The 68,748-nt window shown below is 40.9% G+C and overlaps 1 long non-coding RNA gene across 7 annotated transcripts; it reads left to right on the top strand.

Annotated features, from left to right (window-relative positions):
• Positions 1–10,608: 10,608 nt before the first annotated feature.
• LOC118172504 lies at positions 10,609–58,210 on the top strand. Of its 7 annotated transcripts, XR_004753731.1 has the most exons (11): positions 10,766–10,884; positions 12,548–15,452; positions 33,448–33,627; positions 34,483–37,531; positions 38,490–38,698; positions 39,049–39,822; positions 40,192–40,363; positions 48,959–49,107; positions 50,663–50,830; positions 52,934–52,991; positions 56,516–58,210. It is a non-coding gene; the product is annotated as an uncharacterized LOC118172504 (long non-coding RNA). The 7 variants fall into 7 exon arrangements; XR_004753730.1 differs by lacking the exon at positions 50,663–50,830; XR_004753735.1 differs by lacking the exons at positions 48,959–49,107; positions 50,663–50,830.
• The last annotated feature ends 10,538 nt before the right edge of the window (positions 58,211–68,748 follow it).

The raw sequence follows: 68,748 nt of genomic DNA, 5'->3' as shown, positions 1-68,748 counted from the left end.
AAGGAAAGGAAAGGAAAGGAAAGGAAAGGAAAGGAAAGGAAAGGAAAAGAAAGGAAAAGAAGAAAGGAAAAGAAAAGAGAAAAGAGAAAAAATAAAAGAAAAGAAAATAGAAAAGAAAAGAAAAAAAAGAACAGAAAAAAGAAAAAAGAAAGGAAAAGAAAAGAAAAGAGAAAAGAGAAAAAAAGAAAAAAAATAAGAAAAGGAAAGAAAAGAGAAAAAAAGAAAAGAAAAGAAAAAAGAAAAGAAAATAAAAGAAAAGAAAGTGGAACAGAAGATGACAAAAATTGTGTCTCTCTCAAGGGTGGCAGACTTCTTGTGGCTAGCAGGAAAAGGCAACCGCGCTCATTTCTTGCTCTAGTTGGTAGGGTTTAAAATTTTAGCAAAGGGTTATTGCAACGATGAGCCAGTTCAGTCCAAATTGCTGTAACACCAGCAAAGAGCAGTTTACCTGTTTGGAAGAGAAGGGCTCATCAGTACTGTAAAGTTTACATACAGTCAGTCTCAGGATCTCTTTCCCCTCAACTGCTGGAACACTAAACCCTCAGCTGCCTCTTACCACACTGCTCGGAGAAGAGAAAATATTACGAATGAATGTTTCTAAATCCCTCATTCAGTGTGCTGAGGGCCAGAGCCTGAAGTAAGACTCCTGATAAATATGGGGATCCAAATCTGGCCCTGTGAGAGCTATCATCTATTACACTCCAGCTAAGAAGCGAGCTGATGTTAAGATCTTACTGCTCATTGCAAAGCTTATTTTGTTACATCAGCAGGCCACAAGGTTCAATAAACTATGTGGCCTTTATCTGTTCCATATGTACTGGCTGCCTCCTGTAGTTCGTATGTATTTATACTGTATATGTGCTTTAACAAGGGAATCCGATGCCTTTAGACAGTAGAAATGCAAATTAATTCTTCAGTCTGTAAAACCCAGTTTAAATTAGATTCTGCGTCACAAAGTAATGCCAGTAGTTGCAGTTTTTGTTTTCCAGATACAGGCTTCCAGAGGGGCTTGTTCCTCGGGGGATTTTATAGGCATTGAAATTTGATGGATTAATTGTTAATAAAAGTTAGATTGGGTAAGTGAACACAAACAGCATAGTGAGTTCAGTGTTTACATTGGCTCCCAAACATTTTTAAAGGGCGGTTTTGAACTGAGATGCCGGACAGATTTTTTTTAGTTTTGCACCTAGAAAATGATTTAACTGCGGAACAATCCATGCCATCAAAGCCAGAGTTTTCTTTTTCTTTTCTTTCTTTTTCTTTTTTTTAATCTTTATCGTTTTACCACTATCTCCTGTCAGGATCTTACTGTACAATAGTGACCTCTGATGTAAAGGAATCAGGAGTGCCACTCGCAAACCCGACTGCACAGCCTTGCCGAGCAATTATAAGCCTATTCATCAGCAGCCAAACAGCTTAGAAAGGGAGGGATGTGTGTGCATGTGCGCACAGACACACGTACACACACAGACAACTGGAAATCTGTTGATAAAATTGAAGAGCACAAGAATGAAGGATCTGGAGCTGTTAATTTTTATAACCGATACAGATACTAATATTTTATGAGGTTTAGAACTATCAATATAAAAAAAGTAATATATAGCCTTGCCCTTTTTGTTTTAATACAAAGATAAAAGTATCGCTTGAATAGAGCAGCATTGTGGTTAACAGACCTCTTTATGGACAGACTTATCATTCTGCTTCCTTTTGTTAATATTTATAAAAACAGAACGATGTTTTTGCCTGATCCTAGACAAAATGCACAAGTTGGTTTCTTTAAAGAGGCACCTCCCCTGCTCACTTATCTCAAGGCATATTTCAGTTAAGTAGCAGGGATGGGTTGACACTAGCTAGCTTTTGTGTGTTGTGCTCTGGGGAACAGCTCCCTTTTAATGCAGACTCTGAGCTTACACAGGGCATTTGGATGAGAGATTCCCACTGCAGAATTAACGTGACGGCGAACGTCCAACCTCTGCAGAAGTGCTGTCATGTGAAGAGTGTCTCCTTTGAGCGCTCTCCATCGTTTGTTCAGAAGGTTACAGCTGCACCAGAGGGCTCACCGGTGGGCTAGTTGGGTTTGCAGAGGCCACAAGGTAGTCCTTGAGGTCAGGGAAACAAATTGCAATAGGATGGAACAGAAACTGGGGAGAATCCGGGCTCCAGGCCATGGGAGAAGTCTACGTTCATGACCCTTTACTGTAAATAATATTACACCTTTAGGAATAATAACAGAAACATTTATTTCCAGCTTACTCAACAGAAGATGCCAAAGATGTACTTTGAAGAAACAGAGCATTTGAAGAAATGTGATATTGTATTGGATACAGCTTTAAGAAATATGTTAATGTAAAAAGAGTCTCAGTGAGATGAAGTGTCTTTTCATGTGTAGAGCAAGGGTGATCTCAGAGGCAGGACCTTCAGGTGATCCACCCTCAGCTCTTACCAGCCACAACAGATAGATCAGATTTGTGGTAAATGCTAGTAGTTGTGATTTTGTAGCAATATGCTAGTGATTACCACAAATATATAGGGAGCAAGAGGATATGATACAACCTAAGCTCTAAATTATCCTTGTGTGAGCTTATTCTTTACATTTTCTTAAAAGGTTTTATGAAAACTGTTAAAAGCCCCAGGGAATATCTATCTATCTATTTATATATCTATTAATCTATTTATCTATCTCTATATAAATTATGGAACAATTATGCCTTTTAAAACAACCCTCAATAGAGTAATCCCTGTTTCCCAGCTTCTCGAAAAGGAAAGCTGGAGTTTTCCAGAGTCATTGCAATCCCAATGTAAACATTCTGAAAAACACACGTGTTTAGGAAGTACTTTGATGATATGTGAGGTTCAGTGGATTCTTCAATATATTGAAAGAAAGATGTGTATGCTTTGTAACCTGAGCCCTGGCTGGGCATCAAGCTTCCCATAAGGTATTCTGCCGAGCTGCAGCCAAGAGACCTGATACCAATAATGGTCCAAGAATTCAAGGTGTTCGTTAATATTCAGCTATAATGAATGCAGCATGTGTTTTTGAATAAACTACATGCTTGAGTGAGAACCTCTCATTCAAGAAGCTGAGGTGCATAGTATAGTGATTAGACTTGGCAAAAAGCACTTGTTTTTTATGGATGACACCAGCCAGCTAATAGTAATTGCTAGCAGCGCATGTCCTGTAGCGTCACTCGCAGAAGCAAGAGGCTGAGCTGTTTGGTTGTCCTAAACCATTCGACACTGGTAGATCCCAAGGGAGTGCTGTGACTGCGAAGTCCCTGCTGGTTGGCACAAATCTGCTTTGCATTAGAGAACAGTTGTTTCAAGCTTGATATATGTTCAGCTGAATGCTCAGCCCTTTTCATTCTGGTTGATTTGTTAAAATTTTGCTCACTTCCAGTAAACTAAAAATGGCTCTGCTTTCTAGAAACCATTTGTCTGAGCTTCTAAGGAGAATCTGTTTCAGTGACACCAAATCAGTCCAGTAACCCACACTAGCAGTGCAAAACTTTGAATTTATTATGGAAGAAGTAAAAAACAGAGCCCAAGCATTTAGCCTTGTGATACCAAAAAAACTTCACCAACCCCCAAAGAGGTCTTCGCTCTTCAAAGCAAGCAGGATCTGTCCCCCACAGGTCCATTAGGTCCAGCCTGTGGTGTGTACCACCAATGGTGAACATGCAAGGGAGGTATTAACATCCTGATATGTTCAGGTTTGGGGCCAAAACATCTTTTCAGTTGCATAATGGGGTATTAGGGTGGAGGCTCTCATTTCCATATTGTTCAGATGATCTTCTTTATACAGGGAAGTGAGATGTTCTAATGCCCTTATCTTACCTTACATAACTCCAGATGTTAATCATCAAAAAAATGATCCATCCCTTTTTAATATAAGGGAATGAAATGATAAGGCCTGAATTAATTTTCCAGTTTTCTCTTGATAAACCTTAACTCTGAGATGCCAAAGGAGGTGGATTCAGTAGACTTCTCAGTAACCTGCAGCTGTAATTACGTCACCCTAAGTGTTCTCTTTTTTTCTTTAAAAAGCATGTTTGCATTGACTTTAGAATGGAAATTCTTAAAGGGTTAATTGGAAGAAGGTATTTGCTGTTCTTTTAGGGGGAGGAAGGTAATAGTTTAAGAAATAGCAATCTGGAAGAAGAATCAAAGGGTATTTATAGCATGTAGCAATAGTTTAATGAGTTTTCATCATTTCCACTTCTAGTCAACCAACCTCACGAGCCACCAATACTCTAAAAAGTGGTTTAAAGTGATTATTCACTTTGGTACTATTCCTCATTACGAGTAGAGCAAATGCTTCTGAAACCAGTGTGGAGGGGGGTTTCAAAGTGAAACCATTTTTTTAGAAGTATGACTGCATATCTCTATAAAGTTGCTTATGGTTCCACTTTCCACACCCTATAAATAATAATAATGGTTGAAAATAACAAAAGCTTCCCACTCAGACCAATTTACTGCAATTTTCCTTTCACCATCTTATTCAGTTTCTTTAATCTTTAAGCTATCTCCGAATTGCCGCTGTATTTCAGACACATGTATGCAGATAATGAGCTTAGATGCAGATATTACACAAGATCAGGTTTATCAGATATAGGCATTTTTAATTCATCGGTCCTTTACCATTCCATTTTGGATTCCCACTTTCTAATAACGGTAGAAAATTTTCAGAGGATATTCTCCTGGTCTCCCTTCTCCAACTGAAGCAAGAAAATCTCACCGGATGGGACATAAATGCAGAAGGAGCACTTAAAGGAAGGCTGCAATCTGCATGCCACACCTCTGCCCTCTCTTGTACACAACGGAAAGCCCGTCAACGTTACTGTAAATTGTGATGGCTCAGTCCAGAGAAACCATATTTTGCACCTCATCTGGTCTAAATATTGAGTTTACGAGTGAATGTTGCTTTGCATTATGTGTTATAGATGCTTTATGTTTATTTAAGAACTCAGTTTGCAGGAATGTTTTCCAGACATGCGGTTTACCGCAATAGACAGTTGTTGATATTCTGATCCCAAGAGCGTTAGAATATGTTTAGAAATTGCGACACTTTTAAAACCAGATGTTCTACATAAGCTACACAAAAAAGGGGGTGGGGGAACAAATAGAACTGTCATTTGGCATGAAAACAGCCTGTGTTAAAGCAAAGGCAAACACATACCAAGTGAAATAAACGCAGTGAACTGCCCTCAACCCTTTCCTCCTTTTGTAAGTAACTATTTTAACAAAAGATGGAAAATCCCAGCTCCCAGATGGTGTGGGAAGGGAGAAGGAACGCTTTCAGGTCCAGATTTGCATCTGAAGGAAGCTGCTGGATCTTACTCCTGTGATGGATCAAACCAGAATGACAGAGCTGGGCAACTTCAGAGAAAGAAAACAAATCTGGATTCAAAGCCAGCACAGAATGTTGTTTTCTGTTTCTTTCTAAAGGTAAATGATCATCACTGAGGAGGCAAAGAACGTTATGCCCTACATGGTAAATCACCATAAAGATATTCCTCCCAGCAGCCAGGGGATGATGGCACACACTACTCTGCTGTCTGGGATGATTTCATGGAGAAATTTCTTCAAACAGATGGGGTATCCTGCACCAGAGACAGTCTTGGAGATTGAGTATCTCAAAATTCTTCACCTGTAGGTATCTAGTGTGAGAGCACAGTTGGGCAGCAGAGCAACTGGGGCTCACAGCCATCTCCAGCTGATGAGAAAGCGTCTCTTTCCATTTAATCTCTTGCTGTTTGCTCTTCTGACTTTAAATTATTTACCTTGTTCATTATAAAAGCAGAAGGCGAAAGAGCTTCTCATAGACCAACCTCATGCAGATTAGCATAGGTTAGCGTAATCAATGACAATACTATAGGGGTCCTTACAGAAAAAAAAAAAAAAAATAAGAGCAGCTGGTAACCAAAAGGAAAGGAAACCAAATCACCTTTGCTTTCCTTTACAACAGCATGCCACAGAGGTAGAAACATACTACCAGCAAGACTGAAGTCACATGCATGAAACAGTTTAAGCTACTAAAACAATTCATGCATTTGCCCAAAGATTGAAAATTTTGTATTTGTAAGATAAAAGTGGTGTAATGTCTACCAAACAGCCTGGTTTGAAAACAGTTAAATGAAAGCTGCAAAGGAAAGTGTTGTGCAAACAAGGCTTCACCAGCAGGTCTCCGGAGCACTGAGTGTCGGAGCTGTTGGGACCCTCCTGTACCTCTCCAGAGCTGCAGCAAACCTACTCTGCACGCTGGTGCTGTTTTTTTGCAGTTTGGCAAAGAAACAGCCTCATTTATAAGTTGGTGGTTTCATGGGAAGGCAATTTACTTATGTTAAAAACTGCCCTGCCAGCTTAGTCACTCTGCCTTCATTGAACAGAAGACTCCTACTAACATTGGATCAGTTCATTAGTCTAGCTTCAAAGAATTAACACGGTAGTAGGATCTGCCCACTGACTCATTCTGCTCATGAGTACCTGAAAAGCCAGCTCTGAAACTCTTACTAGGTCTGCCTCACCAAAGACAATTTATGGCGGAAGTTCATGTACATATTTATTTTGTTGCTAAAGAGTTTGCTGGCATACTTCAAAGTGTGGGCTATTGCCTGTTCAGGTTTATTGCCTGCTTGAGTGAATTATTGCCTACCTGAACAGGCCTGCTGAGCAATAGTTCAAATTAAAACGTGTCATTTATCATGTTCACACCAATCCAAAATGACCGCAAAACCCAAGGTGTAATTATTGCCAGCCTCTGACTGCAGTGCTATCATAGCAAGCTCTCAGCCAATGGGGAATACTGGTTCCTCTCTTCAAAGGAAATCTGCTTCTTTCTTCATAATCAACAAATATGACCCTAGCATTAACAGTAATACTGTTTCACATGCTGATATTCACCACTGAAACCAACTTTTAAATATGGTGGAAAAGCGTGGCATGGATCCCATCCAAGATGAGTTTTTCTTCATCTGTAATTTTGGACCCAAGATTTTTCATTAAAATCTCCTTGAAAATACAAGTCTTGCTCTTCTCACCAGTTTCTGGAGAGTATGTTGTCACGTGGCCTAGAATGATGGTGATATTTTTGTTGTCGCTATTTTTATTGCTACCACTTTTAAAATTTCAGAAAATATGTGAAAGCGAAATCTCAGCGCCGGCACGGGCTGTGGACTCTCAAATGTTTCTATAGCTGCAGTCAGCTAAGTCTCTACATCCGTGTTCTGCTCCATCATCTTCTATCCCTGTTGTTTATTGTGTCATCTTTCCATACTCTTTGATATATCCCAGGGTTTGTGTCACATTTTAACCTAAAACTTGTAGGGCTACAGCTGCCTATGGTATGTATATGAAAGCAGGAAAAAGCAACAATATATAAAACAGTGTGCTGTTCCTCACATCCCTCCCTAACCCTTCCTGGCTCATCCAGGGCTTTTGAGCCTTTTTCTGGATAATGTAAATCTTCTGAAGTAAGAGAGAAATATACCTTTTTGTCGATGTCTTTACTGAGGCATGCTTTTTTCTTTTTATTGTTGTAGGACCTGAAAGGAAAGAAACTATCCAAACAAGAACCAAAACATCAGAAAACAAAAATCAGAAAGCATCTGCTTTAATGGAAGAATGGTTTGAAAGCTTTATGCTTTTGGTCTGTGTAAAACACCTAAGTGTAAGTATAGTGAAGTATAGTGAGGGAAAAAAAAAAAAAAAAAAAAAAAAAAAAAAGGGTTTTAGTCCTTAAACTCCTGTGTGATGCAGATCCCATGCGCTGGGACCGAAGTTGGACTGCGACTGCAGCATGTGGTCAGGCTGGCTGTAGCTCATAGGTAGACCTGGTTCCGAGCATCCAGATTCCTGTCTCACTTCTCCATGAACAGGTCTCTGCAGCTAAACAATTCTCAAATTATGGAGTTTGCATCCTGATCTGAATTTTGCAACTCAAGCCTACCTGTGGTTATGCAGTCAGACAGCAAAGCCAACAAGCCAAGAGCAACGCCTAGTCAGTGACTTTGATCTAGAAATAGTTATTATCCTGCTATCTACATTACAAAACATCCAGTTTGCTAAACCTGGGTTATCTACTGATTTGGCTTCATTTGATAGACAGGAGCAGTTCCAGCAGGGAGAGCTTCACATCCTGAAATGATGCATCTTTCAGAAAACTGATAAGCGATAAACCTTACCAAAACTGCGAGTGGGAAATGATATTTCTGTACACCTCCCAGCTGCCTCTCTCCAGTTAATCCTAAACAGCACCACTGGTGGCCTTTGCAGATGAGATGGAGAAGTGGCTGAATTAATGCTTCACCAGATCAGAGCTGAGACCCACCAGTGGGCAGCAAGAGGAAGCAGACACTTCTAATGGGAAGTACATCACTGTACTGTTATGTACATCACTGGTTATGTAGAGGATTTCAGTTTCTCAAGCTTATGCAGACTTTCAGGAGGGTAAATGATTTATTTTCAAACCATCTCTTTGAATTTATTTTTCTTGGAAGCTTGGTGGGAAGTTACTTAAAAAGGAAGTCACTTTGTATTCTCTCCTGTTCACTCCAGATGAGAAGAAACTCTTCTTTCTCTGAAGAGTGAATTTGGGTCACAATGCGGTAGCATTCAGTCCTCACTCTGAATTACTTGCTGAACATGTGGTAGTGTTTTGCGACATGGTCTGTGAACTGGGAAGTAAGCTGAGCTCACCCAACCCATTTCATTTATGGCTTTACACAAGTAAATAAGTATGTTTTCAGCCACTCAACACAAGAATGGCTTGCAAATTGCAACCGCCATTGCCTGGGAGGTTAAAGGTTAAGCTTTTCAACAGGTCAGACTACAGTGCTAATTCACCTCAGTAGTGAGTCCCAGGCAGCCTGTAATGCATATTTGTGGTGGTTGTGTTTGTATAGCATACACATAAAATGAAAACCGTATGACAGAGGTTAGTCCTCTTAAATGGTTGTCACATTGGCTTGGGTAGCTTTCGTACAGTTATCCATATGTTAGCCAAGATTCTGGTGGTATTTTTGTATAAATTTTATTGACGTGGTGAGCTAAATTGGGTAATTTCATAGCTATTATAATCAGCCAGTGGCCCAAGCAACGCACTGCTTTGTTTATCATGAAAATGTTACTAACTGGTCTGGCCAGGTTCAGCCTCCAGTGGTGGCCCTCCTCCAAATGTGGAAAAGCCATTTTTCTGACAGAGAGGGTTCAGACAGGCGATGCTTGTGTTCTTGAGCCACAAAAGCCCCGTCGCTGTGGGCTGAGGGCTCAGCCCCTGTCACCAGATGTCTTTCCTGAGTATTACACAGACAAGAAGAGGAGCTTGTAAGAGCTTCCTGAGCTCAGTTCACAAGTGCTAATGCTTGGATTAAGGCCTGGATTAACACAGATGTCTGACTTTACAGCCTAAAATAGGCATGTAGACTCCCATATATATATATTCAAGAGAGAGAGGTGCTCTCAGAGATATCTCAGGAAGTGTGTTTGCCCTCTGTGGGTGCCTGTCCCATCAGCTCTAAGAGGGCCCCAGGTAATGAAGATCATGGTGCAGACATCTCAGCTGGACACCTGCAGTGCTGTGCGTGTGGGCCTAGGTGGCTACGTGTCGTGTCAAAGAGCCACCTCGAGTGGTTCCTTCAGAGGGCTTGTGTTACTGTGTGACCTTGCGTAGTACTTGGTGGACAGCCACTACACGTAGGCGTGATCCTGTTGACAGTGCTGTTGATATTAGTTTGGTAAGCCAAAGGGCTATGTCTGGGTGACCAAAAGAAGCCATTTAACACCCTTTGTTGGCAAAGAGGTATCAAAATTTCCTCCTCTGCAAGGCAGGAAGAGCAGGCACAGCCCTCGACTTCCTCCCTGAGATCCTTCCTAACCTAGATGCGCTTCTCCAAGGGAGTAGCTGTGACCTTTAAGGTCTGTGTCATGGCACATCAGGATGTGCTCGTGCGCACATACTCGTTGCTCTGTTGCAAAGCAGGTGAATCTCAAAACTTAGTATTCAGGCCATTCTGGAGAGATTTCTGCTGAAAGGTGAAATATCTACCAAATAAATGAGAAGCCTGGGAGTGCATATAGCAGGAGATGAGCAAAATGTTTTGAGAAAATCTGATTTCCAGCTCCCAGAGTTCCTCTGTGTCCCCTAGAAAAGAAGATGAGTGGTGCCCAGCTTTGGTGAAATGCTTGATGGAGCTGGCAACATCACTCTGGCTTAACCCTGGCTATAAATGATGCTTACATTTCAAAAGCATTTTTAAATAATATTTTTCATAAGTATAAGCTAAAGTAGTTACTTTCCACCAGGGTCATGGAGAGTTCACTAAATGCTGATAGACTGTATTCTGTATTAATGGTGCTAAGCTAACTGCCTCACAGAACTGCCAGAGCCCTTTATTTAAAGAAATAGCACTGTATTTCACAAGAAAATATTTTTAAAGCTTTCCCTACTGATAATTTGTCTAAAGAGAGACAGGTCTAATTATTTATATTGAACCTGGAAAGCCCAGAATTTGATGTGTTCAATAAGATACATGCTTTATTTGAATATACATTTAGAGCGGTGTGCAACACAGATCATTAATGCATATTGTTTTCTTTTTATTTAATGGAATATCAGCAATTACATTCTTCAGCTAATTATTGGATCTTATAAATGATTCTTCAAAAAACAGCTACGAGGCTTAGGTTGTGCCTTTAGCTCTGAGAAAGGAATTCCATGCAGCAAGAGGAGAATCGTCATGCGGATTGCAATTTCTACTCTTCGGCGAGGGGAAGGGTCTGCAGCTCATCTGTATCAGTTCATCTTGATCACCAAGCCAGCTGGACACAGGACTCTTGTTCATCTGTCCACAAGCATATCAGGAACTGGGGGCTCATTTCTGGCAGTAGGTAAGATCCTTATTACCTTGCATGAGAAATACACGTCATAAACTAGTCCTTGCTGGTAATACGTAAATTCCCTATTAGTGGTGGTTTGAAGTGTGGTATTAGTTAGACACCAGTTCTTATTACAGTTATACACATGAAGTGACTTTAAAGCAAAAATACTAGAAAAATGATATAGATTAAATAAATTCCCCCCATCAAGGCAGTGCAACCCATTGAAATCCACGATTGCACTGAGAATCATCTACATTAAAGGCTTGGTAATGCAGCCCATACCCTGGCAGCACTGAGATGAAATCCAGAAACTGTGATATCTTGAGGAAGGCAGGTTCAGCTTCTTGAGTGATAAACTGTCCATAAATATAGTGATAGAAATTGAGGGTCATATTTCATGGGAAAACAGATCCTGAAACTCTTACCAGTTGGATTCTCAGTGCATGCAAGCTGGTTTCAGTTTATTGTTTTAGAGAAAGTGTGCTCTTACATATCTGTGTAAGATGGCATTGAGTGACCCCAAACAAACCTGAGTTAAAGTACATAGAGAGAGAATTAGTCAGGCACTTAACCGGGAGCTTGATGTTAAGCATGCAAATCGAGGGGAGCTGCATAATTTTGTTAAGATGAATTCAGTGGCATTATCTGTATGTTAAAAGTTAATCACTGAACTTACCTGTTGTATTATATCAGGGTCTAATAGCTTGCAGACTCGCTTAGAAATTTAAGATGTTTACTGTGTTTACCATGGACTCTTGCTGTTGTCATGCATCAAGAATTGATTGTTGCTCACAAACAAGTCTGGTAATGCTGATGTAGCCCTGCTCTTATGAAGCCATGGACAGAGGGCTGGTAGGAAGCTGGACATGAACTAAGATGCACAAGGCAGCTCTTCAGGAGCTCACTAGCAGCAGGTCAGGTTTTCCAGAGCCCTCAAGGCTGAGCAAACATCACTAGTTTTGGTGTTAACACCAGGGAGAAGAGTGTTAGCTCACTACTGCATGCTTTTGAAGACTTTTGCTCATCAGGTTGGAAATAAAAAGAGAGGAACATTGTGTTCTCCATGCAGCTGTCAAGGACTGAGCTCTGGTCTTTGCTCACTCACTATGATGTGTAACTACATTTGGGAAGTACTCTCATCTCATCACTGATTTGGAGACAACTACATTTTTCTCTCAGGACTCAGTGTGGATAAAGGTGATGGACCTTGAGACCTTGCCAAATGAATCCTCTCTGTCAGAGAGTTGTGAGACCTGGCTCCGTCTTCGTGTGTATGCGAAGGGAGGTCTGGGGCGATTTAGGGAGGAAACCAGTATTCCCACTCACTAACAATCAAAACAGAAATGTTCCCAAGTGATGTACTCAGCACCTTCAATTCTCACTGAGGTAGAGTTCCTTTGGGTCTACTTTCATGTGTCTTTAGGGGATGTAACCAAATTATACCACATGAGAGCTTGTAATTTTAATGTTATGCTGTGAGCAAAAAAACTATAAACATAACAGGAAAGACTGGATGTTTTCCATTCATATTTTTAGAAAGGTTGCTCTCATCTGTACACATTAGTTTTTCAGCATCTCTGGCAAGATTTAAATGAATTATTTAACTGGAATTGAAAAGCAAGTCTTACTTTTAAATAAAGCCAATAAAAGCTCTTTCTTTTTTAATTCTTAGAATATTACTATAGAATATAAAGATCAAAACCAGATACACGAGGTGATAAGGCTAACAAGATACTGAACCTCTAACCTCGCAGGCAGGAGGCAGATCATTTTAGAGAAATGACTGGCTATGATCAGAAGTATGGTCAGTACTGGTGGAGTCATAAGGTTTTGATCAGAAGCACTTCCATCTTGTGGCAGTCCTTTGTGATGGGGACTGTACCTCATGTGGAGCCGAGAGTGGCACGGGGCCATGTGAACAAGCCACTGCTCCAAGGACTGCTCAGTGTTTGAGGTAAAAAGTGAGGTCAGCCAGGACCGGGCCCTGCCTGGAAAGGTTGGCTTGAACTTTCAATCTCCTGTCCTCTGGTAATTGGGAAATATGTAAAAAATGGTGAGTCAGAACCCAGCAGGAGACTTTTTGGTTCAGAAAGCAAAACCTTCCCAAGAGGAGCACTTGGATGGTGGGTGAGCTGTGCTTGCTTCTTGGCCTGGCGAGGCTGAACCTGGAGATGTTCTTACGAGCTAAACCCACAGCTTTGAGGACAGCAAACCCATTCTGCTATGTTAGAGGTGGTAGTTTTCGCTCCTCGCTCCACAAAGCTTAAAATTCCCATTTCCTTAGGTAAGGTAAGGATGGATCTACTTGCTGGAGAAGTCAATCATCTGCATTGTAGAGCAGGAGATTTCTATGTCCACACCCCACCACACACAAAACCACTCTCCAGTATTTCCATGCTTCCCCTTTTGCTGTTAAGACAAGATTTTCTCCTGCAACTGAACAGTAAATGTTTCATAAACTGTTCCTCCGTCTGCAAGTGGACCTTGAAAATTGATTATTTTTTGTTTGTTTCTTTTAGTCTCCAAATGTTTCTGCCATTATAAGGCAGGCAGTTATTTTGCTAGGAAGGAATGTGAAGAATTAGAGAAGTTGAAAGCGATTAGGGCTCTGTCTTTTAAGACAGAGCCATTCACAAAGCCTGGCATTCAGCCTGCACCAAGCGAGCATCATAAGACACCCTGAAGCCTTGAAATCCCTCAGTTTTAAACCCCATGGGGTGGCTTTTGCATTATCAGGGAAGAAATGATATTGCAGAGACTATTTTCTTCATATTTTAAAGGTCTCTGAGTTAATATTTATTCTAAGTAGTTGTTTATTTTTGGATACTTTTATTGTTTCTAGGAAGGCCACAAAGAGTTCAATGTTATGGAGAAATGGTTACTTTGTATTTATGGTTAAAGCAAAAACAAGAAGAAAAAAGAAAGTGCCAAACAATCCTGCCCCAGTTCTTTATTTAAGGAGACAATGTACTTTCCACCCATGCACAGGCAGTGCTTTATAGGCTGTATAATAAAATGCTGTTCCAGATATTGTCTAAATAGAAACAGATTTAACCCTGCTGTTGTGACTTGCATTGCTGGGTAATGAAAGTTTTCAATCTGGTTTTACTTTGTTTTATGCTCACTGGAGAACTGCACATCCACAAAGCCCTGCCTTATGCACAGAGACCTGTTGTTCCAATGCCATCTGCTTGTGTATGAACAGTGAGCATCCCCCAAAACCACAACAACAACAACCAAAACACAAGGATTTGGCCTTTTCTGATAGGTAAAGAACTGCAGTTCAGCCCTTGAAGTGATATTTTCTGCAAAGACCATGTTATAAAACAAAACCGAGTGGTTTCCAGTGAGAGTTTAAGGTGCACATGGCAATGAGGTGGTGGTGCCTATTGCTTCAGTTTTTGATGAGAGGTCCAAAACCCAAGAATTTATATTGCCTATACACTCGTCTACTAATGGCATACTCAAGACTGCTGAAAAGACTCTTCAGTTTAAGTTGGCTTGGAAAGTTACCCATCACTGTGTTACCTAAAGCAATCTCCAAGTGTTTCTCCACAGGGGAAAAGACCTATGATAACAGAAGATCCCTGAAGATCAGAGAACAAAAGATGGGCTGCAGCACATGCATATCAGGAAATGGTCCATTACTCATGAATTGCTCCATTTCCGTACACCAACGGGGGTCACCCTGTCACTGAGGACCAGGGAGATTGTAACAATAATATAAATACTGCTTTATTTACAATTTTACAAGAAAATAGCTTTCCATGGTCATTACAGAGAGACTGTTTTTTTTTTAAAGTTTCCACAAATAAAACACTCTCAGAGGACAGTAGGAAGTTTGCAATTTGAAGTATTTTGCAGTGGGACTAAAGGCGTATTTCCACGTGTCACAGAGCCGGGGCCAGCTGTTGGGACATGAACTAAGAACTAGGAAGAACCAGATTCTCCTCTTCGTTCCCCTACAGATTTCCTGTGTGACCTTGAAAAAGTTACTGAGTTTCGCTGCCTTTGTGTACTGGCAGTATTCTGCTAGCTTCCCTTTTATACCCCATGATGGTCCTTTTTATGCTCCGTTATCCAGAATACTGCACCCAGCAGCATTGCCATTGTGGTGATGGGGAACCTGTGCCATAGGATTTTTGCATACCCAGAAAATTAACATCTGGGCAATGTAAGTATTGCATATACAGAAAAAGCTGCCCTTGTTCACATTCCCTTAGTTCTGTGTCGGTGCCAGCTCTCTGCAGCCTGCCCTGTGCAATTACCTGCTCAAAAGTGGTCTGGTCCCCTTGGGGAGGCTGGAGGGGGGTACCTGTGCTCCTCTGGATGCCTAGGATTGCTGGGGATTGCAGGGACTGGCTCATGGTGCTTTTCCCATCTGCAGGTCAGAGGTAACAGGGTTCTCCTGCTGCGTGAGAAACTGTGTGGATGAATACAAGTGACACTAAGGGCAGGCATCGTTCTCCTAATGCGTGTCTTACAAGTGTTGGAGCTAGTCACTATAACAACAGTGCCTCAAATTTGTGTCCACTTGAACTTCTCCGTCTCTGTAATCGCCGAGCAAGAATGAGCAGGTATGACTCTGATTCTTATCATCCAGCATTAAAACACAGCAATCACCCCAGCCCACCTCTTAGTATTCATTTTACTTATTAAAGCTTTCCAACAAGTCTCTGCAGTGATGTTATCTGCTAAATTGTGTGAGGTTTCTGATCATTAAGTGGATTGGTCTTCAAAGAACTAAATGAAAATGAGCAATAAATATCAGTGTTACTTAGGTCATGTAGTGCAAAATGACAAGGAGACCAAAAGACCTTCTGGCAACAGTAGAACAAACAGATGTGAAATATATTCACTAGATCTTCTTGTGGGTTTTTGTAAGTTTCTCAATACTTTTAATTATTTGGAAAAGCAAGTGAAAATGGAGAAGCGTACTTGGTCTTAAGCTAGTAGAGCTAGGAACTCCTTAAAACCCTGGCTTTTTGTTCCGTTGCTGTGAGCTGAATTTATGTACTTGACTCCTGTACTAACTTCCCTCTGTGCAGAAGGGGCATTGTAATATTTATGTATCTGCTGGAGAAGGTATGATTATGGCAATTTCTACAGTGCTTTGCACATACACAGATACATTTCAGAAGGTGAGCCTCCCGCTGGTGGGTGTACAGATGAGCTTGAAGTTTTGCACCTGCAACTGTATTTCCTGTATGTAACTGAGCACTTGTACCAGTAGAAACCTGACTGCAGAGGTAAATGAGGCAGCGGTGGTTGCAGTGACTTCTACTTGTGTCTCTGCTTTCAATCACTTGGAAAAATAAGCAGCCACAATGGTTGCCAGGGCAAATTGCATCCTCAACCAGGGAGTATGAAAATCGCCCACACAAAGCACTGTGAGGAGTACTAAGTAATTGCGTGATTTCTTTGGTAGTATTTTAAGGAATTATTTTTATGCAGGCAAAAAAGTAATGAAAAAAAAAATCAAAATGCTGCAACTTCTTGTGTCTTAATTATGCTTTCTAGTCCCTTTCCTGTAGTGTAGGTTATGACAGCACCACTGTAAATGGCAGCTTTCTGCCTGTATAAGCAGCCTGGCCATCTCTCTCTTAGAGTTGAGAATTTCTCTGGTAATAAAAATACCAAGATGTGGCTGTACTCTTCCCTTTGTCTCTTTTAATGTCTTAGCTGTTGGCATCTCCTTCATGGTAACTGAGGCATGCTGAGTTAGAAGCATACCCAAAAGGGAAGAGGGGATTGAAACAGAGTTGGAAGATGGAGGCAAACAGAGAGAACTGGAAGGAAGAGTCAACTTTTTAAACAGAAAAGAAATAAATCTCTAACCTAGAAACCCACAAGCCTAAAGGTGACAGTCATTTCCTATTTCTGTGAAGACTGTTGGGGTTTCTCTAAAGGAAGTAGGGGGTGGGGAGAGGACAGTTCCTGGTATTTTCCTGAGATTAGAAAGCAGAGAAAAGTTATCAGGCTTCCTATGTGACTACAAATAAGTGTTTCGGAAAGTGTGAACTCCACTGTAGTACCATCTCATGCTGTTTGGTAGGGGCCGAGATACCATGATGATAACCGTAAAGGAGACAAGAAATCTTTGCTCATATTTGACCCCACAGCATTGTTCCCTGTGTATAAGGGGAAAAAAAAATCTAGTTCAATGCCAGAATGGTTCAGGGAAGGGTTAGAAGTGCCTCGACTCCATCTTTCCTGGTACTCAGTAACGCCTGAGTCATTTATACCTAAGGAGTGTGCACCCTTCACAGCAGGATGCCTTCCAACCGCATGGACGATTGGGCCTAGCTGCCATGTGAGGACTTAAACCTAATATACCTGAAACATTTGTCCACCTTGGTGAAATATTTCTTCACAAAAGGTAGCAGCAATGAAAGAGTCAATATGAGATCTCTGTAGCAAGTCAGTTAATTGGTTTCTGAAGATCTTCAAACAGGACTCTAAAACAAATCAAAACAGTGCAAGATAGTAAATGGTAAAATTTATAGTTCAAAATTAAATTATGCAGTACTTGTTAAACAACAATATTTTAAACTTCCTTGGAAGCATCATAAAACTTAATTTATGCCTGTGATCTGGCATGATGTGCGATAGTACAGCTCCCATTCTGCAGATAGGTAAATCAGGCACAACGTTGGGAAAGGAAGGCTTGAACGTGTGTCCTAGGTACAGACAGCGTGGTGTAGGGACACCATCACCTGGGTTCCCATGTGGTCCAGGGCTGCCTCCTGTCCCCCTTTCCCCGGTCTCTACAGAGATTGTCCATCTGCAGAGAAGAGGAAAGGGCCCAATGCAGAGGTTTTCGCTGCTTTTACAGGATCAGGTCTCTAGTGACTTGGGCAAGGGCACAAAGCTGAGCAGTGGCGTTAGGGTGAATACCAATGGATTTTGCTCCCCTTTTCTGGTTAATAGGTATTCAGCTGAGGAGGGCAGTTATTGTACAGGGAGAAAATTGTTATATAAATAAGTACTGAGGTGAAGCAACCCAGAGTGAAGATTAGAAAAAAGAAAATCCTGATCTCAGGTCTTTGCTCCTAAACTACAAAGATCTAAAGCTGAAATGGTTTGGCGTGCTCAGAAGCCTAGTGTGCAGGGCCCGTGTTTTTAAAGATGTCATTTTGCATTTGTTGCATCAGTTAGGATTTACATACACTTCTGTGAAATCTGGGCCATAAATGTTGATTTTAAACAAAGACATTTCCATAGGATCTTTATTGTCTGTGTAGTGGTAAAGTGCTATGAATAATTTTTCCCAGGTGCTTAAACAGGTGGTGTCTTCAAGGGAAGCAGGGCTTCTTTCATGTTCCCTATAATTTGTGCTGTCTTGAGCCTTCATTGTCAATGTCTTGGGTGAACGTTTATGGCTGTTAGAAATGTGTCTTCCCCACAAAGATGTTCGGTACCCAGCTCCATGGCTGGAATATAAGTGCTACAGTTATTTATTTACAGGGAAGGAAATAACACAGTGGCTCTATTTGCTACTCCTAAATTTATTTTCTCTTCTTTTGTGCAGTGTAAAAATGTTAGTCATCTCCAATGGCCCTTGGAAATAAGCTTTCCAAATATATTCTCATACTCTATACAGATGCACTGATGACACTCCAGCAGTTCAGCAAGGGGAAATCTGAAAAAGTGGCACTAAATGACAACGAAAAAATCACTGGGGAGAAAACTCTTCATAAAAATCTGAGGATGATTGTGGAGCATACAGAAATAGTGCCAGTGCTGGACAGCATACTCGTTGAGCCCTCATTTCTCAGACATCATTGATTAAAGGTGAATGGAAAAGTGCCATACAAAACAGCAGACTCACAGGCTTCAGCTTCTGTTTCCATCTGCTCTTTGAGCTGCAAGTTCAAACCTGCATGACAAAATTGGGATTTTTAATCTTATGCTTAGGACTCAAGCAAAAAGAGCTGGACTGAGAAAAGTCTGGATTGCTGCTGTTAACATAGAATACTTGTGAAACAATGGCACCTTCATTAGGAGTTTGCATTCAGAAATGAGAAGCAAGCTGTGGCAGTCACGTTTGAAAATATGGACTGATATGACCGTGAGTTTCCATTTCCTCGTTAAGTTTTTTGAAAAGCCATAATACTTGCTTTCCTAAGATGCATGTGTCCTGGACTTGGATTTATCAGCCCCTTTAAAAGCAATGGATGTATATGCTTGCTGAAATTCGTCAATTCTGAGGGCATGTATAAACTGTATAAACATTTCCATGAGGTTTTGGGGTCTCCCTCAGTGATGTCCTACATCCATCCTGTCCACGCTCATTTATTCTGACACGCAGAGAGTCCTCCGTGACTGATGACACTGCAAAAGTGAGTAATTGACCCTTCCCTGGTGTATATATGTGTGGAGATTATCCATCTGCACAACAGAGAGGCAAACTGCACATAGACTTCAGGGGACTGCTGGAAGGAGCTGGTGCTCTGACAATTCACAATATTACTTGTTCAGTCAAAGAGCTCAAAGAACTAAGAAGCAGAGAGATGGTACTTCATGCCAATATAACACCTCTGCTTCTCCAGCCACATGTAGATCATAATAGCAATAGCTGAAGTGGATGTATATATAAATATATATGTTATCTGTTTATGTGTATATAAACCTGTTTTTTCATTCAGGAAAAAAAAAAAAAAAAGAAGTAGTGATTAAGGTAAGTAAGCTGAAGCAGACTGTGTCTACTTCATTCAAAATAATCCAAAATACGTTTTTCTTCTTCCTCCTCCTCATTTTTCCAGCCATATGGATTTGCCAGTTCACTGCATCATCGCGTGTTTATAACACAGCATTTCTTCAGCAGCTGTCACTATCTCATAATGCCATAGTACATCTTGTGTGCTGAGTTCCAGGCCATGGTACGATAGAAAACACTTAAAGAAAAAAAGAAAAAAAAAGAAAAAAATAAAAAACAAACAAACAAACAAGCAAAAAAACCCACCTCTCTTGACATCCATTTGCACACTGGTTGTGGACTTCAGAGAAGTCAGAGAGAAGTTAGAGGGTTAGCAGCCCTCCCAGATGTGTCCACTGTTCCAGCTGTGTGTCAGGCCTGCTAATTCACCACTGGTGCTTGACGTTTAGCAAGATACAATTTAGGGTACATTTGGTAGAGAAATTTAAATTCTGTTTTTCTCCCTTTGCTAACCTGAAGCATGCAAGTTGGCCACTGGGTGCAGCGTGGGGTGCGGAGTTGATAATGGATGTTTACAGTCTAGGAAAAAGCTGGGTGAGAATAGGATAGGTACACCGCAAACAAAAGTTGTGTTTGAAATTTGGGGATTTCATAGAATTGGATTAAAGTTGCCTTCAGTCTGACTGTAACGATGTATTCACTGCAGGATCACAGCTGAGATACACAAACATTGATTCATGGGTGATCTTGTTCCTAGACAAAGGCTCTGTAAGAACTGTCCTAAAATGATACTGTCTGGAAGGGGTAGAGAAGTATTGAGGTTATCGGCTGTTGTTTCCATCATCTTCCTTGCCTGGCAGCCCTGAGACAGGGCCAAGAGGTAGGGAAAATGCTCTATAGGCTCTATTTCACGTCACTTGCTGCATACCCATTTTGGGACAAAATGCATGATTTGCTGAGTGCGTGACTGAGGCTCATCTCATTGTGTGAGAACATCCGTGGGTGTTGGGTCACAGGGAAAAAAAGAACATCTTGCCCTTTTTCTCATGTAATCAGAAAGTGCTTGAATTTGATCACGTTGGGGCTACCCCAAGTGAAGGCTTGGCCATCTAGACTGTATTTAATGCAGATATTCAGGCTGTGGTACTTTTTCAGAAATTCAGTAGGTGTGACTTTCAGCTCATGCTTATCCTTTGACCGTCACAAGAGCAGAAAGAAAGTGGTTGATTCCCCCCCCCCCCCCCCCCCCAATGAATATTATGACATGATAGCTTGAATTATCAACGTGTCTTATAACATGTTGCAGATGGTGGTTTAATGATGTAACATCCCTTCATAGAAAAGAAAACACATACCTGGTAGTTAGCCTGAACTTGATCAGATAGCAGCAGATCACAAATTGGTGTTGCTATTTCCTCTCACGTGATCCTGTTTGATGATATTTTACAAAAAGAAACCAGGAAACATTTCTTCTTATAGTCAGTCATTAGCAGAGAAAGAGCAATTGTACAGTACTAAGATTATCCAGCAGCAGAAAGAACATCCTAATCCCAGACATGAGAGACAGGATGTCCATTAGGAATGGTAGCCACTGATCAATAGTCTAATTTAGAATAGAAAGGTTTTATTGCTTTGGGAGCTGGAAGAAGAGAGGGAGGTATTGCAATGTCTTTAGTTCCAGTCCTGCCTCTGCTGCTGATTCACCCCAAAGAAACACTGGCTGACTCCACTGCTTTTCCACAGCCGTAGGATCAAGCAATAATTTTAAAATAGCAGAGCATTATGTATTTTGAATGTGCATTTGATTATGTATGGGGCAGCACAAAGGAAGAAAATCCATTTCGGATGACATCAAGAGTAAGCTGACATTTGTCTACAGCTCATTTATGATCAAATCCAGCAAATTTCTGGGCCCTCAGCAAAGAAAATAATAAGCAAAAATTATTTTCAGAAATTTGTTGCCTTTTTCAATTTTGAAATTTATTTTTTTTTTTAAAAAAGAGGTAAGATTCTAAAACAAAACTTTGAAAACTTTGTTTGCTAGAAATATGCAAATATCACGGACAGGGTATTAATGTTTTCAGAACACCTCTGTTCCCCTGTCGTGCTTCTCAGAAATGAGATTTTAACATGAGCTGGTGAAGCACATCACCTTCAGTGGAACTCAGATGCCAGAAGTTTTTCTAACCAGATGAAGGGGTAAAAGTTGCTTTTATTGCACAAATTGGATAATTAAGAGAAAGCATTACCAGTAAAAACATTATGTACTGGAATATATATCAGGGTCAAGTAGCCACATGGGTAGGGGACGGTTCTCATCCTTGTTCTGCCTCCTCTGAGGAATTGCTCCTGGTCTAAAACCCAGGCAGGGCAAGCCTAGCATAATGCAGGAAGAGTGATAAAATGGTGAGAGCAGAGTCTAATAGATTTTCAAGGAGATTGAGCAGGAACCAGTGAAGGTAGCAGTGAGGCATAGAAAGCAAAAGTACACCAGGCCTTATTTAATTATCTTTTTCACAGTGCATTAATCATCACAAAAACAGGATTATGCCTATTTTTACATCAGGGTTGGAGGGTAATACAAATGTCATTTTGTGCACTGTCTGTCATTAGCAACTGTTAAATTAAAGGTTTGAGGAGCAAAATAATGAAGGGAGGCTGCTCCCTTGACCTATTTTTCACCAACTTCTTCCCCTTTGACCTCTGAATCTGAATTTCCCTTATCAAATCATCATCTGATTTCCTATGACTGTTCTTGCTTCCCCCAGCCCCCACAGCCACTCTGGTGTTTGTTGTTCCCATGACCTCACTCTTCAGCTGTCTTATTTTATGTGCTGGTTTGACAGTCAGTCATTTTTTTTCTTCCTAAAGCATCCATAACTCCTTGCTCTCTGGTAATCTCTCTCCTTCTCCAGTTGCTCTTCCAGCAGCACTGCTGGTGTCCCCAGTGACCTCTGGCTCCTTTTGCCATCTGCTCAAACACTTGCCCACCACTTATGTCCCAAGCCTCCATCCTGGCCTTATCCCTACTTTATGCCTTCTCCACGTTAAGGAGATGAAGGTTTCAGGTGTACCTAACATGCCTGTTCCTGCTTGTCTCGCTCCTTGTTTCCTTCTGCGTTCCTGTTTTCCTCTTTGAATTCTTTGCTCTGCCTCTGCCATCTCTGTCATTGTTCCTGGTTCCTCCTTTTTGCCTCCACCCTTGAAACAGTTTAAATAAGTCCACTTTTTGCTGTGGTCTCAATCCAGAAGTGACTATAATCTGGTGTTTCAAAAAGAGGCACACACAAAAGTTTGGTTAGTTATATGCTTAGAGTAAGGTTTAATGATGTGGGATCCTTTCTCACCCCCACAAGGGCAATAAATGAGTCACGAAGTTAAATATACTGTGCTTGCATAGTTATTCATCCTACACTTGGGGAAGTATAGGTTCTACACTGAATTTGTCTGTGGCAGTTGTCTCAGAGATGGCTCGGGTTGACTGCTGCAGAGAACCATGTAGTTTCTAATGTTCTTAAAAGACTCACCTTGCATTTCACCAGCAATTCCCTTTGAATGTATGGGAGAATGTCTAGGTATGAATTTATGGGAAAAGGCTTAAATAAAAATAAAAATGAAAAAGTGCACATTGTCCTCTTGGGTGGAATTTATCCTAATCTTATCAACTCTTTATAGTCGTGTTTCAGTATAAACCCTGACATACAGCTCAACTTTTCCGTGCATACACCTTTGATTGCGCTGTATTCTCTTTGGTTTGGACATAACAGTATTGTGAGTGCTGCCAAGTTAGGCAAAATTCCAGTTGGTGTATAAGATGTTTTTCAGGGGGATGAAATAGTGGGACATAAATCTGAAATCCAGACTATGATATTTCCAGTGATTTAAGGATGTGGAGTGAATCAGATCAGTCACAGTTCTGATTTTGGTGGAATGTGTAGGAATATATCTTCTCACCCTGGCTGTGATCAGTCTTTATCACCCATACCTCCACCTGAGCTGTGGACAATCGACTGCATCTGTTTCTACTTTACTAATTTGATCTACCTAGGGAAAATACTCTTGCAGGAACTTTAAAGATGAAAAATAGCACCAATTATATTCTCTAATACAATTGATCTCTAAGCACCCATGTGTAGATTTCTGATTCTGTACAGTCCTACTGCTGACCCTGTAAGAAGGGATTTTATAATGATCTGAAAGCCTTCTTCCAAGGACAGTGCATAAACACACTGCAAAAGCATGTGTGTAGGCAAATACACCCAAACTGTCAGAATAAATAAGATTAAATATATGAAGGTCCAAAATTTTACCCATTTGTGCAACAACGGGAAAATAAACATAGCAAAACCTCTTTTGGGTTTTTGTCTTTTCTGTTCATTTGCACTAGCCTGAGTAACGTTGGTTGCACTTGGAACTGAAGTCAAATCTGCTTTTCTGCTACTGCGCCCACGGCAAAGGTATTGGGAAGTAGCTGAAATATTTCACAGAAAACAACATTTTTGTTCATGTGTTTTCTTTTAATACAGAGTAAAATAGAGGATATTTTAAAATTAACCCAAACAGGATAAATACTTCTTCATGCCATTGAAAAGTCCCCTCTTGAACTCACAGGCATGTTAGCATGTCCTTAGACAGGGATAGTTAGATGGCTTTGTATTATACTAATAAAGCTTATAATTTAGGATTTTAACAAGGACAGAAACATTGCAGTTTTATTCAGGAAGCTAGTGTCTGGTTCAGTTCTGAGGAAATGCCTGTATGAGTAGGTTGCTCCATCAACTCCGTACAGCAGGTATTTTTCACCTTGCTCCAGAGAAGGTGGGAGGATATAGTAACTGATGAAGACAGGATACCAGACAAGATGGAGCATTGGCTTGATTCCATATGATAATTTCAGCTTAATTGTTTTGCCTTTAGGCTGCTGTATCTGATTAGGCCAGTCTCTAGCTGATCCAAGGTTAAGAGAATGCAAAACCACTGTAGGGTAGTGCTAAACGCAATGCAGCCAGACCAAATAATCTGGGTCAGTTATACATGCAGATCTACAGATACAGGCACACATGCAGTTTTGCATAGGAACATAACATACAGTAGCTCCAAATTTGGGAGGGGAATTAGCAATTTGCTGAGATAAAAGTTGTGGCCTCTACAGTAGGCTGTGTAATCATATAAATAAATATAAAAGTCCATTTTCGAGCAGCGTTCTTTTAATACTAATTGGATGCAAAAATCTTATCACATTAGTAACCTTCATACCTTTATAATAAGTCTTTTATTGTATTAGCCAGCTTGGTTTTCACTAATATGATACGAAAGACTTGCTAATATATTAGGAAAGTCACTAACACTATTAATTTACTAGATAAATTACTTCTCTATCTTGGAACTTTAAATGAAATGGAATTCACTAATCCTAATTGGTTTGCCTTCTACCAGAATTATTTCCCATTAGTTCAGCATGTTTTCTTTTTTCATACTTGAACAGAAGAGATTTCTTAAACTCAAAGCCTTGGGGTACAGTATATGGGTTTATTAATTATCAGGTATTCATTCAAGGGGGTTAATTAAGCAATAACTTTCCATTGACTGGAATATACAAAGGAATAAAAGGCTTGACTTGTCCTGCTGATTAAAGCACTGAGGCCATTGTGTCATCATTTTGTTCCACTTGGTTGTGGGGGAATAAAGATTTTTCCACTATTTAACATAATTGGCTGAGAGCTCAGAGACCCCATTCCTTGTGTACAGGAACTTTGTTGTTTTGTTGATTTTTGCCCTTTTTTTCACCCTGTCTCTGCATGGCAGCAAGCGCTGTGACCTTTCCTCGTGGCTATGGACCTCGGTGCTGTGACCATGTTTTGCCACCTGGACTTGAGAACTGCAATGCAGCAAAGGGAGCGGAACGCATGGGGAAACGAGGAGCTGGTGCTGAACGCAGGCAGCCTGCTGAGTAAGCAGGGTATCTTGCTGTAAGCACATGACACCGATGCTGAGGAATCGGTACTTGGCTGCGTATTGGCTTCCAGGCAGAGTTTATGGTGTTGGCTTTGACGTTTGGGCCTAATTCAAACCTCTTTGGAATCAGTGGAAAGACTTGCCATGTACTTCAATTGATTTTGGACTGGGCCCAGAAATCTCTGAATAGCTTGTCTATGTGAGAGACATCCTCTCTTCTCAGGGGATATTGCCTCATCTTTTGAGAGGAGCAGCTTGTCAGCTAGAACATCTTTTCTGTGAAAGGGAGTGCGCTGCTCTCAAGTGAGGACTTGAGCCTCTCGCGAGGGCTATTCCAGTCTGTGGCTTGTCCTGCAGGGACTTGACTGCTGGGTTTTAGGGCGTACCTCTGAGAAGTGGATCCTCCGAGGGCATGAATTAATATATTAGAATAGGTGGACGAGAAAGGGGGTTTTCCTAGAGCTTTCCTAGGTCCGACTGAACTCCATTTCCTCTAACAGCCTCCCCGGGGCCATGGCAATCTGTTTTAATTAGAGCAGCCTCCGAGCATCTCTCGATTATGCTGAGGAATGGGGCTTCGCAGAGAATTTAGCTGACCCAAGCTGTAGGAGCGCGAAGGCCATCATTGCACAGGCCTCCCACATACCCTCATTTGCACTCTGTAAGTCTGCAGCCCGAGCCAGCTCTCTGCTGTCCAGGCTCTGGAATCCGTTTATAAAAGAAGCTTGTGGTTGTGTCTGTTTGTTGGTAAATGCATATTATACGCAAGCTGGAGCTGGCTGGCTGGCTGAAACTGCAGCTCGCAATCAGCCGTGCATCACTGAGTCAGCGCATCCCGAAGCCTGAGCACATCTCTGCCCAGGGGAAGCGGGGCTCGGTCCACACCACACCCAGGAAGGTGGGGCCTCCGGGTACCAGCACAGGAGCCCACTCATCCCAGGCAGAGGAGGAGAAGGAGGTGGAGCTGCAAGCCGAAAAAGTGTGTGATATTAGAGCGAGTGCTGAGTTTATTCTCCCAACAAGCGTTAGCATGCTTTTCTCATTTGATTGTTTTGGTGATTGTGGTAAAGTGCAGATGTTATGCAATGGCAGGACTGGTAACACTGGCCACTGCCAACTATAGTGCCAGGAATCATTTATAAGCTTCCCAGCAATGAGCTCTGTCAGCACATGCTTCACCTCCTGTAACCATTGCAGGCACCACCAGTGAGCCATGTAGTGGGTGAGATGTCCCCCCCATCGGGGAAGACCACTCCAGTCCTCTGGAAAAAGGGCTCCTTAGCCCCTTTAATTCTCCTTGCTTTGGCCACCCCATCCTCTTTCAACTCATGCAAACTAGCTCTGCAGCTCAGCCAGAGAAGCTGAAGTGGCAGCATCACCTAACCAAGTGGGACGTTTTGGTAAAATAAAAAGATTTCAAAATCTCAACAAGAAGGGCTGTAAGATTGCCTTGAGTGTTTGAAATAATGTATGTATGCATGCATCTAGGTATACCTGTATAGCTACACGAGCCAAGTGACTTGCTTTGGCTTGCTTATCATTCTAAGACATAAAACAGGTAATCTAGCTTTATTTGACACCTACGATAATCATCCAAGAAAATGAGAGGCTCTGTAATGGAGGTCTGTAAACAGGTCTTGCAGGTCATTCACACAAGTTGGCTGTGTGCGACAGGGCTCTATGGAAACCTGGCTGTAAACACGGGCTTGGATCAAGAGCTTCTCCACTGACAGAAAAGACAAAAACTAAAGCTGTGCAAAACTGAGTAAGTCTCAGAAAATGATTCACCCTGTTAATTAATTTTCCATTTTGGTTCATGGAATGCCCTTAGGTGGCTGCAGTGGGCTCAGATTTCTTTCTGGGCAGAGTTCACCTTTGCACAAGGACTGGGAAGCACTCCTCTCCCACCCTCCACACTCTGAGGAGCCATGGCCGAATCCTTTAAGGGAATATTTTCTTTTACCCAAATCATTCTGAATCATCCTAATTTCTTAAGGCTCAGAGGCTAATTTAATTGCCGCCACAGCGGGATGCTGGTAAGCCTGTCCCCTTGCCTTGTTAAGCAATGTCCCATTCAGTTCTCATCGAAATGTCCCCAGCTGCAAATTTCTCTCATGACAGCCACCAGTAAAAGCAGCTGCATGTGTGAGAAGTCCTTTTGCAGAGAGCGCAGTGTTCTTTGGGTTTGTTTCAAAGTTGTCTGTGTGCTAGAGCTCTTCATTTACTGTTTGAATCAAGAACTCTTAAAATAAGGCAAAGCCGGTGAGCAGAATCTGGCAAGCATTCCTTGAACGTGCAGAATTCAAACGCCCTTGCTCTGCCATCTTGTACCAGTACAGCTGGAGCAAACTCATGCTGCAACGTGAACGCTCACACACTGGTTTTATGTAAAGTTTGTGTGGTCATTGAAGTTCAGTAAAAACAGTTTGCTTGCTTGCTTTTGAGTAATAACAAATGGAGAGCTTTGCTCCAGCCGTTTCATTCCATGATTTACAACTACATCCTTAGGCACAGTTTTCCCACTGAAATGCTTTTTACTCTGATCAGGAGACAGAATGAAAGGAGTGGAAAGAGTCCCCATGTCATGCCCCAGGCCATCCTAGGGAGGGGATAGGCAATTCTGTGCCTTATCTCTCCCAGCTCTCCCCCTACAATATGCTTGGAGAAATGACTAAGCTGTGGAGAGGAGCTGGAGCAATATGAAGTAGGTGTGTAGGAGGTTGCCAGTGGGGCTGTTCCAGCTTCTGCTGGGAGTCACCTTGACCCAGCATTACAAAGGAAATGTAAAACTAAATTTCTTCTTTCCATTCCTGCCCCGCAAACTGCATAGCATAAAATGTATTACTTTCTTATTTCCAAATAGCATTTCTGTATGCATTATTAATGTAACTAAAACTCAGACCTTCAATTTATCATTCCCTGGATGCTCACACTTAGAAACATGTGTTATATCATTGTCTGTTTAGTGATGGTGTTAAGTTCTAGCTGGAAAAGAGACGCATGGTGTTGGGAACTGTATCTTTCCCAAAGGGATCACCAAAATCTTACTTGTTTTTACAGGATGGCAGAGGGCAAGCATCTCCCCAAGCTCTGATTGTAGGGGAACAGGAAGATAATGAGAGGCTATGGTCCATTTTACTCTATTCCACCAGGCAGGAGCTAGAATTTGGCTGCTTCTGCCATTGTGCCTTCATTAATCAGTGATTTGACTGTTTTCCCCCCTCCCAGTGTTTCCCTGATAAACATCAGTTTAAAACCCAAACCTGTAGCCCACTAATAAATCATGGTTATTTTGGTCTATCAAGCTTTCATCTGGCTTAGCCTTAACTTTCCCCTGCCCTGAGGAAGACTTATATTAGGGTGCTCCATAAGGTGCCAGAAACAGAAGAAGGTTTATGTAGCTGGGGTTTTTTAGCAAAACCACCAGAAACCCTAAAGCGCCCAAGAAAAATTGCCAGTGGAAGAATGTGTTCTAGTCGGATTGGCAGAAAAAAATAGACACCTCTAAAAAGCCCAGTGGGGATGGCGGTTTGGGCCCAGAGAGACTGTAAAGTGGTTTCCATCGGAGCCATATGAAGTTGATAAAGGTATTTCCTCTGATTTTAAAGGATCAGGAGTCACAGCCACTTTGGGGTGTGGATGGAGATGGAAGCTTCTTGGATCTTTGTTTCCTCCTTGCCAGGTGGGAAAATAGCTCATTGTGGAAGGCTGAAGGATGAGAGCCGGCTGGTGTTAGCACGCACACCTTCTGGAGGCCTATGCCTTCAGGCAGGAATTAGACAAGATAGTTGAGTTAAAGCTGCAAGAATTGCTCCTGAAACACCCTGGTGGAGCATAAGGTTTCCTTGCTAATGCCTAGCACCTGCACTCTGCTGTGCCTGGGTGAAGGCGGCTGCTTAACTCTGGGTACTGTCAGTGAAGGCCAGGATTTTGACTCCTGTAATTAGCAGCTAACATCAGGACTTCAGTGTGCCAGGCAGCAAAGGGGTCCCTTCTCTAAACATCTGCCCCCAGAGCCTCGCTAGGAGGAGAAAAATATGAGCAGAGGGGATTAAAGTGACAGCCCCCGTGATCTGGCATATGTCACTGCCTCCGAGGCTGATTTAACTGGGCAGCAGGTAGAGGAGACAAATATTCACCAGAGGAGCTGGAGAAAATGGAGGCAAGGCAGAATGAGATAAAACCTATTAGAGAGAGTGTTTTACAGTGCAGTTCCTTCAGGGGCTGGGAAGGAGGGAGAAAGCTCACCATAAATGGAAAATGGCTTGAACTGTAATTAATTCACCTTGTCCCAGGTTTTTACTACGTTTCTACTGTATTTCCATGCAAGAGAAAAAAATGCACCAAAACTCACATATCCGGTATTTTTAAAGTTCACAACAGTAGTATTTGGTATTATATTTGCTCTATGTATGAAAGTGCTTCGGATGGCCTTGGATTTAAACTCCATATGAACTAATAAACCCTAAATGAAAGGGCATTTATTGGAAAGGCAGTATGAGAACAGATGCTGCTGCTGGTTGAACTGCCTGACTCCTGCAAATTAACAACATAAAGGAGAGGTTTTCTTGGAAATTTGTAGGCAAGAGCCTAAGCTCCACTGCTTGCCCTTAGCCACGTGGGTGTTGGAAACAGTGAAGGCAACTCTCCTCCCAGAGCTGCTGGTCACACAAAGGCAATTTGCGATGAGATAGTCAGCTCGGATTCTCTTTGGCTCACATCTTGTCAAAAAGAGGCTGGGAAATCAGTCTCTGTTCAACATTTCTAGCACAAGATGTAGTAGATTCCAGCTGTCCTGTGCGGGTTCTGCAGGTAAAAGTAAGCCTGTACCGCATGTATTTTGCCTCTCGCAGTGGTGTCAAGGACTGAAGAAACACTGTAAGGTTTCATAGGTCTGGAGCCAGAATTCACATAATGACTCTTGCTATTTAGAACTAAAGCAGATAAAAATGACAGGATTCTAGTGAAGGTCTTGGCTTTCCCCAGGTTCAAGGATTCTTGGATCAGGGGCGGGAGTCCGATAGGAAATCAAGGCTAAAGTTTGTACTTCCCCCTTTGTTACTGTTGAATATACAGAAAAAAAAAAAAAAAAAAAAAAAAAAAGAAATATATGGAAAGAAATAAAGGATATACACTTCTGCAGCCTAAGAGCTGGTTGCAATACTGCATGCTTTTATGTAGAACTCAATAAAATGCATTTGCAAACATAATTACAGATACAGCAGTGTTCTCTAATAATGGATTATATAAAGCATGTTATGAAATGCATTCATATCAGGTTCTTGGCAAATTATACTACCTACTCTAACCAAGTGTTGTAAAACCAATTATGGGTATGTAGGAATTACTGACACAATGTATGCACCCCTGAAATAAAATACATTTTTGGATGGTTGTAAAATGTACTGTAGAGGGTGGTGGAGTTACTTGGAGCATGTTGGAGGCAGCAGTGCTGGAGAGGAAGGTATTTTGGGGGAAAATAGGGTGATAAATTGCTCTTCAATGCCTAGCAGTCGACAGTTGGCTCAAGGCCTCTAGGTTGATCCAGTTGTCCTTATGTGCCATGGTGTTTTGTCCTGTTTTGTCATGCTGTAAATTCCCACCAAACTATGTAGGACTTCGCTTGGCTAGGTGACAAATGAAAAAAATTAAGATCCTAGTCCTGAATTCACATCAAGCATTAATGATGTTGCTTCACTTTGCTGGATTCCCACCTGAAGGCTTTATTCAAAACCCTTTCAGCTGAATGGAAATTTACGATAGAATTGGACAATCTCTGGATAAAGTCTTGGTTTAATTTAGTCAGATTATTTCTTTAGGGCAGAAGGGATGTTATTCTGAGTTATTAGGTTATGAATGTTGCTGTGTCATAAGGAAAAAAAATGGATTTCTTGTTCTACTTCCTCATCACAAACAACAACCTCTAGTAAAAGATAAGCAGAACCAGTACAGATAAAAAGGAAGCCCCTTTCCTCTTCTCACTGCAGTGAACCTTTACCCAAACTCTTTTTTTTTGTATGGTTCCTGTTGTTGTTCATATATTTCCTATTTATGCCTGGGTCTTGAAGCATAGTCACAACCACACAAGTTCCTGTCATCTTGTTTGTTTCCTCAGAAAAAAAACTTCTCCAGCCCAGGTTTTCTATAACTGTATGTTTGAGTGGTTTGTGAAAGCAGGCAGTGCACAAACCGTGGTTACTGCTTCTAGGAACTACATGCTCACCTTAAGCACGCAGTTGCAGAAACGTGTCCCTCAAATATATCAGATAAAACTTGTTAGAGAATAAAGTACACTTGATTGCATGCCCAAAGCCCAGCTCTCCAGATCGAGGGACCTGACTGCAATTAAGTGAGTTGCTCTTTCAAGCTGTTTTCCTGCATATTTTTCCTATGAAAGCTAAGTAGGAGAGTATGGTGTATAGCCACTCTTAAGCAGAAATGAGATTGAGACACATGCTTAAACACAGAAACTTAGATTTATTTCCTTAAGAGCATCTACACTGATAATTTGCAAGTACATCTTTCCTCCAAGGACCGCAAAGCACTTTGCAAATGTTGTTGGAGGCTCACAGTGTTCTTGCACTTGGGTAAACTTGATCTTAGAGAGGTTAAGTGATTTACTCAAGGTTGCCCAGTAAATCAGAGGTAGAGGTAGGAAGTGAAACAGGATCATGACTGCAAATGACATCCTTTAACCTTCGGAGGTGCTACTGTGTGTAAATAAAGGCCTGACCTTGCTAGCCTTACTCATGTGAGCAGTCTCTGAATTAATGGAATGACTTGCATGAGAAAGGGCTGCAATGTCGGCCTTTTTAGGCCTTTTCTTCTGAAGCATTTAATATTTCCCAAGAGGTGTTGTTGGCTTCACCTCATACCAAAGTGTCTTATAGCAACAATGACAACAGCAACAGAAATCTGTTTCATGTTTTCCCCCTAGTACGCTAAAGTCAAGATCCAATGCAAGAGCCCTCTGTCTGGGTAGGCGCTAAGCCACTGGGACCTGGAGCCACTTGGCATTTCTTGGAAGTGGGCTCTGACTTCTGTGCTTTTCTCCTTCACAGGGAAAGGAGAGATTTTGTGTCATGATATGGACCTAGAGATTCCTCAGCTGGTAGAAAAAAAAAAAATGTGGTCCATATTTCTTCAGCAATAGCTTGGCTCTCCCCCAGTTTCAGCAATCACAGAGACTAATATGTAAGAAAGACCACATTAAAACTATGATGTAAAAATATGTCTTTAATAAAAGGAAAGGAGAGTTCCAAAACTTTCTTCTTTCTCTGCAGAAAAAGTGTTCCTAGCTACAAGCCACTTTTTGCCTATTTAAATGTGTGTGCTTCTTATTCCCCTTTAGCAGCTTTCCAATGAATGAAGAGGTAGATGACAGAACGACACCAGGAGTAAATTAGGTGAGTTATATAAATGCAAAATAACGAGCAGATTTCAACGTTAACACACGCGGCAGAGATTTCTCCTGCAAGAAAGAAATGAGGGAACCTACAGCATCTGAAGAGAAATCAGCTGAGTGAACTCCACTGCCTGCTCCAGCGTGCAGAGATGTGAAACTGCCACATACAGTGAAAGTGGAAGCGACTACTGAAACCTGCAAAAGCAACAATTCCCTGAAGCTTGAACTTCTGCGATAAAGGGAAAGAGATCATTAACTGTGAGTGGGGATAGCTCGCGGAGGAGGAAAAAAACCCACCCTTTAACTCTGGAGTTTTTAAAAGTGCCCTTGTTTGTTTTCTTGGCAGGGGAACGGAGCATTTGGCACCCATCCTTGGAAGGTGGCCCGGCTGTAAAAATGCTGGGGTTGGCCCTTTCCATGCTGTTGCTAAGCCGATGGCCCAATAGCCGGCTGGGGCCCTCCAAACCCCACCCCGCGCTCCGGCCGGATCCAGGCTGTATTAAAAGCCTCTCTTCTCCCACTTGCTAATAATAATTTTTTTATTTTTTTTAAGCCAAAGAAGTGCCGAGTTTATGCAAGCAAAACCGACCCGGCTCATGCCAAGAGGAGCTGGAGAGCAGCAGCCCGTGCCCCACGCCTGCTCTGCGAAGCCCCGCGGGGATGGGGCTGCGGTGCCCGGCTCCTGTCTGACTCGTTCTGCTCCCCTCCTGTTCCCTGCCTGCACAGCCGCAAGGTATAGGGCAGAACTGAAGGCTTTTTTTTTTCTTCCCCCCACTCCCTTTTTCTTTTTTAATAACTTTATCAACTCTGAACCCCAGAATGATTTGTGCATTTTGCTCTCCCTGCGCTTTTACTCTCGGTTAGAATTTGGATACTTTCCATTTCTCAGTTTAAAAACTCTTTTTTTCCCCCCTTTTTTCTTTTCCTTTTTTTTTTTTTTTTTCGTGGTTGTTAGTGGTTTTGCATAAAAGGGCATTGTTAACTCTTTCACAGTCCATTTGGAAAAGGGCTCTCTTGGCTCAGCTGTTACAGGCGTTTCTGGAAGAGCAAAATAAAGTGCTGGGTTTCAAAAACGTAGGCTGAAAAGAAGAGCAGTGATGGAAAAGATTTAAATTGAAACTGCTACTGTAGGAAAAGCAGAGCTAGGAGAGCAGAGCGCCTATTATTTATTTACAAGAGCCCTGCCAGTGCTGCATTAGACAAGGCCTCTCCAAGCTAATGCTCAGTAGATGCCCTCCAAGGGTGGCTGTGCCGGGTGCCCCGTGTTGATGGGCACCCCTCCCTATCTCAGTGCATGCACAGAGCATTGCTTTTGCATGCACAAAGGGGAGCGCGCGCTTTTCTGATGCCTAACTGTAAACGAAGCCAAAGCTGCACCTTTGTACTGAGGCTGGCTTAAGTGTGGTGCCTGTGGGGGACCGGGATGTCCCTGACATAGCATGGACTCACAAAACACATGGGAAGAGCCAGGGAAATTTTCACTGGGAGTCATGAAAAGTGGAGGATTAATTTTCCCTTTTGTCCATAGAGATAAGAGGCTGGGAAGTTGGCATCTGTCATTTAAAGCCTTTTTCCTCTTCATCAACAGTTGCAGCTGCAGAAAGTGGGTCCAGCCCGGCTGCCGCGGGAGGCTGAGCTGCACGCATGTGTGCGCTCACACTGCCGGGAAGAGCTCGCCCAGCTGAAGTCCTTGAGCTTTGAGTGAATGCTAGAAACTGAGATGACTTAAATATTTGGCAGCAGCTAGGATAAGTTATCTTTTTTCTTTAAAAAAATAACATGTTATGCAATCAGCTTTTATTATATTTATGGGTATTTATTCTTTCTGTAGATGATAAAATAATCTCGGTGGAACCAATAGGAATGTAAATTTAAAAATTCAGGCTATTGGAGAATTAAATGACACAACATTTCTTGTAAAAGTTCTAAAAGCACACACAAAAAAAACCCTTCCTATATTTGCACATCCTGTGGTAATTAGCACATGAATATTTTCCATTTTTAGTCTTCGAAAAAATACTTTTAGAATGGTTGAAACAAGTGCATATTTTTCCAGCATCCAGCACTGCCTTTTCGTATGATTGCTGCTCTTAAATACTTGTATGCACAGTTGTATGCATGTTTGTTGTGCCTGTTAGTTCAGTTTGGTAGAACAAATGGAGAAAACTAAAATATGGATTTTTAGCCACTACAATGTTCCCTGCAGACAGGGCTTTTTGTACTGCCATAGAAATGCAGCAGCTCAGAGGAAGAACACAGCATGTAATTCTACATACATCACAGCCCTTTTTTATTACTCTTACCACATCAGCTGAATGGAGAATTATGAAAACTATGTCCCCGATTCTGTAAAGATTTTAAAAAGAGGCTTAACTTTGGACATACAGGTAACTTCAAAGGGAATTAAGTGAAAATACAAGATGTGAGTGGTTCATGACAGGCAGATGCATTAGAGAGAATGATCTACACAAAACTTGATCCAGAAGCTCAGGAATTACATTAATTGACCTTTGTGAGCTAAACAAAAGCTCACTGGAAATTATGTTCAGAAGCTCAAAGTATTTTGAAAAAATAAAACCCAATGAAATGAATATTCATATTATGGAGTGTCCTCTGACTTGTCTGTAGGCAAGGGGACTGGCTCTGCAGAAGGGCGTGGGAGTATTGTCGTTGATTTTACTGAAGCCAGAATTTTGCCCAAAACACTTACTCTTCTCCTGGCTCTAAGTTTTTTTTTATTAACTCTGACATTGTTTCCTGCATCTATGCTGTCACATTGCATGGGGTGCAAAACCATTCTAAAATTAACAACGGACTTGAGCTGCAGAGCACGGCTCATTGATTAAACCTCTGAATCCATCTCGACAAAGTTTGATTAGATGTTTGATTCAAGCCTACTGTATAGACACATCTCTTTGTACATTCACAATTTTGTTGGCACACCTGTTGTGGCCTGGTTGGGAAATTTTGTGCATGTAGCAAATCCTGGTCTAATGGGGCAAACTAAGCATCGATTTTGTTTCACCATGTCGGAGCAAGCTATGTCAACTACTGCACATCACTTTGTGATCATGCTAAAGCCGCTCCGACAAAGAGCCACCTCAGCAAGCTGTCATTTTAATGTTTTATCCATTTTCTTTTTGTGTATGTGTGCTCCACATTACAGTGAAGCCTCATCTCTCCTGCCCACCGCCATAGGCTACAAGTCTGTTGCAAAACTCAAGTCTCAAACGTGTCACATACAATGAAAGAGAAAAATTCCACCCAAAACATTCTGATTGCTGGTGCTCATGCTGAAATCCCCTTCTGGTCAGGAAGAGGAAAAGACAAGCGCGACACTGGTTGTGACACCTGCATGGGTGCATTGCTAGACCTTTTGCAGCCGAGAGAATTTCCCTCCTTGTTTGCTGCAGGACACAGCACACCACCCCCATGTGCTTGCTGCAGTGGGAATCCTTACGTGCCTCCCTCCTGCAGCCAGACACAGGGTGCCTGTGTCCATTTATCCCCTCAAACTAAACTGAGCAGCTATATTGCAATACTGCAAATTAGAGGCCTTCTATATCATAATTTTAAAGCACTTTAGCTTGTTTTATCATTTAGCTCTTTATTCATCTAACTAGTTAGGATTTTTAAGATCTAATCTAGTTCCCATTAAGACACAGAGAAGAATTCCTCTCACTGTGAAGTGTTGTATTTTGGGAAGTCAAAACCTTTGGTGTCTGCCTGAGACATTTATATTTTACAGACTTTAACAACTCAGCCTATAGATTTTTCTTCATCAGTGGGGAAGTTTTATTCTTATCCCCATTTTACAGGATGAAATCTCTTATTCAGTGAAGTATGTGAGCATGTGCCAGTTTCAACAGAGCTGGTGGAATCTTTCCAGGATAGACTAAGTTTGCCAAAAGTGCAATTTGAAGTGGAAAACTATTCACAAATTCAGGTTGAATGTAACAAAGAGTTTTGTCAAAAATAAAACTGGGGGAATTTCTTTTCTCAGGAAAGTTTAAATGTTTCATATCAGTATTTTCAAAATAAACTATGTCATTCTGACCTTTTTAAAGCCAGTTACATTTCAAAATTAACCTTTTTTTGTTCATGACTTTTGCAAGTAATATAATAAAGGAAATATTAGAGTTCTTGCTATGGGAGCAAATTGTCACTACTTTAAATTTACTTTTGACATTTTGAAATTGAGGTTTTTTTTTCAGCTAGAGCTGTTTGTTGTTTAATTTTTGCTTTAAAAATGCAAACAAAATGCAAACTTCCATTCTAGATCAATCAAAGCAAGCTGAATTGACCCCAAATGAAACTCTGGGGAGATTTTATGCTTGTTGCACCAAAACATTAGGTGTTTTGGGGTCAACCCCACCTGATAATTTTTTTTTTTTTCCAGTTTGCCATTCAGCCACCAGACTGAAGGGAACACGTTCATACAGCTCCAACTCGAACAGCTTAACAGCCCTATTGTTCTCATTTGACTTCTGTGAAGCTACCGGTGCTGGAGTCAACCACGTGCCTTGGAGTCTCACTGAACAGGCGCCTAAACAAACAAGAGAAAGTCAAATGGGGAGACGGGCACAGCCCAGCTCCCAGCCCTGGCTTCCTGGCTCAAGACCCTTTTTATCCTCCAGGTTTGCCCTGCTGAGATCTCTACAACACATCAAGCTTATGGGGAAAGGGTGTGGGCTGAAAGGGGAATGATTTTGTTTGCAGCATTTGGCTTCGACACACTCGGGGTAGTGTGTAAGGTGGGTGGCATAGGAAAGGGGTGGTACATCAAACATGCCTGGGTGAATCTGGAACGGAGATCTGGGCAAAAATTTTCAGTAGTTCTTATGTTAGGCTATGTGCTTCTCCCTCTTATGAACATAATGTCCTGTAAGTAAAGGCCCAGGTCAATGCAGGTAGTTATTTAGACCTTGCCCATCTTCTCTCATCTCACAATGGCTTGTCTTTATAATGCAAAGTGATAAAAGTGAGTTAGAATAATTTTACAAGAATGAGTCTGTTAAGGAAAAAAAAAAAAAAGATACACATATACACATTTAAACACATACCTCTAAATAGCAAAATTAGGTTTTGAAGTTTCAAACGTTATGCTTTAAAAAACAAATCCCAACGAGCCAAAAGAGAAGGAAACATGATCCAAAGGATGCTTACTACACACCAAAATATTTTCCACCAAACTAAGTTTTATTAACTTCTCACTGCCATGTGATATGTATCTGCAGCTCATTCATACTGCCTTAATTTGTTGCTGCGTGTGACAAGTTGTAGTCAGATCTACCCTGACACACCGTGGGATGTGGAGTACACATATAGCATGCTAAGACAGTTGAAAACCAAAGACAAACAGCTCCAAAGAGAGAGGTGAGCAGCATGATCCAGCCTGTGTCCATGAGAGGGAGAGTATTTGAAATGGCACACCTACTTCCAAGTAGATGAATGCTGATTGCGTGCTATAGCTCGGAATGAGCAAGATAATTCAATCCAGTGTTCCCACAGATGTCTTTGTTTCTCTTCTTCCCTGTGTACTTGTTAATGCTCTTTGTAATGGCATTTTTAATTTTTTTTTCTGTCAATGTATAGTGAAAACCAGGGTGTTCAGACATGTAAAACCCATAGAAATGAGAAGGATGGAACAGCTTGCTTTCTGCTGGAGAAAGAGGTGAACCCAGAGGCTGCTGTGGTAACATGATGCTCCATGAGTGAAGACTTTCTGGTCCATGTGATGTTGGTAACAATACCAGCAATTCAAACCAAGGCAGTAGGCAGCTTGTGGTGGTGAGACAGTGAAGGTATGTTGGAGTCAGAAGCCCCCATCCTGCAGAGCTAGCTTTGTTTTTGACCAGCTTTGGGTCCCCCTTCTAAAGACGTGAAATATTTCTGGGCTACAGCTACAGGAGTTCAATTGTCCAGGATATGTCTGGTGACAGGATGAGTCCTTCATTGTCTGCAGGATCATGGAGAAGTTCCTGCCCAGGTAAAGCAATGCTAGCTACATTCAAATTACTAAAAAGTTTGGCAGGAAACAGGTGACATTTTGTCTTTTAGTGAATGAAGACATTAGTAATTATGACAATGAGCTAACATTGAAAGGGTCATTATAAAACCACAGAACAAAATACATCTTTGCTTCTTCTCTCAGGTATGGGGTTCATTAAACATGCAGCGTAGCCAGCTGGTCAAAAGAGGTGATTCTTCCCCTGTATTTAGTGCTGGTGCGGCCTCACCTTGAATATTGTGTGTGGTTCTGGGCTCCACAATATAAAAAGGATGTTAAGGTCTGTGAATGCATCCAGAGCAGGACAACAAAGCCGGTAAAAGGGCTGGGAGGCATGTCCTGTGGGGAGAGGCTGAAGAGACATGGGTTGTCTAGTCCAGAGAGAGGAGGCTGAGAGGCAGCCTCAGTGCTCTCTGCAGCTCCCTGAGGAGGGAAGGTGCAGAGGGAGGCCCCCTCCATTGGCCTTTGCTCCTTGATCACCGAGGGCAGGATGCTCTGGAACAGCACAAAGCTCTGCCAGGGGAGGTTCAGGCTGGACATTAGGAAAAAAAAAATCTGTTCTCTGACGGTGGTCAAACACTGGAACAGGCTTGCTAGTATGGTTGTTGCTGCCTCATACCTGTCAGTGTTCATGAGGCATTTGGTAAATGCCCTCAGTAACATGCTGTAAGCTTTAGTTAGCCCTGAGGTGGTCAGGCAGTTGGACTCAAAGAACTTTGTAGGTCCCTTCCAACAGAACTATTGTATTGTATTGTATTCTGTTCTGTTCTGTTCTGTTCTCTTTGTGTGCTCATCTATGTCTCTGGGGTCCTGGGATCCAGAGTTTTGGGGTATATCTCAGATATACCTAGAAAACTAATTGACAGTAACATAATGAAGGAGCATGTATTTAGGCCACAAAGGACAGTGAAACTCCAGGTAAACATGGCAGTAATTTGTAATAAACTCTTTCAAGCTTCAATTTGTGAAGACTCTGATTGTTTGACCAAGTGCAAGTTGCCTTCATTTAAGTCCCTTTGGGCTTAGCCTTATGAGAGTCTGGCAGAGAAATGGAGTGGTTTCAGTGATTATCCAAGTTTATCTTAAACTATTCTTAAAGCAGGATCTGTAGCATTGCACTGCCTTGCTCTGAGTAGCAGAAAGATGAACTGGGCAAGTGCTGCATCTGGTTAGTGTTTCTACAGACTGTGCACAACGATCACTCATCTAGAAAGAAACACTTTCCACTCTACGCGAACATCAGTGGAAATGCTGAGCATGTTTAGCACTGTTCTCTTTTTATCATAGAAAAGTGACATTCTCTATGGACCTACTCCAAAGCCCAATCGTGTCAATGAAAGGACTCCTATTGACTTCAGTGTGACTTGGATTGGTTCCTAAAAATGGGAACAAAGCAGCAGACTTCATAAATCTTCTGATGTGGTCCTTAAAGCAAGAATTCAGACCTCATGGGGCAAAGGTTTGTGATTAGAAAGATGATTTGGACTCTCTTCCTGACTGAACCATTCAGGTCTTACTGAAGTTTTCTTTGAGAAAAATCGTTTGCCAGTCAGCACGGGGTACAGTTAGTCTGTTAAATGCTACATTATACCTTTTATTTTTTATTATTGTGTGAGGATTGATTAAAATAATCAGTGACCCTGTGCTCAGGAACAAAAGAAAAAAAAGGCAAAGAAAAGCAAATGGAGCCATGGGGCTAAAATATGTTGTTGAGAAGTGGAACAATTGAAAGTGTGTGTTAGAGAGGAATTATCACAGCACTGTTGGCACTGAGGTGGCATTGAGAAGCCTTAAACTATCATAAAGCACATGCTGGTAGAATCTCATCCTGCACCTTTACTGTCATGCAGACTTTTTTTTTTTTTTTTTAATGTATGATCTTCCTGGCATGAGAGAAGAGGTGCACACTGATGGCCAGCTTCCCCCTCACAGGCAGCGCTCATCAGCAGTTGCTGCTTTCTGCAGTTCTTTGCCTAGACCTCCCATAGATAAGTTTTTTAAAGGGTAATTAGGAAATTAAGAGGAGTTGAACTTCTGTGTTCCTTTGGGCCATTGACAGAAAGCCCTTTTTATTCCCTCACCTGGTGGAAATGTCCTTTTCTTCTCTCCTTATAGACCTGTTGCGTGTCCTCCATAACTTAGTGTTGTGCCTAACCATGTTAAAACACGTGGGAAGGGAAAGTCTGCTCACTGTACGACTTTCTGTCATGACTTTCAGCCTTTGACTCACAAGCATAATTTGGTTTTATCACTCCAGAGTGCACTATAGATGCCTGGTTTGCAAGGCTCATAATGTGAACCATCATGTTACTGTGTGGAACCTCTTTTCCACACTGCTCTATATGTCAGTCAACCTTTTAACTTGATTAGGAGGTTAATTTGCATGGTACCGTGTGTATTCTTTTACTGGAATATATATACTATGAAATGTATGATGTAAGTTAATCCAAAGCTAAGGAGGCCAATAAAAGCTAGTTCCTTAAGGAGGAAGAAAAAAGAATACAGCTCAATGGAAGAAAGGCTTGGTAGGAATCCAGAGTCCTGACTCATTGTTAGCCTCAAGAGCGTCCTGACTAGCATCAACGTGTTCTGGAAGCAATGTGATTTTCCTACCGTATTAACAAAAAATAATAAAATGTAATGCTAAAACAATGGGACATACCAGAAAATTTCCACTGAGAAATGGTACCTCAGTAATATGCCTGTGGCAGAACAATTTCCATCCTGCTCACATAATCTGAGCATATGGCAAAGTTGCATGAGTTTGTGCTCGCTGAGAAAAAGTGAGCAGCTCTTTTAGGTGCTTAGACTATTCCTTCAATACCAAATGTTTCAGAAAACTAGTAAATAGAATACAAAATATATTTCTATTCTTGGGAGACACCCAGTCAAGAGGGAGCACTAGGAATGTACAGTGTAGCTGCAGAGGAGAATTCAGCCTTTATGGAAATCTGAAAAATACCTCCATGGCTTTCTACCCATGTTTCTCCATAAATGTAATCTCAAAAATATATACAATTTGGAAGTGATGGCGTCCTGGAAGCTTGGCTAGTGTGAGCTCACAGTTATCTTTTACTTGATCCTGTGAAATAAATTATATGCAGCAAATCCCCACTGCAGATAAATTCTTCTCCATCTGTTTTTTCTATAAGAAAAAAAAAAAAAAAAAAAGTAAAATTACTTTCATGCAACAATTGCACAAGCAAGTCATAAGCGTAAAGACAAAGGAGAAGAAAGTTAGAATATTTTCTGGTTTGATGCCAAAGATTTTTAAGATAAAAATTCTCTGAAAGTAACTGCAATAAACCAATTACGGTTGAGCTTGAACAATCCTCAAGTTAAATTAAATTCAATTTTACTTAAATATTTATTAGGAGCAAAAGAAAACATAAATGCAGAAAAAAAAAAGAACTTTATGTCTTAATTATCATCTTTATCCCACAATGTCTCCTACTCTGAAATGAGGTCATTGGATTTTAGTAACCCATCCAAGTGCAGTGCAAAATATATTTCAAGGCAGAACAAGAGTTCACATCTGAAAAGCAAAGGGGTTAACAAAAATATAAAACTGTGTGTGAGAGAAAGCTCTCAATGCCTAGGGAAGTATAGTTTTACCTGTGAGGAACAAAAAAGTTGGTCTGCATCCACTGCATGGACATAGACATAAACTAATCTCAGCAGGGGCTACACATGAACAAACAGCTAAAGCCTGATCAAATACAGGCTGAACTTAGCAGAAAAGCTCACAAATCAGAGTTGTATTTTCTCAATAAAAATAAAAATAAAAAATGTTAGATTTAAAAATAAAACAGGTACAATCTTGTAATTATATGAATCAATAATGTTTATAGCAAAAGCAACAGAACGTACTTAAAGAGTTATAATTATAGTTTGCAGGTCACTTAAATGCCTGGCTTGGACAGTCTGTAAAGAGAATATGGCCAAGCTCTATGGATAATAGCCTGAATAAATAAGGAAGTTGTAGAAGTATGGCTAATGAAAAATAAGCATTCTTATGGGGAAATGGAGAGTGACAGTAGGAATTAAGGTGATCCAGCGTCTCAGGTGTACCGTGGGAACAAGTACTGCAAACATTGTATGTGCTTTCCTGACTAGCTATGAAATCTGGAAAGGGTATAAAAAACAAATTGCTTGATGCTTACTTCAGTCCCTCTTGAATCACAGCATTTTATTTAGGAGTTAGTAGGCAGTGAAGATTTTTTCCACTTTTATATCTGTTTTGCTTTTCTGTCTCTGTTCAATGTCTATCAGAAGTGCTGTAACCCCACTCAAAATCCAAAACCCCAAAATGCATAAAGGCAAATAATCCAAATGTCAAACGTAACCATAAGCAATTAGTCAATCCATCAGAGCAAAAGCAATCAAACCACATCCTTTCTTTCCTCTCTGGAGACTCATGTACAGCTAATTATAACCCAACAAGAGCACTTTGAGGAAAAGGAAGAAAGGAAGAGCTGTGAATTTTGACCCCATTCTAGAAAACGACTGTCTCCAGGTGTTTTGGTGCAAGTGCTTCAGCTGGTGACATCCCAAAGTAAAAGTTCAGATGAAGAGCCCGAGTTACACCCAGAGATCAGCTGGAGCACGTTGCACCGCCTGCAGCGTGTATGAACACCTGTGAAGGCTATAACCCCAGCCTGCAACTTGCTGAGTGTTCCTGCTGTCTTTCAAGTGTATCTTCTGAATGGTTTTGCACTCAAGTCTGTGTTGTAATGGCCATGAAAAAATTGGATGAGGTTTTCTTCTGGTAATACAGGCAAGACCATCTCCAGCGGTTTGCAACATATTGGCACTGCACTTCCGAATGCCGCTCTCTCCAGAAGTGTGGGATAGTCCAAGCATGTTATCTCCCTGCAGCCCCTACTAAAGTGTGAAATCATAACTATGTTTCTGTGAGAAGTATTTAGGTAACAATTTTAGGGAAAAGACTTGGCTTTCTGTTGATTGTCTTGCACCAAGGACACTGCTGTAGAGTTCCTTGGTGCTGTGGCCTCAGTGTCTTCCTTGAGGCCTACCTCAGAGTTCCTTCTGCGAGGCCTACCTCGTGTCCTAGAGAACCTAACTTTAACTTCTAAGTATATTATTAAGAATGTGCTTTCCCAGGTGTAACTGTATTGTTATGAATCTACCTGAAATTGTCTTCTGCAAGTGTGCTGGCTTCCATTTGTAAGAAAGTTGTTCTGTCTGTACTTCTGGGCATTTCTTTTGTTCATTTGCTTTTGTCAGAGGCTAACAGTACACAAGTTGTTGTTTTCATGTGATCATTCTTGAAATTGCTTCATGCTCAGAGAAATGTGTAGGCGTTCTTTCTGTGTATTTTCTTTAAATAGTAAGTGAAAGCAGTAATACAAAAAAAAAAAAAAAATTCACTGTGAGATTCTGTGCCTTTTCTGCCATCTTCATCTTTCATTCATCTAATGAGCTTATTTTTACTTCTTATCTTTCAGTCCCCACTCTGTATTAACAAGTTCTCCCTTGATTTCATTGATTCTCCTTGCCCACGGTGGCCTTTTTTAATAATTTATTCAATATGTTTATTCTTCTGAAAGTGCAGGCTGCCAAGAGAGGTTGTAGAATTGTCATCATTGGCTCAAATAGACACCCATCTATTAGGGATTATTTAAGGATAAGAAAATCAATCCCTCTGTGATTCAAGAGGAGGAGGGGATGGATTAAATGACCTGGTAGAATAGCCCCCTCTAATTCAAATTATTCTCTCTTTTGTTTTTATTTTTTGTTGTTGTTCTAAATTCTTTTTGATCTCAATTTCCTAATTTTTTTAGATAATGTTCTCTTGTGTTCATATTCTTTGAAAGTGTGAAGAATTTGCATGAACCAATTTTTATTAGTTCCCTTGAGAATGTTAAAAACTTCAATTAGGTCACTGTGAAGTCTCTTTTCCAGAGTGAAATTCCTTAATCTTCCTTAATAACTTAAATCTTTGAAAACTGATGTTGTTCAGCAATGCATTTTCCTCAAAAGTAATTATATACCAGTTAAGTTGCTACATAACAGTCAGCTCTGTGTTATGCTCTAAATATAATCATTCTTTGGATTTTGTGGAGCCCATTAGCCCTGATGGGCTGGAAACACGACCGTCAGTACAGAGGTACAGTTTGGGGTATGATAGGAATTTCCCCTTTCCAAGAGGACAGCATTTTTCTTTTTGCACAGGAATATCTCATAGTGTAAACAGGTACCCTGGCTGTATTTCTTAGTAGATCTGCTCCATCATAATTTTAGGATTATTTTGACAACAATGAGCAAGTAAATCCATGAGGCAAATCTGGATTAACAGCCTGAGGAATGATGCAAGCTCTGTCTTTCATTTCATGTATGTATTATCATTTTTGCACTGTGTTTGCTATACTTACCAGTAGATTGCACCAGGTGGTGAAAGTTACAGAGGACTATTGGTCCATGTAGATTAAAACTTTCCTATCAGCTCTGTTCAGGTGAATCTGCCTGGAAATACACACAAAAAATGTGGATTGAAGACGGTGGGAAGCGATGAGGTGCAGGGACTAGAAAGTGACCTGGTGTTCCCTTGTTTGTCCTATATTCTCTCTGGTCTACACAATCTTAAAATGTTGGGGACTGAGGCAAAATTTCAAGGTGCAGACAGTCCCCAGCCTGAAAGACTGACATTGACTAGTGCCATTAAATAGTTTCCCTTGCTTTTTTAATCCTCTTTTTTTTGTTCACTGACTTTCAGGGTGTCTTCAAAACTTGTATTCATTTTATGGACAACAAGATGTGAATGTTTTGCAGTTATGCTGTGGGTATCACACTCAAGTGATAAGGGTTTCTGACTTGTTTCCATCTCAGCTTGGGTGATGCTCTTTAAGGGTACAAGATGATTTGTGCTGAAGTTACCATGATGATCCTTGTCCTCATTCCACACACAGTATATAAGGGTGGGTTTGGGGGGTGGGGAGAAGAAGAAAGAAAAAGATTGTCTTCAAATGGAAGTGGTTAAGTAAAGTAACTAAAATCAAGTGAGTTTTGTAAAGTAACCAAGGTAAACAGCTTCCTGCAAACACTCCTTAGTGTCACACCTTCTTTACCTTCTCTGCTTTCTCCTGATGTTTTTAGCCACTTTCTAGAGCACTGTCTATGTTAACAGTGGCACTTGTACAACTCAATTTTCCATTGCCATGGTGAGAACTCCTGCTGTTCCAGTCCTACTCTTTTGTCAAGTAACAGTTCTTTAATTATTCTGTAATAATTTCAGCAATATTTTCCCTAAATCCTATAGGCATTTTCTTGAGGGTATGCACTGGCTTGGCATTGACATTATGTATGTGTGACTTTGGCAAGGAAAAGATCTTTCTCATCTCCATTTGCTTTATTTCCTGCAAATCTCCATACACTTCATTTCTGTTTTGTAATCTGAGGTCACATTTCTGTACACACATTGGGTTTCAACAGCCTGATCATAGCAAAATCGGGATGTTTCCTGTTACCCTCACAGGAGCAGCCTTCTCTGTGTTCTCTCACAGATACACAAGGCACATACCTTACCTTTCTGTCTCCCTCAGCATCTCAAGAAGAAAAAGACATTAGGGGACAGGATGGAACTATAAGTGTCTCAACAACATCATTCTTACAGTGTAGCAACCTCTAAGGAAACTTGATTGGGATCCCTCTGAGGCAGGAAGCCATCTCTTGCACCAACAGTTGTCCATTCAGGCGTGGTCAGGGTCACCCTCTGATGAATGCTTGCTAAGTATTGGGGGACAAATTTAAAGCTAATGCAAGGCATGTCTCCGGGACAGTGTCCTCTGACTTCATTTTGTGTCATATCAGGCTTCAAGTATTACATTGTGTTGTGATGCCAGGATATTTTTAATGTCCTAGAGACTGAAAGCAACAAAAAAAAAATGTTTTGTCTCTTGGCTGGAGGATTTGCTCATGTTTGTTCCAGTCTAATTTAACTCCAGTTGAATTCAGAGCATCCTGTTTCTAGACTCAGCTTAACCTTGGGACATACATATTCTGATATATCTGTTTACTTCAAATACCATGCTTTAGCAAAACAGTCAGTGCTTGTAATAACTAAATAGCTGCTTCCTTACAACACCCACTAAAAGACACTGCAAGAAAAAGAGCTCAGATTCACAAGATACAAAAACAAAACAAAACAAAAACTTGCCAAATTATGAGTTTTAAAATTTACATGACATTCTTTGTTAAAATCAACAGTAATCAAGTTCAAAGCGGGAATAGAAGACCAATGGCACTCATATAACACTGAAAAATGCAAACCACTTAAGAGGCTATTGTATAACAGTGTAGTAAAGTTTCTGGCACTAATAGTCATGTTATTTAGATAAATACGGACACATTTGTGTGTATATATGGCACGTGTGCACCCCAGCCATTATTCAGCTCTAATGATGCCAGAGTTCTATTGAAGAGAATATCAGTTGGAAATGGTGCCTGGAAATATAATGTTTTCCTCCTTTGGGGGTGAAAGGAAAGGAGAGCACTGGGCTACGGAACACAGTGACTGGGCTTACGTTAGGAAAGCCTATGTTCCTATATGTTCCTGCTTCTGTTTTCTTATTGTGAAGGAAATAAAATGGGAGAAGGAAGGGGGGGGCAGTGTGTGAAGACAAGATCTTTCCTATAGACGTGTCTTGATTGCTGGACTTAGAGTTTCAGGGTTATGATCATTTCATGGAACTCTTTTAGCTGAGAAAACAAAGACTCCTAAAATTAATACAGCATTTGTACAGTTAGTACAATCTTCCTTTAGTAGGAATAGACATCCAACATTTTAGCAAGGAAGAGACAAACGTGTTGGTATGTAAATCTGATTTATTTTTTTTTCCCCAGAAAGCCAGAATGCCATCACTGCGGATTTCCTGCCCCGTCTCTCCTGAAGTGGGGCTGTATCCATTCCACTGCCCCCACACACAAGGAACAAGATCTCAGACACATCTAGTGATGGTTACCAGAATACACAGGATAGCTTTAGCATAGCAGAAACTAAATGCAATGGGTAATGTGGAGACCATGAATGTGTATATATTTATATATATAGGGTATATATATTTAGCTCTGATCTTAAGTGGCTGACAAGTCCTTTCTTTCAGATTTCCCTTATATCTAGGAGGTGGCACAAGGACTAAAAGTGGCAAACCTGCAGGATTCACAGCTTTCAGGGGATGTAACTTTGACTCACCAAAGTCAAGGCAAGTGCTGATTTGGGATGGAGGAGGTTCAACACACACAGTGTCAGCTGGCCCCTAGCAGTCAGCCTGCTGGATGAAGTCAGCTATGGTTTTGTGTGCGAGCTGTGGTGCTATCTGTCCTCAGGACTAAGGTGTAGTTGTCCTCTATGCAAAGCTACTATCAGCAGCTTTTGGGACCTCCAGATCTGATACTGAACGGTCGTGGCTAGGCTGTGGAACAACATGGTAGAGCTTGTTTATAATAATATTTGAAAAATAAAAAAAGGCTTGTTGTGCTTGTCATCGTATCGCAGTGTTCCTGATTATGTGTTACATACTGAAGCTATTTAACACACATTAACAACCTACAACTCACAATGCTTTATAAAGCCAGCCAGTATCTCGATTCTTATTTTGCAATATTTACACTTGAATTTTTATGGGACACAAGTTGATTTCCCAACCAAAGTTTGTTGAATGGATGTTTGCGATGGACAATCATATCAGCATGTGTGCTCACACGGAGCACAAGCATTTCGGTGCCTCCCAGCAAACAATACACACACTGAACTCCAAGTGACCCAGTTGTCTTTGCTAATCGTTCGCTGATTACTGGCTAATCAGTGCCTTGTTTAGAGCTACTAAGCCAAAACCACTCTCCGCTATGCTGCACTTGGAAAGTGGGATGGATTTTTTGGTCGTTGTCGTTTCTGTGCTAGTAGAGGTGGACGATAAAATGCTGCCTTGTGCAGAGCCCCGCAGCTTTAGGTAGCTCAGGAGTGGTGTCTGGGTGCAGACTTCCATGGGCATTGTTTAAATGTGAACTTATCTTTTGTTACTGGATTTTTGTGCAGGCAAGAGAAGGGAGCTGTAAACCTTCCTGTGATACCTGCTCCAATAAGACGATCCCTTTTGGCAGTGTGCTGTATGCTTCAGCAAACAAAGTGAGTCTCTTCAGAGCTAACGTTATCCTTGTCCTTGGGCAGAGGAGTACAGACAATGGGTTAGTCTTTTTGCCACCATGTTTATTAAATGGTTTATCAGCTATACAGGGTTAAATTTCACCCTGGGGATTTTTAGGATGGACGTTCTGGTCAAACTTACCTTGTTGTCAAACAAGTGCCTGTAGTTTTAGAACAGGAAATAGAGCCATTTTTTTGTGTTTTACAACAGTTCTTATGATGAAGGACACACTCGTGGCATGCCTTGTTCCAGAGCCTTGCTGATCTGAAAAAGCCCTGCCCTGAGTGTAAGAACCAGTGAATTAGTGCAAGCCCACCAGTTTCTACTTCTAGAAGCTCTGTTTTGCTGTTGATACATTATGATCTAATAAGTACAATTTTAATGAACATGAAGTATATTTTTCATGTTGTATTTTTTCTATTTTCTCTTCATTTGTTAATTTGCTAATTTGCCACAAGAATAATCCATGTTGAAAAGCGGAATGTTTTGTTCTACAAATCCCCAGGCTAGCTAATCTGTGTCATTCATACATTAACTTTTAACTTCTTTAAGTCTACATGGAAAGGCTTCTGAACACAGCTGAAAATGAGTTTAATATATCACTTTATTAAAAATATTATACCTTCTGATCTCACTAGCAGTTTCTGTTCATTTGAGGTGCAGGACAGGAATTGCAAGGTAAGAAATGAGACTTATTAGCAGTGCTATTGAATATGAATAAGGCTATCAGCTTTCATTTTCTTCTCCCTCACCAGTATGCATGAAAAAGCGAAGTGTTCTGTACAGATATATGAGAGTAAAAGGTATATGTTTGAAATACAATCAACACTGGCGGAAAACACCGTGGGCTCTCTAATATCTTAAATTCTATAAGCTGTGGATTTCCATGGACCAAAGAGAATGAAAAATGGGACTGGCCCCAAAAATCTGCAGACTTCTAAACTAGCTGGCACTCTGGTTGGGCTGTCAGCTATAAACTTGGACACATTTGTTCACACGTATCATAAACAGAGGGTATAAAATAACAGGGCTGAACTTTGTTTAAGAAACTTGCTATTAGAAATATGCCAGGACATCACAGTAAAAGGCAAAATTTCTCAAAATTTATGGGGTTTAAAATTTCCTCTCAAAGTTAAAAGTAGGCTTGTGTTTTCTTTTTTGCCTGACCCTCATCACCTTTCCAGTGAGAGGGAGCCAATTCATGAAGGAAGTTGGCTTTTCCTAAAGGCAGATTTGAAATTTCGTGCAATATGTTACAATTTCCTAGTTTTTCTCCATGCCAAGAACTCTTTCCATTAATTTTCCCAGAAAAACAAAACATGCAAGGTACATAGTCTTCAAAATGTTGAAGACAATTCAGCTACAAATGTTTGCAACATTCAGCCCTGGTTTTTAAAGCAAACATTTATCAGGGAGGAGATGTCTCTGCTTGGGAGTAGAAAGACCAAGATACCCAAGCCCCTTGCTCTCCTTTCTGACCACCCTCTGGCATCCCAAAGAAATCACTGCACCCCTCTCCCCTTTGCCTTTCCTAAAGTGGGAGATTAGAGGCTGGTTTCTCTCTGTTTATTGTTATGGTGCCTTGCACTTCATAGGCCCAACTGCCACTATTTTATACATATTTTAATGCCCTTCAAGAAGTATTTGGTATTTATACTTCCAAATCACTGAACAGAAAACTGGACTGGAAGGGCCACACTTTGAACAGAAACCTGCTGTAGAAGAGAAACCTGCTCAGTCATCTGCGAAGTACTAGGAGATATGTAACTCTTTCCCTTTTTCTCATAATGCTTTTTTTCCTAAGCTTTTGTCCGGTTTTGGTTTTGCTCTTTGTACTTTCCAGAAGGCTTGATGTAATATTTGCAGTCCACTTTTAATCCTTCCTTCTTGGTAGATGAATCTCCTTCTTCCTTTGTTGTTAGAAGCACTTTTTCTCCCTGGTCCTGGGAATTCATCTATTCGTTTCATCTTCAATCTGCAATGCCGAGCAGATTGTTTGATAGCGCAGGGTGACACACATGCTTTTTAAAACAACTGTTGTCTTTATTCTTCTGGCAGCAAATGCCACTGCTGTCAAATAAAGTAAAATTGACTCCCACAGGAAAGCTTAAAGAGTCAGAGATGCCATTGCAAATTCTGGCATAGGCTGTTTGGAAACCTTTTTCTTGTTGTTTGGCAGGACGTGTGCTCAGTCCCTGAACACGCTGCTCAGAAGCTGTTACAAAATATAGAAGACAATAAATACTAAGCAAGTTAAATTTTTATCTGCTTTGAGAGATAGGAGTCTGAATGTCTAAGACACTAGAATTCATTTGACAAGAACAAGAGCTCTCGTGGCAGTATTGTAAATGAAAAGCTGTTAGGCAGGCAGTACCTTCCCCAATGTCATGTTTTTCTTAGAACTGGGGCATATATTACACACAAATTTGAGATTATCTCTAACAATTATCTAAAATTAACTGTGGTTTTATAATGAAAAACATTAAGAGAGGGATCTGATAAGAGGTGGGCCTATTTATAATACTGGCTATGAGGAAAAAAATGTTTGCTGCTCTGAGAGAAACCAAAACGCACCATGTGTCAGAGCATAAAAGAACATTAGCTTCCTTTCCTTTACTCATTAGCAGCAGCGCTGGGAGTTTATCATATCTAATGGTGGTTAACAGAGAAGAGCCAACTCCAAGAAGTGCTCCCATTTCTGTGTTCCTTTCAGCGCTGTGTCAGTCTCTCTCGTAACATCTCTGCTCTTACAGAGCTTGCACACACTGTGTGTTGTAACACATTGCCACTCTGAGCACTCCCAGCTGCTTTTCTACCCACACCATGTCGGGAAGAGGCCCCAGCTTGGGCAACCAAAGCAAGTTCACCTCTGTTTGGTGCTGCACCATCTCCAGCCCCATGTGCACCTTGAGTTTGATCGCCATGGAGTTGCTCTGGCTGTGCCCTGCGGGCATCTCATGGGAGCATCCTCATGCCACAGCCATTATCTCTCTTCAAGCAACATGCCTTCAATGTCAAACCTCTGTAGCTGAGAGCATTAGCTCCTGAAGAGCCCCGGGGCCGTGCAGAGGCTCCTTTTTCCAAATCACACCCTATATTACAGGCCAGAAAAGCAGTCTCCAAAGAGATGCTGTGGTTTCTCTTTTGGCTTTTTGCACGACTTGGACTGCACAGAGCTGATTTCAGGGACTTGGTTCACAAACAAGGGAGCACAATGAGGAACCTCTGAAAGCTCTGATTACTAAGCCCATCTGAAATTTGGTAGTTTCATTTTGTGGAGTTTCTACAAGCACACTAGTTCTTGCCTTCCCTTAACTTGAGTTTGAAAGAACCCAAAGCCTGAGTGAGACTCACAACATTCATAGCATCTCACCTAAAATTCACATGTTAAATAAATACATACTAAACATTAATACAAGTCATTCCAGGGTTAGCCTTATTTGCCTGAAAGGTCAACAGTTTTCTGACAAACCTTCCAATGAACCTATCACAGCTTCTGATTTGAAGGAGCCACAGGAACCAGGTGGATTTTGTTGTGGGCCATTTTCCATAGTTCCACTTATCAGTCATGTGAGCATGGGTAATTATTTTCACCTCGTGTTTGCTAGCGCTGATTTACTTTGCATTTGACTGGTCTTTAAAAAAGAAAATCTTTAATCTAAACCAAACAACCTTAATGCAACCAAATGTTTGGATGAAGAAAGGGCAAATGTCTATGTGTTTGTGAAAGCAGCACCAATAAAAATAACACAGACATCATCTGGTATCATAATGCCTAAAGGCAATAACCTAAAATATAGAATAATGAGAATAACTTAAAGAGGTACATCACTGCAAGGTTGAGAGAGGTTTCACTGTCTCTTCAGGATACTGATTTTGACTGATGGAGAGGTTTACAAAACTTAGACACAATTTCTACAAAAGGTTGGTAAATCTGCCTGCTTATTTATTTATTTATTTATTCATTCATTTTTTACAGAACAACTCATAACTTTGAGAAATTTCCACATGAGAAATGTTTTCTCAGCTGCTAAGGCTAATTAGGAAATACAAAGATTGGTTTTGTTATATTTTCCTCTGAATAGAAGTGAAGTTATTTCATGCAATTTTTTACACAACTCCGCTGTGTGATGGGCTGCATACAGAGTAGTTTATTTATACCACTTTATCTCACACCTGTTTGGATACTGGCTGTTTTATGGTATTTAAACATACTATTTCTTGCCAATTGCTTTATCTCCACAGTTCCTGCTTTTGCTGCAAATGTTTCTTATTAACTCTAAAAGAAACATCAATTGCTCCCTGAGCATTATTAGCGAGGACAAAAATAACATAATTGTTAGTTACTTCCAACATGTTATCACTGCAGACCTATAAAACAGACATTCTTTCAAAATACTGTAGGGGCTCTTTTACTCTGCTGAAAATAAATAATACATGTTTTAAGCACTTGTTATTTCACAGGAATTTTGTTTTTAAGTGGAAAAAAAACCCTGATCAAAAAATCAGCAAGTCTCACTGCTGCATGGCATGCTTTTCTGAGCTGTTTCATTGTGCCGTGCCTGAACACACCTCTCCAGCTGCCAGAGCCCCAATGTGGGATACAATGTTGGTCAAAGACCCACAACAGGGGCACATGAGATTGTTCACGTAGAAAATGTGTTGTCCCACAGGGATGCCTTCCTTTGGCGTGAGTATTTCTCTTTGTAGCCTCAGGATCATGGTTCTGATGGTAGCGATGCTTAACCCTGCAGGTCGGTGAGGGCTACCCCTCTGCACGTGCTGTCAGGGGGTTCAGCAGCATCCAGAACCCAAGGATTATTAAAAGACTTTCATGCCACAAAGTCCCTCTGAGGTAGAACGGCATTGTCCATTCTTCAGAGGTAGAATGAATCCAAAGTGATTGCTTGAAATCAAGTGGGTGGATATTTATCATTGGCAAGGAGGCCACACTCACGCTCATACTTCATATAGGTCCCAGAGCCATGTGCTGAGGATACCAGGCCAATGGCCCTGTATTCCTAAATACCTGTCCTTTAGGCAGCATGTTCCTGGGACAGGGGCTCCTTACTGCCTTTATCGACTCCTGTCAGCTCAGCCTGGGCTGCAATTGAACATTCATCATCTCTTACTTCCCCACAAATCTGTAACATATTGTTATATGAATGGCCAGATAGGTACAAGACAAGGGGGAAAGAAGTGCTGAAGTATATGTCCATGACTGAGAGGGTCTGAATACCTACCTCAGTGCATTTATTTGCCTAGTGCAAGCCCTTATTTCATTACAAGTGTCAGGCAAATAACCTCGATCACAGATGGGACACAACAGGACTGCCTCGAGAGAGGAGTTAGCTTTCAAAGCAAACTGCTCCAACCAGGCAGCCTCGCTCCATTCCTCATTTCTGAAGCAGGTTCTTTCATCCGTAGCCAGAGCACACACCACCCTCCATCCTTCTTACTTGGGTGGTGTTTTTACTGGAGGCATTGCTGGATCTGAGCTTCGTGCTATCCTGCCTTACTGCTACTGCTTAAAACCTGTCCGACTTGAAGACACGTGTCAATACTGCATTTAGAGCGCAGCAAATCATCTCTTTTTCTTTATAATCAAAATAATGAAATTTTGTACAAGCTAAATATCTGGCTATGGAGGTAGCCCCACATGAGCTGTCAGAATGAAACTTGAGACCTACCATGCCAATTAGGGAGCTTTACAACAAAAAGTAGAATTTCCAAAGGGCAGAATTTCTAACTCAGACTTGCCTTCAGTGATCCTCAAGGGTTGGAGTTTAGCTCTGAAACCACAAACTAAATAGGGCTGTTTGTTGGCTGGGTATTTTTGTCATTTCCTTTAGGCTTTGCTGTATCAACATGAAGCTCAAAAAGCTCAATTTGCATTTACACTCAGGTGCATTTGCACTGCCCTTTGTCAAAACAAACAAACAAACAACAAACCAGTTTTTCAAAGCTCATTCCCTACAAGCTTAATGAGAGGTTTCTTGCACTGAAACATCTGGTTTTAGTCACTGCTGGTTGGAGGATACTGACAATTCCCGTGTTCTTAAAATTCAGGGAAAGTGGTGTTAATCCTGGGCCTGGGGAACTAGCATGATTCTAGCCAAAATAGCTCTTGCAACTGTAATCATTCACTGCTTTAGATATTTTATGGGGCATCAGAAAATGGATTCCTTCTTATACAACGACTTCTTAAACTAACATTGAGACTTTTGCGTAAGTGAGAAGAAGGCTCAAAATCTGTGCAAATTAAACAGAGATGTGTGACTGATGAACCACATACCAACCAGCAGTGCCTGATTGCATTAGCTTTATTAATTTCTGTAATGCATACCATACAGTAGAGGCTTCATCTTCAAGGAAAACTTTCAGGAGGTTGGCAGAGGAGAATTTACAAATTAAGTTGGCTTGGCTTAAATGTGGTCTGAGCTATCTGCATAGCATGACATGGCATGGTGCCTCTGCTCAAAACTTCTGGAGAAAGGTACTTTCAGGCACAATGTGTGAATGTGCTGCTGTTTGTAAGACCAGACCTTTAAATCACACTTCAGTCATGAACGTTTTCCAAGTACTTTCCAACAATATATCACATCGCTCAACAGTTTAAGTCTGTCTGACAGAAGACTGTGTAAACTAGTAGCAAGTTAAATAGGCCACAGGCATGGGCCAGTGATACAGACCCATCATCTTTCCATGGTTCAAGTTAAAATCTACTTTCTCAGACTTTCATAATGTTTTAATATCTTTTTTTCTTTCTTGAATTCGTTAGTGTTAGGGAAGAGTGAGCTAAGTTAGATGTGGAAATCCTAACTGTCATTTTTACTAAGTCACTTCCAAGCCTGGAGGAGCACATATGGTCTGCTTCCATTTGTGTATACTATACACATAATCTCCTGAAAACAGTAATTCTTAGGAGGTTTTGGCCAAGAGGGTCTGAAATTCCTTAAGATTTCACTGCAATTGAACACAACCCTTGTCTTAATTAAGTCTCTCATCTGAACCTCAAAATGCAGACTAACCCTAAATTGAATCCATCTCCAGGCATGAACATCTTTCTCACCACTCCATATTTTATGCTCTATTTATTGTTGTCTATTTTTATTCTTTTGTCAGGACAGCCTTGTCCAGTTCTTAGATGTGAACAAGTTGTTCACCTCTGGCTTACAGGTGTTGCTCATTGCAGCAAGCAATATATATAAATCAGGGAAAAGAAATTCAGTGTGAGAGTTTTTATGTTCTTTACCATCACACTGAATATGTGAATCCTGCTTTAGTGTTTTCATCATTCTACTCAGTTACTGGAATTATTTATCTACAGCCAGAACTATAGTTCTTGTTTTACTATATAATGCTTAAAAATCCTTAACAAATGTTAAAACAGAAACAAATTGTTTTATCTATTTCACTTCTCATAATAAAATTGCAGTTTCCTGCAGTAAGACAGAACTAGAAATAAACAAGGACCCATCACAGATGCTCACCAGCCTCATATTTTCATCAGCACGCTGCAGAAAGCAAAAGCAGTTAATAGAAACCTGGGTGTAATTATTTACCGAGTGGTTTGCAGCACATCCGTGCCCACTGTGTTTGTAAACTGGCCAACATTTTGACTCACATAGGGGAAACATGCGAAATGCTGGATATCTGTCACACAAAAACTCCAGTGTAAATAAATAAAGCTACGTAGGACGTCTCCCACAGTCCGCACCACATCACAACTGCTCTTACACAAGACATCTGTAGGCACAGCAGAGATATCAGCGTACCGTCCGCATCTCCATCATCCTTTTATCACAAGGCTGGCGAGAGCTCTCTCTCCTCTTTGTAGACATGTAACGAGGCCAATGCAAAGCTGTCTGCCCAGCTCCAGCTGATGAAGCAGAGGAAGAAATCACCCTCCTCAGAGGTGCAGAAGCTCACCCTGTAACACGCCAGCCCAGCAGGTTTGCAGCCCTGCACCTCGGCCAGCCCCATGCCCCACATCTTGCTGCGCACCAGGCGGTGGGAACGGTTCACTCCTGCAGCACCATGTTCATGAATCCATCTCTTTGGAGAGTGGATGGAGAGAGGAGGTACCTGCCTTGACAGAGAGGTGCTGGGTGTGTGTACCTTGAGGAGCAATGAAAACCATTCCGCTAAGCCCCTGCCGATACTGGGAGCCATGAATCCCATTGAGGAGTCCTGTTGGTGGCAATGAAGCTTGAACAGCCACTTGCCTCTGAATACTGCAACACACAAACAGGCAGTTCTTGTGTGGCCTTCTCCTGGGCTGGTCCTGCTCAGAGCTGGCTGTTTCAACAAGCAAAATTCATTTTGGAGAGGGAATAAGGGCCGGGTTCAAGAGCCGTTAGAGTCAATGGTGTGAAATACTGCTAGCCATTGCGGCAGAGATAGCTCACGCCGCTGAGAAATCGTTCCCTCCTGTCCAAAACTCTTTGGCTCACATATTGTAAGCAATGTTTCAAAAGCTTCACATACTTTTGGAACGTGTTCTCGAGTTTGGTAGGTGAACTGCTGGGAATTTGTTTCTAATGTAGGTAATTTAAACCAACTATTCAAATATGTGACCTTTAAAAATACTGGAGAATTTTTGACATATTTCAGATCTCTGATAAGTCTGTACTTTAAAAAAGAAAAAAGCTAAGAAAATGTCTCTTGCTGTTTCTGTTTATAAATTGAGATTAAGGGGGAAAAAATAAACAAACTTGTCTACTTATTTCCTTAGCTGACATACCAGTTTTGGTCAGTGAAAGAAAATGGACTTCCAAACAAACTCATGACCTGTTTTGTTTTTGAAGGGGGAATTCCCTGGGGAATAATATTTTCCAAAGCCTGCTGCAGACAAGGTATGTGCTTTATCTCTTTAATGCTGGTTGTTGTGATGCTCTGAGAAGAGCAATTGCAAGCTACACTGCAGCTTCACAAAGTTGTACTTTAACAAACCAATGACTACTAGTGAAACACTTGGAAAAAGTTTTACAAATGCATTAATTATTAGCTGTGTATTTTTCATTCAGTAATTTTCTCCCTGACCTCATTGATATTTGGGTAAATTAGTTAATTCTGTTGAAGCCTGTGGAGTTACTTTTGTTTATGTAAACTGTGAGGAAAATTTTCTTCAGGAAAAAAAACAACACCAAAACGCATTTTAAAAGCATAGTTACTAAAAGACCTTTGTCTCTATTAAAGTCTACTTTTTGGTCCTGTATGCTTTTAAACTTGCTAAGAACCAGATTCGAAATTCAGATCAGAGCAGTACATCAGTTTCCAATTGATTGTTTTACAGACATTTAAAAGGAAGTATGTTATCAATATAGATGATAATCTCAATCAAAATATTCAGTGAATGCTAATGTTATTCTTTTCTCATTTAAATAGAAAGATCAAGCCAAGACCCTGCTTTCTGAAAAAAAAAAAAAAGAAAAAAGAAAAAAAAAAACAGCTCAGTTGAATGAACAACTCTTTAATGGTTTTGTTATTTTCTTATTAGTTTTTTTTCATGTGGAAATCAGATGTGATTTCATGTCCTCCTCTAAGATCAGTGCTTGGAACGAGATCATTGCAGCCTCATGTACACCTAGACCTGAAACATTAAAACGTTCAGAAAAAGAAGTGATTTAAAATGATCTTTCTTGACCTCCTTTAATGAAAGAACTAGTGAAACTAATGAACTATTGAAAGAACTCTTTTAATATATACAAATGAGATTTCTGATCCAGAAATCCACTATCTTTCAGTGGCTGGGAGTGAGATTGATAAATAACATTGCATTTAGAAATTAGATAAACAGAATACTTCTAAAATTGAAATTTTAGTGTTTGGTTACCATCAGCTAAAACTACAAGTACCGGCCATAGCTAGGGACAGTCATAAGCAGCAATCACAAAGTAGCTACAGAAGACTTTTACCATCTTTTACTATTTTTGCCATAATTTGACTGACTACTTCATTATGTTTTTAATACTGCTTTAGAAGGTAAAAGTCTGAATACCAAAACTTAGCTGAACTTAACCTTGTATCGTACTTAGCTTTGGAACAAGTCATTTGGGGCTTAGTGCTCTGTTACTTCTCCAGACCATTTTTCTAACCACCGCTTCAAAACTGAGCTGCCACTCCAGTTTTGAAGGGGAGAATAGAAAGACTGAGAAATATTTAGCAAATAGAAAGAGAAATAGATTTAGCGCACAGGTGATGGAGTGAGTCATAAACATCTCCTTGCACCCTCCTATTTTGTCTCTGTAGCACTGCATAGAGGGTAACACCCCAGGGAAATATAACCATAGGGGACACACAGGGACAAGACCAATGTGAAATGAATGACCAAAATGTTGTGTGCCAAATATAAGCACAACCTTGACCTGGTACATCCTGCACAAGCTGCTTAGCATTTCAGTCAAAGGGAGGAGAGGAGCTATCAGATAATGGCATGTGGGCCTTACAGACCCAGGAGTGGGCAAAAGGCATCGCTCATTATTCCATCAAGGACTCCACATGCCAGTCTATGCAATCTGATTTGCAATCAATTGCAAGTGATTACACATTGTTTATCATCGATTGGCACAAGGAATCCTTGAGAGAATAATGAGCTGCAGCTGATGACAATCAGAGACTACTGTCTCGTTGCAAGTTTGATTGCACATCCTTCCACTGGTGCAATCGAGCACCCACCACCACCACAAAGCGCCACAATAAATAAATAAATAAAGGGTGGGATGGGAAAGCAAAATGTTAAAAAAGCTCTTTTGAAAAATAAAGCCTAAATGGAAGTTCTTCGGTATGATATTTGCAAGGCTAACGTCATTAGAACACTTTGGATTAGAAATGCAATAAAAAGATTCCAGTAGATCTTCCAGCTTACCTCTTGGCAAAACAACATCTGGACACCACGCAATCATTTCTTTAAATAAGCAGGAGAAATTTTGGACTAAGACATCTGAAGGAAGTCTATTATTTTTAAGTAAAGCATGCAGCCAAGTTAGAGGCCTAGAAAGAGAAAAGGAAATTTTAAGATAATCGCCTAATACCAGAAATTCACCTGTTCTTCACAGCGTGGTCTTTCTACCAACAAATACACAGACAGCAAAAGTAAGTACCTACATCGTGCTGAAGCCATGGGCATTAACAGTTCAGCAGATAGCTCTTTACAAGTGAGATACCCAGGCCTAAATGTTTAGAAAACAGCAATGAGAGTAACAACAAGCATCAGAGGGACTAAGGATGATGAATTTGTTGTGTGCCCTGCATGGTGTATGCAATGATTAGTGCCTGAGATGTGGTGCCTGTAATGGTGAACTTGCATAAAAAGTAGCAGCTACTGTAGTCGTATCTGGTACCTGGCTCAGTACCAATATCCATTGGTGATGGAAAATACACAGATTTCTTCAGTAGGGATTTCATTTTTGGAAATTTACATTCAAGTTAAGTCTTGAAAACTTTTCCAATGGTCCCAGCAGCATCTGCAGGAATTGTGCCATTGGCTTGTCTCAAAGTGAGAGGTTGGCCTTCTGATCTGGAAATTACCTCTATGCAAATGAGGCCATATGTATGCATATATATATATGTATGTATATGTATTATATATTTTGAGATCTTGTGATTCATATAGCTATCGTGTTGTTATTGCTGCCTCCCTGGGGCTCAGCTGTCCACCACCAGCATCTGGGGTTCATTCTCTGTATGTCAGCTTGTATGTTCTCCAAGATCTGTGACTCCTATTTTTAGCTTGAGGTGATTATTCAGAAAAAGTTATCATATTCCAGGGTGCAAATTTTTTTGGAGGAACCATCAGTCAGTGGCTGAATCAGGTGTCCTAAGATCTCAATAAAGCTATGAAAGTAATGAGATTAAAGTTGTTTCTTTATGTGCCATAGAAACAGCATAAGAGACCCATGTCTACAGGCTCCCAGTTCAGAGCCTAGTGTTAAAATACCCCCCAAAACTCAGTGATTTCTGACAATGACACCAAGCATGACTTAGCCCTCACCTTCACTGAGAAATGTTGAGTGGAGTTGAACTGGCTTGTTAGCACAGAATACCATGTACTTGGTCTCGAACTGTAAATCAATATCTGTATCTGAGAGGTGACATTTCAACAACTGTGAAATGCTGGAGCCTGTTAGGATCATTTTTTTTTTTTAAGTGTCAGATTATAAACTTCATAAATAAATGATGAGTGCACCTCTTACAACACCATGTGTTTTTGTGTGTGCTTGTGTCAGCAGCTTTCTGGATGTAAGCACAGTGACCCTGGAAAAAATAGTCTCTACAGGTTTAGGCACTTGCCTGGTACTGTAAAGTTTTAATTAAGCATTGACATACCCTGAGACATTTAAATAGACTCAGACCCCGGAGAAGTGAAAGGAATAACAGAAACATAAAACTGGAAGAGTTCTGGAGGGGTCATCTGGTCCATCCTCTTGCCCCAAGGCAAAACAAGCTAGGCCTAGGAAATCCCCAACACATCTTTGTTGAATTCATTCCTTAAAACCACCTCACAATGGTATCTCCACTACTTCCTTGGGTGACCTGTTGCAGTGCTTCTACACTCCGAACCATAGAACAAGTTTTTTCTAATATGTAACCTGAATTTTATGGCCTGAAATTTAAGCTATGCAGACAAATAACCAAGCTGGGCAGGGGAAAAAAAAAAGGGTTTCTGGTGACAAAGAGGAGCTGGACAAAGGCAAGGAACTTATTTAACTGAAAAATGGACTTGAAGTGGATGTAAAGAAGAAAGGCCATGCAGACGAGGCTGTGTAGGTCTTTGCACAAGGAAGAGGCTAGAAGAAAACATCTGAGAATGAAGGAGAAGAGTCCCTGAGAATAATTTTTCAATGATTTTTCATTTCCACATTTATCCTCTTCATAACTTGTTTCTCTTGCATCTCTCCATGCTGCTCAGCTTCCCCCTTCTAAATGCCATTTGCTTTCTCCCTATACTTACTTTTTTTTTTTTCTTCTTCTTCTTCTATAGGGTTCATTGACCAAACAATATACTCAATTGTCAGAAAGCAGCATGCCTAGGGAATTTCTGAGGCCAAACATGTAAGCAATGAGCATTAGTGACTATAGCTGAATGCATATGCCAGTAGTTGTACATATTAATACTTCTTTATACCTTGTGGGCAGCTAAAGAATGAAAATGTTTAACCAATTTCACATAATTTACATAAAAAATGGCTTTTAAAGGGCTTTTAAGAATCAGTTTATTAACCCTCCCGACACAGCCATGCAGCAATGGTGGTCCTAGTTTATATGAAACAAGGAGAGAAACGTAAGTGGATAGAAGATGAAAAAAAAAAATATCAAAATCAACATTACTAAGATTTTGCATTGTCAAAAGAATACAGGAACCAAAGTGTTAGCAGTTTATTATTAGCAGGCTTCTGGTGAAAGACAAAAATAAAGTTTTTATGACTTTGGCTTCTTAGATGTTGCAGTGACATTTTAATTTAATCGAAAGCTAATAATTTACTAGTTCCCCACTTCTGAGTAGCAGAAAGCCATTGCAAGAACAGCAGTCAATTTCCATCTCTATTTGTGTCTCCATCATGGTTAAAAAAATCCCCATTTCAGGAGACCACAAGAAACGTGTTGAGGTGATCACACACAATAGAGAGGCTGAAGTTATCAATAGAGCAATTTACAATAATTGTATTTGCAAATTGAACATCATTACAATAACAATAAGCATAAAATCCTGAAAAGATACTTGATGCTCTTGAGTAATTACATGCAATTAATTTGTATCTAATTCCAGACTCTGGCACGCTCTGTTCTAGCCTTTCTCAGAAATAGTTGCTGGCAATGAAAAAATAAGATGCTGCCCAGGCCACCTCTGCTGAGAAAGCTTTATGTTGTGCAAGAAGGGCTCATATTTGGCAAGGAGAAATGGTGAGTCTGCAGGGAAATGTCTGAAGGATCGCAGTTCGTCCCATGTACGTGTGATAACAGTATTTATGCCATTATTCCAGTTCAGGTCTTTGGCTCTCCCTTCTCACGTTTCTTATGCTGGCTCATGCTGAATGGTTCCCCCATAGACAGTGTGGTTATATCTGTTTTGCTGTGGCCAAATCAATACAAGGAAGAGAAGACCTTGAGGTCTCAGCTAATGTTTTCTTCTCCTATGCTAATAAGTGAGGAATACAAGAATTTGAGCCTCTTCTTCCCAAACTGATGAATGCTTGTCTCCAAACAGTTTATATTCTCACAGTGTTACTGAAGAAAGGAACTAAAGACCCTGAAGTATTTCTGGACCATGCTTCTTCTCTGGCCATTGATCAGAAGGTTTACGGACATCTTCAGAGCCAAACACTCCCTGAAAAAAAAAAAAAAATAGAGAGAGAGAAAGACAGAAAATGAGTAAGAGATTTTAAAGAGTGCAAAGATTTTAGAGTCCAAATGCAAAAATGGCTCAGAATGCAAGGGTTGGTTTCATGAGCATATATTTTAGAGAAATCAATATTATTCAGTGTGTCTTGGCACAAAGTTCCGTGTCATAGCTCACTACTGGTATTGATTTTCATCTACTGTTCTTTTTAAAAGTTCAGGTTCCACTTTTAAAGGAAGAACGGGGGTGAGGTGGCGATTAGGGAAATTAGAAAGAGGGTAGCTGACACTTTTACTGCTTCACTTCTCAATGCACCGACGTACTCACAGCTGACTGAAATCATTCATTAATATATATTGATATATTTTTTACCTCACCCACGATCAGACACAAGGAAAAATGATACGTTCACTTGAACAGATGGCCGTTCCAGGTGTATGCATGGACTAGTTTGGTTATTTTGGGAGATGCACATTGTACTGCACACAAGTATCCCAAGGGGGACATGGGTGTGGCAAAAACCTCCTCAGCTTGCTTTTACCCTACCAGAAATTATGTCTTGCAGACAGGAATTCACCAAAAATCTTTTGGCATTCATCCTGAATTATCTAAAACATTCTCTTGGAAGATACTCACATATCAGCATGTGGCTATCCATCACCTCTACTCATTCTGTGTGCAAGGAGGTAAAATAGAAATATGGAGGTATGGAGCAGAGGGACTTCTGCCTTAAACTATTGCTCATCTGGGTAGGAGAAAATGGGATCCCACCCAGGCAGAAACACTGGCACGTGGAAAGGGCCAGTGGGCGTGCAACAGGGCTGGGCACAGCTCGGGGCAGGCTGGGCGAGGTGCTGGGGTGGGTGGGTGCCTGCCTTCGGTCCTGCAGGCAGTCCATGTGGGGATTTCTATATGAAAGGCACACAGATGTGTGCATGCTGCCAGATCCCAAATCTCTGTCCTCTGCTGTTTGTTGTTATTGTAAGCGGCCCTGCACTGCTTTTTCTCTTGAGCAAGCATGTGTGTGTACATGTATATATATATAAATACGTATAAGTATAGGTATGCATATCATAGAAATTAAACCATACAATCTGCAAGCTCAGCTTTGATGTTAACACAGTAAAGCAACATGCTTTATTTGAAATGGCTTGTGAATAAATATTGTTGCAGGCATCACAAAAATGAGAGAACTCAAAACTGTTCCACACCATAGCGTGGAGGCCCAGTATAACTCGGTCAGTGGTATAGCAGAAGGCAGGAGGAGCCAGTTGCTGATGACTCAAAATACTGAACCCTTAAATTAGAAAGCCTTCTCCAAAGGGTTCCTGAGAGTCACCTCAATCTGACGTTAAGGGAGATCTGTTCAACGTGCATGCTTTTTCTGGAGGGATCTGGTGTAGGTGACAAAACAGCAGTCTGCCACTGCCTGCTTTCTTGGAGGGACGCATCTCAAAGTAATCCAGATGTAGAAATGAGTGCTGGAATAAAAGCAGTGGTGGGCAGAGGGAAAATCTCCCTGAAATGGAGAGCAGTTAGCTGCAGCAAAGCTTTAGCACTCAAGTTTTTGCTTTTTTGCATATGCATCAGATGTTGCCGGGAAGGTGACACTCAGAAACGTAGTCACAATTGTTTGTTTTGGAAATTAAGTTCTGTGCTAAAGGACATACGCACCTCGGGACTTCTAGCTCTAACAGCTACTTCGGTTTCAGTAAACCCAGCAAATAAATGAAATGAGTGAAACCAAGAAAAAAAGCTTCTGACTCACATCCTCTCTCTCTTCTGACTGTAATAAGAAATGTCTTGAAAGCAAAATGTACCATTTTATGCTATCAATAAACTCCCCATAGAGTTTATGATAGAGTTATTTCCCTCTGTCTGAACACTAAGGAGGTGTCAGGGACAGAAAAACACTAAATTTTTTTTAACCTGGTTCAGAAATTTGGTTGTGGTGCAGCTTGGAATGAAACTGTGCTAAAGGAAAACAAAATATAACCTGAGAGAGCATAATTGATAGCTTGGGGACTAGGGAGCTAATTTAGCAGGTTGGAGACCCAGACAAAAATCCGTAAACTACCAGCAAAACCTTTGTCTCAAAATTTGTACCTTTTGGCCAAAAGTTATCATTTTGACAAAGCAGATTTTTCAGCAAAGGTCTTTTAAACAGCTCACCAGCATGCTAAATCCTCCTCTTCTCATTCTCCACTTGACTTCCTCCAGTGTTTAGGGTTGTAATGCCAGAACAGCAATAATCAATAGCCCAGAAAATTGTAGTATTACATGTCACTGTAATGACTCGAATGCTAGTATTTGTGTTAGCTTCTTATCCAGCTGTGGTGATGCCTACTGATTGGAAAAGAAGGGCACTTGCAACAAAGCTCCTCTGAAATTATCCTCCCAACGTGTGCACACAGCAGCTGGGAACCTTGTGATAACAAGCAAGTCAATCTTCACCTCCTCATTGTCTTCATTTAATCGATGGGTGCGTCTATCACTTGCCCAGAGTATTTGGCAGAGGAGCTTTCCCCCATTTGGCTCTAGGAAAGAGGGTAACAGAAATTGGGTTCTCTTCTGTCTTGGGAAACCAGCGCTCCACATAGTCTGAGGGATTTTCATTCCAACCTATTTATTCAGCGGGATGGAAAATATTGAAATGTGATTACATGGAAATTACATTGAGATGTGAATGTGTGTGATGCACAGAATTGTGTTGACTGTGGCTTCTGTCATTTGCCTGGCCGATCTCATGGATTCAATGGGGTTTATGCTGGAGTTTTGTTTCTGAATAATGTTTCCCTGTCTCTTTTTCTCTTCTGAGCTACTGTATTCCCTGGTTTCCAGATCTCTAATACTTCCAAAATGCCAGAAGAGTTGTTCATAGCCTCCTAGAGCTTAGATAATATATACATCTACTGCGTGCATTGCACAGGGTATTGGTGTGTGAAGCAAACTGGAACCATGTGGCTGCATTCTGGCATTTTATCTTGTGTGTGTAAGGGGGCTGCTGGCTTTGGAAGAGCAGCTGGCTCCTGGTGGGCCACCACAATGCAGAATGCCAGGAACCAGCCCAAGGGCCCCACCAGACTGCCACCTGACAGGCTTCAACAGGGCTCCAGGTCAGGAGGAGCAAAGAGGATTGCATTTGGGGAGGTTGTTTTTCAGAAGTGGTTTCACTTTGCTGAAACAGGGAATCTTCATGGGACAGGGCATTGTCTTTATGGGACAGCACATATCATTCAAGGGTTTCTTTAGTGTTTCTCTGGTCTTGCTTCCCTCTTGTTTAATGGGTGATTGTTAGGCTTTTCTAATCAGTTTCTTAATGGGAAGGTAGAAACTTGCTTTCTTTGCTTCTTATACCCCCTTGAGGAGCTCTTCATGGTTGTTGAATTGGTTAACTGGTAGAAGACCCAACAGTTACTCTCCTCTGTCAAGTACTTTCCATAGTTTTGGGGAAAGAGCTTGGAGCAAATGTGAGGCTCTGTTTCTCTGGCTCTGTTGTATTTCTAGAGGTGGTGGAGGCAAGCAGTGCATACCCAGGCCAAGGCACTAGGCTCCTTTTAGTAACAGGGATGGAAGATGCCTTTGTTCTCCCTGATCAGTCCTCCAAAATGTGTGCATTTTCCCATTCCCAACTGATGCCAAGTCTCTTCTAGAGCTTACAATGGATGCCTGTGGGCTGAGGACATGATACAAAATGTGATGTCACCAGGGCAACCTTCCTAGGGCTAGAATGAAATTCTGGTGAGATCAGATTAAATCATATGTCTTGCTTTCAATAAAGCACGTTTTTTTCCCCCCTCCAAGTTTGTCTTTGGAGATGACAATGAATTCCTTTGATACAAACAAATGAAGATGGAGCAACTTCTGCTAAACACTTTTATAGGAGCTGGCTTTTGTGATTTTTTTCGCCCTCAAGAATCTCTCCTATGTATGCTGCTCTCATTACACATAGAGCTCTTTGCTGAACATAGTTAAGACACAGCATTTTAAAGCCTAGAACTAGTGTTTCTTTTCTTCAAGAGGGTGTTAACAGAAGGTTACAATTATACATACATTTTAATATGTAACTCTCTATTGTAAACAATTCACTCTCAATATGTCTGGCTTTTGTTTGCTGTAAAGTTATACATTATATTTGGATTAATGATTCACTTGGCTGTATAGTAATTTCTCTGTATAGGTACAATCTCACTCAGTCATCCTAGATTATTTTTTAACATAATCTAATTTTAAAAAGAAAACCTCATCCTTGTTTATAAAAACATTATTTATTCCTGGCTTTCATACATGTTTGGAGGAAAGAAATGAGTGATACTGAATAATAACTAGCACTCAGTCTCTCTAACCACAAATTATGCACCTCTATTTGCAATTTATTTTAAATGTTCATTGTTGTTGTTTTAACACTTTCTCTTTGTGCATTCTCTCATCTCTCTGTGCAGAGTTTTATGTTCATAACTCCGCTGAATCCATACCCAGAAACATATGTACCCGAGCTGGATTGTGGAGTGTGAGCTCATGTCAAGGCACAAGGGGCAGCCAGATGCTTCTGTGGTTACTGCGAGATGGGGCTCAGACTCATAAACCCGTGGGTGGAGAAACACAAAGACCAAGTATTGCACCACCCAGCACAACCCAGTCCATATAGGAATGGGGGCGTGTGAGTATTTGTTGTTGGTACTGGAGCAAAGTGGAAATAGGGAGGAATTATTCCCAAAAGGCTTCCTCCCTCTTCTCTGCTGGGGTGTGTCTTTGAGATATGATGTAACTCAGTGAGGAAGAACGTACAATCTCATCTATATCTAACAAATATTTCTGAAGCATTAACGCAGAGCCTTTCTGAATAAGATCCCTCTTATGACAATTTTTTTATGTGGAGATGTAGGGAAGGAATCTTTGGATGGACATGCTGGAAAATGCTGATCTCCCCATTGGAAGAAAGCTTTTGTTTTAAATGTTTTGGATGCCAAATCAGGGTAATGACATCAAAGGACTGTGGGGTGGTATCTCATTCTGCATGTGCTAAATGTGTTTCCATCAGTGTTCAAGGCTTCCTGTAAAAACATCAAAACTAGAAATGTTGGTCACCAAGTGACCCTTAGAAAAGGCAAGCAAAGAGGCTGAACAGAGCCTCACCACTCTTGTTGACACAGGCTGTTCACAGTGAAATGGGAGTATGATAGTAAAAGATCTGGGGCATACTGATTATAATCCAGAGGGAGGAGTTTGGGCCGCTGGTAAGTATGATTTTGTTTGTTCAGTCAGGAAAGCATATCATTAAAATCCTATAGGTTTTCCTTTCGTGGGTCATAGAAATAAATGTTAATGGACCAGCTCCCT

This window comes from Oxyura jamaicensis, chromosome 11, assembly GCF_011077185.1.
Source record: "Oxyura jamaicensis isolate SHBP4307 breed ruddy duck chromosome 11, BPBGC_Ojam_1.0, whole genome shotgun sequence".
Classification (NCBI taxonomy): Eukaryota; Metazoa; Chordata; class Aves; order Anseriformes; family Anatidae; genus Oxyura; species Oxyura jamaicensis.
Note: the sequence above shows the minus strand (reverse complement) of the source record. Positions and strands in the feature narration are given on the sequence as shown.